The sequence below is a fragment of the Lycium barbarum genome, chromosome 6 (assembly GCF_019175385.1).
Source record: "Lycium barbarum isolate Lr01 chromosome 6, ASM1917538v2, whole genome shotgun sequence".
NCBI lineage: Eukaryota > Viridiplantae > Streptophyta > Magnoliopsida > Solanales > Solanaceae > Lycium > Lycium barbarum.
This window is the reverse complement of record NC_083342.1, coordinates 136589655-136659667: the sequence shown is the minus strand read 5'-3', so window position 1 is coordinate 136659667 and position 70013 is coordinate 136589655. Positions and strand designations below refer to the sequence as shown.

Genomic DNA, 70013 nt, shown 5'->3' with positions numbered 1-70013 from the left:
ATTTGCATTTGTATGTTCGCCTCCCGCACAGGTTTGCTTGGTTTGCGATGTCGGTGTGTTTGTTCTTTCTGACTCCAGCTGTGTTTGTGATTTCTGTACCTTCTGCTTTACATACTCAGTACTTCTCCCGTACTGACCCCCGTTTTCTTCGGGGGCTGTGTTTCATGCCCGCAGGTACAGAAGCTCGTTTGGGTGGTCCTCCAGTCTAGGCTACTCATTCTGCTGTGTTGGAGAGCTCCCCTTTGATTCGGAGCCTAGCCATTGGTACATATCTTTTGTTGTGTCTGTATCCTGTATATTTGGATGAGTGGGTACGGCGGGGCCCTGTCCCGTCCTATGTTCTTATGTTCTGTTTTGTCTAGAGGCCTGTAGTCAGATTTGTGGGTCGTGGGTCCGGTGTGTTTGCATGTGAGTCTGTTTTGCGATCTTAAGCGGCCCGTACGCTACTATGGCCATGTCGGCCTCTGAGTTTGTATGTGTGTGTATGCATTTGGGGGCGATGTACATTCCGCCACCCCTCTGATGTGTGTGTGTGAAATTTGGCGATGTATATTCCGCCTCCTTTCTGATTTGTGATTTGTCTGATCTGTACGGGCGACTGCTTAGGATAAGTGTTCGGTAGTTGTCTGATTACGATGTTGAGTTCGAATAACGTACGTTGAGTTTGGTCGAGTCTGATTACGATGATCTGGGTGTGAGTTCGTTTGGGGTGTCTCGGAAGGGCACCAGTCGCGGCCCACGGGGCTGGGTCGTGACAAAGACATACTATACTTCTATGCTGGACAAACTATACAAGCCGACAAGGCTATCATAGACAACTATACGGCAACAATGTAGGCCGAGAGGCCCACACAACGTCTGACTATACTATACTGTCTACAAGCCTCTATTAGAATGCATGACATAACAAGGTCGGGACAAGGCCCCGCCATACCTATATGTCCACAAAAGTATAACGTACCAAACACATAATAGTAACTCTGAAACAAGGAGAGTGCTCCAATATCAGCTGAACAGCAACCTACGAAGGCGGACCGTCAACTTGTCTACCTGAACCTGCGGGTATGAAACGCAGCGCCCCCAGAAAAGAGACGTCAGTACGGACAAAGTACTATGTATATAAGGCATGACAGTAACATGAAAGAGACATAAAAGTACATAGGATAAAATGAATGCAACCTGGATGTCTGAACTACCTCTGAGGGCTAATGATATGCATAAGTATTGTATGTATACATATATATGCGTGTATAACGCCTGTCAAGCTTCTGCGGGTATCCTATCATATCATATCGGTCTCTGTGGGCATCATCATCATCATATCAGCCTCTGTGGGCATCATCATCATGTGACCAGCTGATCAGGTAGTAGTGCATATATAACGTCCTAACGTTCCCCAGATCCCATAAAGATAATACATAATATACGTGTATATAATGCCTGTAGCGTCATAGGTCCGTGTGTATATATATATATATATATATATATACATTAATGCAATGCATGAATATGATAAGAGTACATCCTGAATCTATCGGAGTGACGTAAGGTCGTTACACCTTTGAACATCATTATGAGATATAATTTTCATCAACAAGTGACTCTATGAATCATACTGAATCTGAAGAAGGACTTACTGAAAAACAACATTTTAGAAACATGAATCAACACTGAACATCCTTAGCCGCTAAGAATGGAATCATCATGGAGTAGCGTTAAGTTTCTGTTTCGTTCAAGATCATGCCAAAAGAAGAAAAGTTAACCTTAACATACCTCAAGTCGTCAACAAATCCCACAATGAAATTGTCGGGTTAATATTCCAATCTCCTTAGTCACTACAGTACACCTAACAGCTAACAACACAACTACAACCTTAAATAAGTCTCTTTAATGTCATATCTTTACTCACCCCGAGATTTACATCAAAACAACCCAATATACGCTTTGTGTACAACACTTATACACTTTCTTCTTCAAATTGTACCAAGTATAACATCCTCAATACAATCTCAACACCAACTACTATCCTTACAACAAGGTTTTAGCTTAAAAATATATTAACAACATTGCTTAAGTTAGATTACATCTCAACATGAACTCAAATTCATGCTTGAAACTTCCCTCCAAACCTTGCATAACCATCATATAAACTCATAAACATGGAGTTAAGATAGAGTCTTACCTCAAAACTCAAGAACGCATCAATTCCAATAGTGCTTCACCTTGAAGTATCCTCCAAAACCCCTACCAAGAGGAGAAACAAGCTTCCATAATCATTGAAGAACCTTTAAACACTTGATCTTCTCTTTTGATCCTTGATTTTTCTTAGGAATTGATTAGATATTGTTGGAGAGGGTTTTCTATAAGGTTGGAGATCAGGGGAAATAGAGAAAATAAGATAAAATGAGGGGTATACGAAATATATAAAAGAACAGAGCTGGAACTGACTTAAAAATACAGCCAGAAAATACGGTCCATATTTTTGGACCGTAATTCCCATCATTAAATTGACCTCTCTGCTAAGAGAAGTACAGATTGTATTTCCAAGTACGGTCCGTATTTCTCCCCTCAACATCAAAATTTGACGAAACATATTCTCTTCGATTTGCTCATCCTCTAATCCTTCCAACACTTGCCAAACATGAACTTAAACCCTCGTATACTCAAAATGAACACGTCTAATCTCACATATCCTCGAAAATAATTTCGCTTTCCGATTCTATAGCAACCAACTCATAAAGAAACTTAACGTACGAAAGTATGGGGTGTAACACCAACATTGTTACTCTGAGTCAAGTTTTACATCTAAAAGTATATCTATCAACTTATGTACTTTTTTTTACAAAAATTTTAACTTATGGGTCAAGCTTTACATTTAAAACAATTTAAAATCATAATTTGGGATTCCAAATCCTACTTTTTGAAGAATTTAAAATTTAAAATTCTTATACTCCCTCTGTTTCAATTTGTTTGAACCCATTTGACTGGGCACGATATTTAAAAAAGAGGGAGGACTTTTGAAACTTGTGGTTCAAAATAAGCCTTGAAAATTTGTGTGGTTGTAAATCATTCATAAAGTGAATTTATTTTCAAATTAGGAAAAAAGTCATTCATTTTGGTACGGACTAAAAAAGAAATAGATTCAAATAAATTAAAACGGAAGGAGTATAAAATTAAAGTTGGAATTTTATGCATATTTCATTTAACAAATACTGATTTGAAATTAATGCCACTCCTAGAAAAGTAAAAGAAACAGAAGGAAAAAAGGTTAATTAGAAACAGAGAAAGCAAAACGAGCCCAGATATCAAAGAAGCTTGAGAAGTTGACAAGAGAGCCAGGGAAGTAAGGGCAAATAGGAGGGAGAATAGCTTAGCTTTATTTACTTTCACTGTGTATTTACTGTTTGTTTGGACATTGCTAAGACGGGTGTATATTCCAAGGTATACAGAGGGACAATAAATTAACGTTGCTTCTCTTACTGTGAATTCTGATTCGCCAAAGGGCAAAAAGCAGCAAATTCTAGTAGGAGTGTTAAATAAAAGTTCTAAAAGTTGACGTGGACTTTTTAACACTACCGCGCCTCGTGGTGAAATGCTTGGTGCTACGCGCCCTAATATTGTTGTTGTTACTTTGAGTTGGTAGAACTTTTTGTAGTTCTTTAAGGAAATTCAAAGGAATAAGTTGGTAACTAAAGAAACTCTTGATTCCACATGGACACGTTTGAATACTTTGCTTTTGGTACTTCACGAACACAGATTATGGGGAAAATTCAACTTCCTCAGAAGTCTTTGGATAAATGTCTGCTAAGTTGTTTGAAATCGTAAAAGTTGTCTATATTAATAGTATTATTAATGAAATTGTGTAAAACATATGTCAAAAGAAAAGGAGGGTCATACAGAATTGGGACATAGGAATGTGCTTTTTGTTTTGTAAAAAGCAGAATTAAAATTAGTAGGCTTAAGTATGTGTGACAAAACATAAATAAAAAAGTGATGCAATTGAGAAGCCGTTAAATTTATGAATTGGATTAAAGCAATGTGACAACCTTGATAATTCTTTCATGACACAGGGAGTTAGGCTCTATTTTTCTAACTAAAACATGGTACATCAGACTGATGAGTGACACGTCTCTCCTTTTCTTGGAAAATTAAGTTTTCCTACATATATTTAAAACTTAAGTTAAATCATAATTTTATATGTTTAGTACTCTCTCCGTTCACTTTTAATTGTCTACTATGAACTGTGCACACCCCTTAAGAAATAATAAATGAAGTCCATAATTTACCACCATACCCATATTAATTCGTGCATAGTTTTAATCAACAAGAAAAAAGAAATTGTCTTCTCTTGAAATGCTAAAAGTGATAAGTAAAAGTAAAAATCTATTTTTAGAATACTGGACAAATAAAAGTGAACAAAGAGAGTACTACCACAATGTGGTATCATGAAATAACACCCAACATGGGTGTGTTTGCCATGAATTATAAGGATATATGCACACCCACAATGGGTGTGTTAGCATTTAATTTTTTTTTTAAAAAAAATAATAGCTCAGTTGATTGGCTACCTGAACTCTCACTTTGTTGGTCAGGGTTTGAATCCCCATATTGTAATGCTCTTTCTCATTTTCCATTCTCCTACCCCTATGTAATAAAAACAATCAAAAAAAAAAAAAAAAGGGGGAGTACTTGCCAATTCCAGTTGGACCAATTCTTACTAGTATCGCTGAATGTGACCAGGGAAAATGATTTTTTTTATTTTAAAAAGTGGCATTCAGGCTAACTTTCGCACTTCGACTTTATTATTTTATCGAATATCTATTATCTCCCACAAGATTATAAGGCCCTAATATTTTTTTTCTCCGCGAAAATTTAAACTTCAGATTTCATCAATTGTTTCATTAATCCCTCCACATCTTTGAATGCAAGAGGTTTTCATCAATTCTCCAACTCTGCCTTCTTTCCAAACAAAAAAAAAGAAAAGAAAACTCTGAATCAACATCAACAATATTAAAATGTGAAGCAGAGTCGTCCAGTACCTTGTAATTATCCAGACTTGTTTGGACCAATGAATGTGTTCCCAGTCTCAACTCTCAATTCCCAACCATGGTCGGTGTTAAGATTCTTTGCATTTCATCCTCCAAGAGCCACTAACATTGCTACACTTACCATTCTTTTCTTAAACAAATAAATCAAAAAAGTCATTGGCCTTTGCTTTATTACAAAGTACGACTTGAGCCATAATAAACAAGAATATCAAAATCAGTACAACATTAAACATCATAATAAATCCCAAATCTCAATTTGCGTAAACCGTCCAAACCGACATTTCACTTTTTTTTCTAGCATCAATAGCCGATACATGAACACATCTCTACACATTCCCAAATGTCCAATGTAGTACTAGTACCTACGATTTGTTTCGCCTATATAAACAGAGTCTTGATCAAGGCTATAAGGCACAAACATTCACTCAAAGCACACTAGCAATTTTTAACTGATTCAGTTCATATATATCCTACTTGTACGTACTAGTCAAAGAGAAAATGGCAGAGCAAAAAGGACACTCAGAGGAGACAATCAACAAGGGTGTAGCTCCAGAGACTACTGATCGTGGATATGGATTGTTCAATTTCATGGGAAAGAAAGAAGAAGACAAGGCTCACGATGAAACTGTCATGATTGACACACCGGCCAATGTGGATGAACCAAAGGAGGAGAAGCATAGTCTCATGGAAAAGCTTCATCGTACTCACAGCAATTCAAGCTCGGTAAGCTACTTTAAGTCCTGCTGAAAATTTGTAGCCTCAAAAAAGGGAAAAAGGGACAATGTTGCTCCTAGAAATGGTAAATGGACATGTTAAAACGGGTCAAATTAATAAACAGGTCATGATCTTACTGTTTGCCTAGAAAAAATAAGTTAAATAACTTATCATAACTCAATCCGTCCAACAAAATCCTCGCTAAGTGTGTCTTCCTCTTCTTCTTTTTTTCTATACTTTTTGGAAAATGGATCTATAGCATTTTTCTTAAATTATTAGCTGAATCTTTTTTCAAATTTACATAATTTCCTATTTTGGCTCACTTTGGCTCCGTCCATAGAGTCAAGTCAACAAACTGAATATCATCCAACTAATTTAAACTTTGACCGGATAGAGCTAGGGCCCAAGGGTTCATATTCATTTTATGTATATATGGTAAATGTTGGATTCCCTTACTTCTTCATATTTGAATCGTGAAAATTCAATCTCCGCTACTGACACCTGTGCATAAAGGACAGTGACTTTCTCAATTTTCTTTTTATGATTTCTTTGTTTCACTTGGAATTTCAGTCAAGCGATGAGGAGGAAGTAGAAGAGGGTGGTAATGGAGAGAAGAAAAGGAAGAAGGGACTTAAAGACAAGATCAAAGAAAAGATGTCCGGTGATCATAATAAGGAATATCATCATGAAACCACTGATCAGCAAAAAGTTGAATTCATTCCCATGGACAACTGCCCTGCTCCTTATGCAGAACCAACACACGAAGAAGAGAAAAAAGGATTTATGGACAAGATCAAAGAAAAACTTCCAGGCCACCATAACAAGACTGATCAAGAAGTCAATAATGCCCCTGCTGCTCATAGTAGTGTAGATGAGCAAGTCCATGGAGGTGAAACAAAAGATCAGAAGAAAGGATTACTTGACAAAATCAAAGAGAAATTGCCTGGTCATGGCCACAAGAACAATGAGGATGAAGAGAAGCAGAAATCAAACTGAAAATGAGAATTAATCATCTTAGCTTCTGCACCACAATGCAGATAGCAGTTTAATTTCACTTGTATGTGTATTTGCTTGTCAATCTTTTTCTTTGCTTAGTCTTGTCTGGGGTATTGATGTGATCCTTGTAAATGGCCTCATGCCATTGCTTTTCTATTTTATGTTTCAACTCCAAGTAAATGAAATTTTCTATTGTCTGGGTAAAGTATTAATGTTATACTTGCTAGCATGATGGTACCTCAGCTTTAACCAGCGCTAAAGGTTAATTTTCCGTATGACCACTCAACTTTATCTATTATAAATGTAAAATCAAAGATTATTTTTATCACAATAAAATAATTGAACTTTAAACCACTATAATAGTGAACTCAGAATTGTTTTTGATCAAATTAAAGTAACTGAACTGTGTGTGAATTGTTCAGTAAATACAAATGAGCAGAAGGTCAAATTTCAGACGCTAAAAATGCAAATGTAACGTAAATACGAAACAAAATGTTTCACATAGATATAACGCAATTTCGTCCTGAAAACGAAGGCAAAATATGCAGGAGTGACTGGACATTTATTTTACTTCTACTTTAATTTGTAATTTTTACAAGTGTAGGCAAGCTTGAAATCCTGAACACAAACAACTTAATCAGCGGAAATGAAACTCCAAGTTTAGTAAATAGACTGATAATTTGATAATCTTGAATTTTAAGAAAACTGAAAAATCAGTGTTTCATATACTAGAGACATATGCTATTTGCGCAATTAAAGGCTCGGTTGAGAATGCGGTGATACTAGCAGCCGTTTATGGATCGGTCTTTTAATTATTATTTATGAAACGTGATAATCCTTTTCTTAAGATGCATGTTGATTGGGTATAATCTGAATCTGAAGTCTATAGGTAGCAGACTAGCAGTCCATGTGAGAGATCTGAGAACACACTATACGGGTCATTTGTACGTTTGTCCCTATTTTGTGCTGGTCTTTAATTTTTGTCCCTCAACGCAAACAACTTTTTCGCGGGACATTAGTTTATATTCTGCATCATAATATCCCGCAAATTATGCTTCACCCCCTTAGAAAACTTATACCCCGCAAGACATAAATTCAATTCTAAAGAATAAAAATTAAAGACCAGCCCATTTGAAGGACAAAAATTAAAGAGAAAAGTCCATTTGAAGGGAAAACCGTGCAATTTCTATTCACTAGCCCAGTGAGTTAAGCGCTGCTAGATCTGCACAAAAAACAAAAAATTGCGCGGATTTCCTTTCATATGGACCGGTCTTTAATTTTTTGCCCCTTAAATTGGTGGTCTTTAATTTTTGTCCATACTTCTCATTTAATGAAAATTTGTGGGTCAAAGTACCATTATTCGTTGGTTTATGAAACCAAAGATTCGGGTTCGAACGCAACAGAGGGGAAAAAAAATATCGCAAGACAAGATTTTATAGAAAACTATGCCTATTTGGGCAAACGCTATGCCTTAAGACCTAGCTCTGTAGTATCTTAGGCATAGTTCTATAGGATACTACAGAACTATCTCGTAAGGCATAGTTTTGTAGGATACTACATAATATACCTTAAGGCATGGTTTCTATGTAGTTCCTTTTCCGACATAGTTTTGTAGTATAACTTAATTTCTACAAAACTATGCCAGACAAAGCATACTTTATATAGAAACGATGCCTTAAGGCATAACTTTTTCCCGAATATGCATAATTTGCTATGAAATCTTGCCTTGCAAATTTTCTTTTTATACTTTGCTGGAGTTTGAGCCCAGAATCTCAGGGGTATTTTGGACCACTTAAAGTGCCGAAGGACACCAATTAATGACCAGAGATTTGATGGACAAAAAATTAAAGACCATCCCCAAAATAGGCCATTTGTGCGAATGATCCCACAAAAAAGCCTCAAGAAAATTATAATTTTAGCCCATCAGTCCCCACTCAAATAGTCTTAATAGGGCCAGCCAGACCTCATTACAGACTGTCCAAACATAAGGGTCATTTGTTAGCCTCTTATACATTGAGGAGGGCCCTAAAATTCAGCAGGCCAGGCCATAAAAACTACTAGGCCTTGATGCAGAATTTTCTGGGTCAAATTTTAAAAATAGCAATTTTTCGAACTTGTAAAAGAACCAGATGGGATTAGCCCGTGCAGGCCCAATGATATTCTCTTCATTTCAAAATAAGTGATGTTTTTATCTTTTCATTTTGTTTCAAAATAAGTGGTGTTTTACATACATTTTGATTCAAAATAAGTGGTATTTCACATAATCAAGAAGGCATTAATGATGTTCGTCCAATTTTACACTCATTTAAAACTAAAAAGCTACATCTTTTCCAAGGTATTTAAGGGTAAGTTAGTAAAAATACATTAATTTTGTAAAGGATGTGACCATGCTAAAAGCATCACTTATTTTGAAATGGAGGGAATATCACATGAGCACACATGAAGATCTTTTTGTTGGTAGATCAAAGTATTCACTTTCTCTTATTGCGTTGTTTTTCTAACAGTTTTATTGGATACTCCATCTTTCAGCTTAATACAAAACTCCTTCCTTCCCCAAACAAAAATTGATCGCCTAAAATGTAATAAATAGATGCATCTAGTTTTTAAAATGTTGTATTTGTATAGACTTCCCCTGTAATTATAAAGATATCATGTGTAAAATATAATAAATCAGTGAATTGGTATGAGAAAGTGGATACCATAATAGTGTGCAATAGTTCTTTAAACTAAAAATAAATAGGAATCTACGGTATTGCTTAGAGGCCACAATACTCAATTTTTGGAAGTTACCGTGGAAGATGAAAATTTTGGGACCCACATTTCTTGTAAGATGTACCTGACTACAATTCTTTAAAGAGGATACGAACAAACAAATTAAAATGGTCCGGTATTTTGGTCCAAATAGAAAAAAGTACACACATAATGCTATTGAATACAGCGAGCCTAAAGAAGACAAACTATCAAATTCCAAAGATGCCCCTCAGAGTTGAATTTAATGTCATAGAAGCGTACACGTCGATCCGATTCTGAACTATATAGTGTAAATATAAATAATAGCCATAAATTCAAAAGTCATTGAAAAATAGTCAAACTTTTGAAATCCATGGCATTGTCTTCGATTTCAATCTTTAAAAGATAGAATTCGATCACAGTATCCTAACGAAATCCAAGACATTGTCTTGGAGTTTGACATTTTTAAAGTGTGAAATCCATAACAGTATCCTAGAATTATCACTTGTTAAGTTCGAAATCAATGACAATGTCATCTGTCATGGTTTTTCAGCATCAAAAGTGGCTATTTTTTAACAAATTTTCGAACACCGGTTATTTTTCAAAAATCGGTCTGAAAATTGACTAACTCATTCAAATTTTTACAATTTTCTCCTGCTTGTATAATTAAACTCAACAGAAAAATCAAAAGCGACGATAAATATAAGGTTTATGAATACTGAGTTAGAAGTTAAATTAAATTAGTATTCCCATTTAGACTGAGCAAGTTACAATGCCGAAGGGAAATAAATAAAGAACAAAATCAAAATTGACCAATAGCAAATGAAAAAGGGAGGAAGGGAGAAGCTTCCCATGTTTCTATAATCTTTACATTTATTTATTTATTTATTTATTTATTTATTTTTATCGATTTCTATAGTCTCTACATCAACAACCCAATTTTTCTCAAACATGAAAGGCAGTTGTACTTGTAAGGTCGTCCAAAAATTAAATAAAAAATGACGGAATACGCACAAGAATTCCATGTGCCCCGTCCATAATCACGGATACACCCAAGTTTCCAGCCTTGAAGAAAATAAAATAAACCAAATTTACGAATACAATCAACGCGGTGCAGGACTAGAAACTAGAAGAATGAAATTAAATAAAGTTGCCAGCTTTTTTTCTGTTGAAACCTACATGTTCAGACAATATGATAACAAAGGCAATATTAATTTGTCACCAAGGACTAATGACCATGCGCCAGTTTATTTTATGATTTCTCTAATATTTGACTTGGCTTAATGCCGTCCCAAAAGTTTGCTGTCATTATGTTGTTATTATGGGAATTAGTTTAACTAAGCTACTTGCAGGCAGGAAATTCATCTTCATGCATAATTTTAATTCTATTAAAATGCTTATACTTTATGACAAGTAACCATGTATAGTACATATTGATTAATCAGTTGAAAAAAACATTCAATAACTTGTCTTAGTTAATTAAGCTATTTTGATTGTATAAATGTATTTACATTGCTAGCAGAGACGAATCTAAAATTTTAATATGATGTATTCAATCTTTAGATCCTTACCATTGAACTTATTATACTTTTAACATTATGGATTTATAAACTATTTTTTGTAAAAATTTTAGTAATTTTTCACATATATTCCTATGTTCCATGTAAAAAAGATTAGGTTCAATATGAATGCAATACTTATATTCTTTATCCACCCCTGATTGCTACAAAGGTAGATGCAGCCTTGTAGCACTTAGGTTCATCTGAACTCACTACTTTCGATGCAAAATAAATTTATGTAAAAAATTCACTAAACTTGCAACATATAGTAAGTTTGAATCCAAAAGTTTATCAATATAACAGGTTCAATGCTGAGAACATTAAAGCTGATTGAACCACAAAGTTTAAAACCTGGATCCGACTCTAGATTATTGCTATTATGTATAACTTAAATTCATGTAAAGATTTTTTTTAAAAAAAATTTCGTTCTTTTTTAGCTTTATAAAGTTACCTTTGGCGTAATTCACTACTTCCTTCCCGCACGAACAATTTTCTCATCAATCTTTAAGGAAAATCTATGATCGAGTATTCAAAAGCCATAATTTGTAGTCTAAGGAACACAAACTGGGAAATATTCTCCGTCACATTAGTAATTATGAACAAAACTTATTCACCAAACAAAGTAATTTAAGTAATCTTTATATAGACGTTAATTAAAGTGAAAATGAATACACAAAATTTGATTACGGTTAGTAACAGTAACAATTTGTTAGATTTACTTTTTATTGAGCAAGCACATCCTTTGTTTCAAACTTAATTAATAGAAAGACCTACCAATTTTGGGATTTTAATTTTAGACAAGCTTATAAGCAAAATTTAGACCTAGTTGGGTCCCAGCAGCAGCGTTTAGACAACGGGGAGTATACGGAATAAAAACAAGTGGAAAATGCATGGTTGGGTCAGTTTTACAACTAAAATACAGCATGAAAAAACTTTCTTTTACGGCTCTTTTTAGTGTCTTTATAGTATTACTCATTCATACTTAAGCCAACCTGGCATACACCACACCAAGATTAATGGCACTTCTAAACCATAAGTCACGGATGCGTGTTTTTCATTCCGCTACTACTAATTAACTAAACCATACTTTACGATGCTTCTATTCTTCTTCCTAATTCCCACTTCCATCTATATATATAAATCTTCATTTCTCAATTTCCTATATGCATTTTGCAAAGTATTCATATTAAGTCCCTATATATTAGTATTGGTGTTTATCACTTCGTACGTATAATTTCGATATACTATATATTAGTTGGTTTTAAAAATATTGACGAGAATGAGGTTGCTACTACCGGAAAATGGAAGAAAGTGGTGTCGCATTGTGCTAATGCTTGCGTTGTACATGACAGTTTATGAAGTAGTTGCTGAGGATCCTTATAGATACTTCGACTGGAGAATCAGCTATGGCGATATATATCCTCTTGGCATCCGCCAACAGGTATTTTTTAGTTCAGTATTTCTCTATTTCATTTTATATAATGATATTTGATTGAGTACAAATTTAAGAAAGAAGTGGCTTTTGGCACATACCGAACTAAAGTTCACTTAGAAATTATGATTTTAAACATGTCATTATGCGACTATAATAACATGTCACTAGAGGAAATTATTACGTTTGGTTTTGTCTTTGTTGCTTGTTATTGACTACATGATGGATGGTGATCAACAGGGGATTCTGATAAATGGGCAATTCCCAGGTCCTGATATTTACAGTGTTACCAATGACAACCTTATCATCAACGTCCATAATGACTTGCCTGAACCATTTCTTCTCACCTGGTATGTCCTTCACTTCTTTTTATTTTATATGCACTAGCCTTGTTTGTTATGGCCTGTTAAAATATATTGATAGTATAAATATTTGTTATATATAGATTAGGTCTATAAATTTAACACCCCCTTTTGTTCTCTTTTGCATGCATTTACTAAACTGACATAACGTTTCTTTAGCACATTCTAACAAAGTGTATATCACCTTGTAAAGTCTGTAGTTCCATTTTTTTGGAACTCTTATCTTTATTACATATAATGGTTAAAATGCCTAGTGATCACGACTTAATTCCACCATGAGTAGCTAATAAATGAAGCATACAAATCAATCATTCAATTTAAGTTAGTTGTTAGAAGTATAGTCCAGGACGAAACGCCAATAGCATATATAAATGAAGAAATAAAAGAGAACCACTTTCTGATCTGTTCATATGTACGTACCATCACGAGTATTCTACTATACATTTCTTCCTTTTTGATTGGATTCATAAGAAAATTTTAAGTTTTCAAGATATATCATTTGGGTCTTTGATCTAATGGTATCAGCAAAACAAATGAAAAACATTCTTTATGAGTTACGTTGAAAAGATAGAACAGTAGTATATTAATTTCAGAAATAAAACAAAGACATACCATCAATTTTTTCCTTTTTTAAGCAAGAGATATTATTAAGTATTAGCTTGACCATATTTGTATTTGACTTTTTTAAGATAATGAAGGTCATCAAAAGCCGGCAATAAGCATTAACTAGCGGCATCTAGTTTCTACTCTAGAACTAAATTAAATTTTAGTCGACTTAATTAGTTTGTTAGGCACCAATGTACGTAATAACCAATTTGGCCAAAATTTCATTTTGCTGTTTATTTTGTAAAGTGTATTTTTTTTTTTTTTTGTCAGGAGTGTTCTTCGAAAAAATACTTTATTTTGGATAGTAGTAGTTTGTGTTTGGCTAATCTTTAAAAACCTCTTTTGTATTAGAGCAACAATATGAGGAGAAACTACTTTTTTCAGCTTCTTGAAAACAATTTCTATTACTACTTGAACAAAGCCACGTATTTCTTCCAAAAACAAACTCGGTCAAACACATCAGCTTTCTAAAATAAATACTTTTAACTTTCCATAAGCTTGATGAAACAGACTATAACAAAATTCTAAAATATGTTGTAGGAAAATATGTCAAAATGAACCAAATTAAGATTCATGAATTAACTAATTGCCTTTGGCAGTAAGAATAACACTGTAATATGTTAACACAATGTTAACATTGTGTAATTAATTTAAAATGCAGGAATGGACTCCAACAAAGGAAAAATTCATTTGAAGACGGTGTGTATGGAACAACATGTCCCATCCCCCCAGGAAAAAACTTCACATACACAATGCAGGTTAAAGATCAAATAGGAAGTTTCTTCTATTTTCCGTCACTGCAATTCCATAAAGCTGCTGGTGCATTTGGAGGAATTAGGATTCTCAGTAGGCCAAGAATTCCAGTTCCTTTTCCTGAACCTGCTGGAGATTTCACCGTTCTTATTGGAGATTGGTACAAAACTGATCACAAGGTAATTAATCCAACACAATTTCATTTCACCTTCCGAGTGCATTTGGTATGACAAGTTATTATTCATGAAAAATATTTAATGTTCGCCTGGTGAGTGGAAATATTTTTCAAAAAAGAATTATATTAAAGATTAATAATAATATTTCCAAATCGAAGAGTGTCTTGATGAAATTTTTTAGTAATGGAGATTGATAATAATATTTAGGTGTGTGTCAAGTGAGTAATATGAGGTTAGAAATTAATAAAGTTGCAAGTAAAATAACTTCTAGGAAGAAAAAAGGCAAGGAAGATAACTTCCGCCCTGAGTTGGGAAGTCATTTCCCCTTCTTTCATAAAAAGTATTTTAGTATTTTCCTGAAAAACCATTTTTTGATATTCAAACACCAAAAAATGACTTTATCGTTGAAAATATTTTATTGAAAAATGACTATCCAACTAAAAGCACCCTTAATCTTAGCATATTTCCTTAATAAGGAAAGGGACTAAATTTAATTTGCCTTGACGATATTCGAATTGCTGATTTTGGATACATTTCCAGGTATTAAAAACGATTTTAGATCGTGGAAAGAGGCTCAAATTCCCCGATGGCATTCAGATCAATGGCCTTGGTCGTGATGGTGCAAAATTCACTGTTGAACCAGGTATGCAAGAAACAAAATGGACCGCTCCTTCTTCAAGAACCATTTTTTAACTTTCACATGTAGAGTAATAGGGCGGGAGCTTCGGCAGAACTCAATAGCTTTTGTCCAAACCCTGTATATGTATTAAAAACAGCCACATAGTATGTATAATAATATATCCGGAATCCAATAAGTTGTTTTTTCTAGAATTCAGAACCATAAACCCAAAATCTTAAGTTTTATCTACGAGAGTAATGAGCTGAAATGGGTGATAATTTTCCAGGGAAAACATACAGGTTAAGAATATCCAATGTGGGACTTCAAAATTCACTGAACTTCAGAATTCAGGGACACAAAATGAAGTTAGTTGAAGTTGAGGGAACTCACACAATTCAAACTACATTGTCTTCTCTTGATGTACATGTTGGCCAGTCCTACTCAGTGTTGGTCACTGCAGATCAGCCTGCTCAAGACTACTACATAGCTGTTTCTAGTCGCTTCACCACTCAAATTCTCAATTCTACAGCCATTCTTCACTACAGCAACTCAAAAAAACCGGCTTCTCGACCGCTCCCTCTAGGGCCGGCGGAAAACATTTCTTGGTCCCTAAATCAGGCTCGTTCTATCAGGTATGACACTTTTCTTGAAATTTTGTTGAAGTGTCTCACCATCTCGTCTAAAAGCTTTTAAATTGTTACAGAGAACACACGTTCACTTACTTAGGCCCTCTTTGGCCATGAGAATTATAATAATTTTCACTTTATTTCAAAATCAATATTTGGTTATAAAATTTCCAAATCCAACCTGAAGTTGGATTCCAAATTTGGAAAAGTGCTTCAAACCTGTTCCCATCTTCATATATTCCAAATAAAATGCTCTCTTCTCTCCTTTGCAAAAAGTACAACCAAACACTACTCCATCACTAACTCCAACTTCATAAATTCCAAAAAATAAAGTAAAAAATAGTTGGAATCTTAGGCCAAACGCCTACTTAATTACGTCGTCTCAAATGCCCCTTATGTGTTGACCTGATTTTTTTCATTTGTCGCTCACTTCAGCACATTGCTAAATTCTTGAATTATAAGTACAATATGAAACAGAATCTTTCTATGATTTCCAGGACTAATCTTACAGCCAGTGGGCCAAGACCAAACCCTCAAGGCTCCTACCATTATGGTCAGATCAATGTCACTAGAACAATAAGACTAGCCAATCATGCTGGCTTAGTTGATAGAAAACAGAGATATGCAGTCAATGGGGTATCCTTCATCCCTGCTGATACGCCACTTAAGCTAGCAGACTACTACAATATCAACGGAGTATTCAAAGTCGGAAGCATCCCGGATCGGCCTGCAGGTCGAAAAATACACCTTGACACAGCAGTTATGGGAGCAGACTACAGAGCATTTGTGGAAATTGTTTTTGAGAACAGAGAGAACATTATGCAAAGTTGGCATCTTGATGGTTACTCTTTCTTCGTCGTCGGGTAATTACACCTCAACATCTCATTCTATCCACAAAAATCACATGCATTTAATTACTGAAGGAAAATAATTTATTTATGATATATGAAACTCTGAATGATCTCAGCAATTCTCCTCTACTTCTTTATACTATATGAAAACAGGTAAAAGCACCCCTGTTTATAATAGTGCAAAACCTAGTTTAGCTAGGAACTAGAAAACCTATTCCTATAGTATTATTCTGACTAAAAATGATATTTAGACATGAATTAAACAAATTCTAAATCCTAAACAAATTTGGTTTCCTGCTCCAACTTTGAATTATTCCTCCAACAGTTACTAAAGAGTCAACTACTGTAATTTTCACAGAATGGATGAAGGTAGATGGAGTCCTGCAAGTAAAAAACAGTACAACCTTATTGATGCAGTTTCACGCTGCACCACACAGGTTAGAATCAAATAATGAACTCATAAACTATTTAATATTACAGTTTTCCATTTTGCTAACTTTTGTATAAGAAGTCCAAAATGTGATGCCATGTGAATTTTGGAATTGGCTTTGACAGGTTTATCCTAGATCATGGACTGCAATATATGTGCCCCTGGATAATGTAGGAATGTGGAACCTGAGGACACAATTCTGGGCAAGACAGTACCTTGGCCAACAATTATATTTGCGAGTTTATACACCAGTTCAATCATTCCGCGATGAATATCCTATTCCAAAGAATGCTTTGCACTGTGGCAGGGCAAAGGGTAGAGCCATAAGAGCATCATAGATCTTTTAAAGGCTAAAGGCACTTGTAAACTGAAGACCAAGAAGAAACACTTACTAATACTCCTATTCCAAAGAGGAAAAAAAGAAGAAGAGAAAAGATGACCCCTTGTCATCTTTTTATTGCTGCTAATCATTTACCACTTCCAATTATTTTACTAATCCAACCCCATTCATTCCCACTGTAATTCATACTATTATTTATTATTAGGCATGTACTTAGTTGTATTGTATTCTATGCTAATTATGTATAACATGTGGTTTAAAGTTCCCCAATTACTAATAACAAGTTTCAGAAAGTTTACACATTCTATTTTCCTTGTTAAGAAGCCAAGATTAGCCCATTCCAGGGGCAGGGTCACTGTCACAAATATCAAAATAGTAACCATTTCCAATGTAGAATGGAAGTAAGGTCCAATAATAAAGAACAACTATATAAGACATTTTTCACTTGCTTTCATCGTAGATTCGTAGTAACGAGAATTTTTCTATTCTCTTGCATAAAGCAATAAGAGAAGTTTCCCCAAGACAAATAATAATAATAATAATAAGACTAATAATCTAAGTTGATAAATTCGCATGCAAAAATGGTATTTTAACTGTTTCATCAGAATAAGAATAATTAATTAACAGTGTGATTATCACCACAAGTAATGCAGGTAACGGACACAATATTGAAAATAAATACACCAGCTACTGCACAGTCCGCCCAATCTTGTGCTTAGCTGGTAAAGTGTCTTCTTCTGCTTTGGAAATTAAATACATAATTTTCTTAATCTCAATTGAATAGCCTATAAATTACCTGCTCTCCCCCTGGAAAATATTGCATCGGTATGTATAACTAAAACATACGAGAATATAGCTAAAGAGGACGTTACACTAAAACAAACTCATTCTCGTCATGGAAAAGATGTGTCCTTTCTCTCTTCTTATTCTTCTGGCTCTATGGATATTTGGCCCCAATTTAGTCAATGGAGATGCACAGCAGCCAGCCTCACCGCCTATTTTCATACTAGGGGATTCAACAGCAGATGTTGGAACTAATTCTTACATCCCTCACTGCAATGCAACAGCCAACTTTCCTCACAATGGCATTGATTTTGTCAACTCAAGGCCAACTGGAAGGTTCAGTAATGGCCTCAACAGTGCTGATCATCTTGGTTAGTGATATTGAAGTTTTAGCATTAGGTCTAAGGAACATAACAAAAAAAAAAAATTGAGCAGGCATTCCTGCTTAGCCTACATACATGCCATATATAAATCATTTCACTATCTTTTTGATTTTCATTTTTGATACGGTGGTGTTCGAGCTAGCTTGCACACACCTCGACTATTTAATTAGGTACCTGCTACCTCCTGCTAGGCATAGGTATCAAGTAACTGTTGCCTCTTAACTAAGGTTTAGGAAAATATGAAAAATGTTTGGGCGTGCGAACAAAGTACCACATTGGTAGCTGAAAAGAAAAATGAGCTACTTATAAGGTGTTGGATGCTCATGAAGCCTTTTGGCGAAAACCGTGCCGCTTGGCCCAAAGTGGACAATATCACATCATGTTAAGAGTATCTTTAGGTCATTTTAGCCCAACAACTGGTATCAGAGCCAATGGTTTGGCGGGACGAGTATGAAGATGGTTGAGTGTGGCGTGGGGCCCGGCTTAGTGCCTTTGCCCTTCTATGGGCCGGTTTATGACCTTTACCCGTAGCTTTGAAGACGCATACACAACCTTTGAGCTTCGGTGACCATAAATACACTGACGATGTCGGTAGCACACAGATATGTTGAATCTCTGACCCGACAATTATGGTAATGAGCCATGTGGAACTTTGTTCGAGGGGAGATTGTTTGGGTGTGCGAACAAAGTACCATATTGGTAGCTGAAAAGAAAACGGAGCTACCTATAAGGTGTTGAATATTCTTAATGATGTGAGGCCTTTTGGGGAAAACCCTGCGGGCTTGGCCCAAAGCAATATCACATTATGAGCCCGTTTGGATTGGCTTATAAGTTAGCTTATAAGCTGTTTTCAGCTTTTTTGAGTGTTTGGCTGGCCAGCTTAAAGTCACTTTATGCTTAAAATAAGCTCAAAAAAATAATTGGACCCATTTGACTTAGTTTATCTAAAGCAGCTTATAAGCTGAAAACAGCTTATAAGCCAAAAAAAATAAGTTGGACTACCCCAACTTATTTTTTTCAGCTTATAAGCTGCAAACAGCTTTAAGCTGTAAGCCAATCCAAACGGGCTCTATGTTAAAGAGTATCTTTGGGCCGTTTTAGCCCAACAACGTTCCTGAAAATAAGACCTAAGTTGGTAATATATATAGTGGGCTTTAGGGAAAAGTGGGCTAGGGTCCAAAAGATCCACATAGGAAGGGAAAAAGCCCAATAAACTAAAAAAAAAAATCACCTAGTGTTTTTGGTCTCTAATGGTATTTGAACACTGGTCTCGCATGGTTTTCACTCATTTAGTTTTTTATCAAGAAAAATATACTAGATAATATATATTCACTCATTTCATTGACCGTTAGGTCGCAAACATTTCAGTATTACATGTACAATGCTAATGTAGTGTCTCGCACTTTCTAATTGCAGCAAGGCTTTTCGGGTACAATAGTAGCCCGCCCCCTTTTCTATATCTCCATAGCCTGAAATACGGTCTTCAATTGGGTATATATCGAGGTGTAAACTTCGCCTCAGGAGGTTCTGGTCTCCTTGATGACACTGGTTTAAAGCTGGTGAGCCTTTTCAATACTATTATTCAGATTCCTGAATAATATGCACAATAATCGTCACTCACAAAAGACTGAAGGAGTACAGAAAAACTTTTGATCACTCCAATGTCTAAATATGTATTTGTACCTATCTCTCTCCAAACAGAATGTCCTGAACTTGCCGCAGCAGATCAATCAATTTGTCACTGTACGCGAAAATCTGATTACTGCACTTGGTCATGAAACAACGAAAGCATTGCTTGCCAAATCTTTGTTCTGCATTACTACCGGAAGCAATGACATCTTTGTTTATTTCAAGACCAGAAGTACAATGCCTAAAGAAGAGTTTATCAACCTTCTCATGGAAGCATATGAGAACCACATAAAGGTTGGTCCTGTATTAAAAAAAACTTCCTTCAACTTGCGTAAGTAGAATCCCAAACACGGTATTTGTTATAAGCTAACGCCAGGTTTGTATATAATAGACTTTGTACAGCCTCGGAGCACAGAAGTTTGGCATCATAAGTGTACCACCAGTAGGTTGTTGTCCAGCGAACAGACTGCTGAACGCGACAAGGTGTTTCGAGCCTATGAATGATTTTGCCAGATATTTCCATTTAGCTATTGACAAGCTAATGTGCAAGCTAAGCTCAGAGCTACAAGGGATGAAGTATGCTCTTGGGGACTCATACAAAATGACCATGGACGTTATAGATAATCCACGTCCCTTCAGTAAGCACTTCTTTGGACAAATTACTCTGTTCTAAAGATTAGAAGTTCTACAACTAAGAAAGAATTTATGAGCATACTACATTTAACACTATATATGCTAAAGTTTTATCTAGAGCATATTCATAAAATCCCGTTTTTCATGTGAACTAATAATATTCAATTTTCATTTCTCTTTACTACCATGTGATCATGATAGAACTAAACGTGAGAATGATGTTTTCCTTGTGTTTCAGACTTCAAAAATGTGGGCAGTGCCTGCTGTGGACATGGAACACTAAACGCTGAAGGAATTTGTAACGCAACAGCTAATCTCTGTTCAGATCGCAAACAGTACATATTCTGGGACATGTTCCACCCAACACACGCTGCTGCACGGTTGGCAGCTAACACACTTTACGGTGGTCCAACACTCTATGTTTCTCCAATCAACTTTGCTCAGCTGGCTGCAGAAAATTAGTGTCATTGAACCTATTGAATGAATGTCACAGATTGTTACTTTATCCTCTCAGTCTCTCCATTATACTTTCAATAACTTCTATCAGTGGTTCCTCTGCCTTCGGGGGTTTGGAAAAAAATTCATTATGTGTGAAGTAATTTGTAGACATTCCATGCATCTCAATATTAGTTGAGAGGACTGAGGCAATGTCTCTCTTGTTCCTTAATGTTTCATAAAATTGAAGAAATAAAAATCATCACCTTCAGGCGAGCTCATATAACCCTCCTCACTCTGCCAGAGTAACCAAAAAGGAGAAAAACAAATCAACACAATCTCTTCAATTGGATCAGCAATAGAGAAAAGAAAAAAAATGTAAGGGGCACATGATATTCATCTAATGAATTAGCAAAGAAGAAAATCAAATTCTAGGTCAAAAAAAAATGCTGGCAATGTCGTTCAAGGTAAAATCTTCAACATATTTCTGAGGCGAAAGACAAAATGGAGCTTACACTTCAGGAATAGTGTTCGACACTTAATGACATTTCTATTTGATACTCTAATATCACTTTGATATAGAACTACAATCTCCTACCGAAATGGTTCGTGTTTTCCCTTTTCGTCCTTTTGTTTAGTGACTGGGTTGAGAGAGAGTGGTAGCATTGGTGAACAAAAAAAAACCAGTAATATAGTTCCAATATATTACGGAAAACTCAAGCATATGTGATTAGCTATCCTCTACGAACATGCCTTCATCAGAATCTGATCCGTAATATCTGCACAAGCTAGTTTCATCTTCTGAACCAATTCCATCAAGAAGCTCCTCTCTCTTTCTCTGCAGCTCTAACCAGCGCCCTGGCTCCTCAAACAAACGCAGGATCTGCAAACCAGCAAATACTAAATCTTCCGTCTATTTCATCACCGTTCACATTATTTATCGATAATAGCAATAATATTAGTTTCCATCATCATGACTCACAAGTTTATGTCAGCATATCCCTGCTAGTTTATGCCACTTTTGTATGTTGAATTTTATCCAAATGAAAGCAAATTTAAGTATGTACTTTTGTTTTTTATTGGTGTAGAATGAAATTTGTAAATGAGGACGAAACTTCCTCAGATCTTAGAATCCCTGCCAGGATAGAAGGGAACGTTCTTGTTTTGCATTTTGCTGTAAATATTGGAGCAAGTTCTTAGAGCTAAATATAATCGATAAGACGTTGCTTTATTGATCAAAAAAATTAGAAGAAAAATCCAAAAATATTTGCAGTTAATCATGATTGAAAATTCATCAAAACAAGTAACTATGAAAAAGATTCTCTTATAATTGGTTAACAGGCTGTTGAGATGACGTTAACATAAAGGAAAATGTTCCAAAGAAAGAATAGGACAAAGAAAAGGATTTACTGTTTTCATTGTTGGCCTCCTTGAAGATGAATGCAAGAGGCATAGCCGTGCTGCAAACATCATCATTTTCATCTCATCATTGTTGTAGTTCTTATTTAAGTTGGGATCAACAAGACGGTCACTACGACCACAACTGAGCAGAGACCTCGCCTGCAATTCACATTATCTATAGTCAAATCATTGAAGAAACATTGCTTATATTTTGCAGCAAGCATACATGCTTCATGTTATTACCCACAGCACTAAGCTTTCATGATGGGCTTCCAGGTCTTTCTCGATGGCCCGTTTTCCTGTGATCAATTCCAGCAGGACCACCCCAAAAGAGTATACGTCTATCTTCTCATCAACTTTGCCATACATGATGTACTCAGGTGCAAGGTATCCAAATGTCCCAACAACGTGAATTGGTTTCACAAAAGCTGAATCTTGCTGAGCTTGTTGGTGTACCACTGCTGCTCCAAAATCTGATAGCTAGATTTCAGTTTCAAAAATCATCAAGTGTAACAAAAGCAGATGTAGAAATTTTATCTAGAGGATACAGTATATCAGAATTGAGCATCTAGGCATTGGACGCGCATAAAAAGTTTTTGAAGTCACCTAAAAACACTCCCCCACCCCCCAACCCCCCTTCCCATTTTATATGACCCTCTTTCCTTTTTAGTTGATCCAAAAAAAAATTACATCTTCCCATATTTAGTAACAATTTAACTTCAAACTTCCCATTTTACCCTTCATGAAATGATTTATAGCCACAGAAATTTATATGGATTATATTAGACCACAAGTTTCAGAAGTTTTCGGTTTTTTCTTAAACTCCAAGCCCAATCAAACACCTTCACATAAATTGGGACGGAGGAGTAATAGGTTCAGAATTCACCAGGTACTGTATACAAACACCATGGTTCTGTCATTTTCTTTTAATCTTTAAGGGTAAAAACTTTAAATATGCTTAAGAGGCTTATCATAGGTATAGAGGGGAAAACCAAAAAACAAGGAATTAGATAACCTTTACATCTCTTAGACTAGTCAGCAAGCATCTTCCTATAGCTTAGTTTCACAATGGCAATCAGTGAAACACCTACAGGCTTATGAATATGAGACGCCATCCAATTCTAATGTAAGAAAGCGAGCTAATAAGAGACTTACTTGTGGGTGGAAATCATCAGATAAGAGAATGTTTGATGATTTCACATCTCTGTGAATGATAGGAGGGGCTTGCGAATGGAGGTATTCCAATCCTCTTGCCACTCCTATAGCAACTTGCATCCTCGTGTTCCAATTAAGCTGCTTTAGCCTTTGCTTCAAACTGTCCTTCAGTAGATTATACACGATTGCTCGCATATCCTTACTGTAACAGTATCCGACTAGCTGCATTATGTTCTCGTGCTTCAGATTACTCAATATTTCAACTTCCCGGAAAAGATCATCTTCAGAATATTGTGTCTCCTTAAGGACCTTCACTGCTGCAAGCTGCCCATTCTCGAAATTGGCTCGATAGACTCGACTATGTCCACCCTCTCCAGTCAAAAGATTGGGACTGAAGTTGTCTGTTGCACATTTAAGTTCGTCCAATGTGAAGCGTCTGGCACAATCCATTACTTCTAAGCAAGCTAATCTCTGAAACAGATTCTTAGCTGCAGCATTATCGAGCTTCAAATTCTTCTTGATCCTAGGAAAAGTTGCATTTCTGCTCGGCTGTGATGATGTTGTTGTTGAGGAACAAGGCATTGACAAAGATTTTTGAATCTGACACTTATTTCCTGATTGGGTAGAGCACTCAGTTGATTGAAAAACTTTAATTGGAGTGCCTTCTTGGGAAGTCCCCGGCCTCTGGAGTAGGACTTTTCCTCCATTATCCATTACTAGAAGGAAGCAAGTAGGAGGCAATTCTTTCAGCATGTTGCCAGAAATCTGATCATTCGGCCTGAACATCAAAAGCAAAAATGAAACAAATAGAAGGAGAAGAAGCGGTCCAACAACAACAACAACATACTCAGTGTAATAGTGTAATTCCACTAGTGGGGTCTGGAGAGGATGGTGTGTACGCAGACCTTACCCCTACGTTGTGAAGGTAGAGAGGTCATCTCTGAAAGACCCTCCACTCAAGTAAAGCATAAGAAAGCAAGTTTGAAAAGGGGAATACAGTAGCGAAGAAATGAACAGTATCAACAGCAAATAGTATGCCAACTGAAGCAAAGGAAACAACAGGTAATTATAAAATCAAAGAATAAGGTAGAGGGGAGTAAAGATACTAGTAAAAGGAACTATGTGTACCAGAAGCTGCTGCATCCGACCGCAAGCATTGTGGCAAAGTTTATACGTACTTGATTACTCAACTCAGTTACATACGACTCTCCTACGCAAACCTTGATTTGAAAATCTACCTGAAAGAAAAATATTTGTACACTACAGAATTAGAAATATAGCAAAATAGTTGGTGGGCATGAGAAATATAGAAAGTGTAAAATGACCTGCTTGGATTTGCAGAGATCCTCATGGATGTGAAACGTATTCGGATCAAGCGTATCATTTGGTTCTTGTACATGAACAGCCAGTACATAGTCTCGGGGCATTACAACTAAATTGAGCAAACGAAGCAGCATTTCTCTACTGCTGTTATCAGATTTGAGACCAAAGACAATTGTTCGCTTCTTGGCCTTAGCTATTCCCCTGCATCTCAGGAGTGAGGAAATTCCTCCTTTGGCACTTGAACTACCAAACATTGTTCAGTCGAACACCCTTCAACAGAAAATTATACTGTGTATATATAAGTCAAATGTTACTATTCCTGCATATATAAATCTTGAAAGTATCCTTGAACACCCTTATAGAAATTTCTGACTTCACCACTGAACGTCACCATGCCATTGCTAATTGCATGGAGCATAGGTATATATATGAAAAATTACTAAGAATCCAAACACATTGAAAATATAAGAATTGAACTCATCAAGTTTGAATTTTGAATCGTTGTCAGGGTTCATATGGAGGTGGTTTTATGTTTTAAATTACCTACCAAAATCAAAGAGCCATGACGTAAACAACATAAATTCTGGCGGGTGATGCGATCTGTGGACCTTCACCATAAATTTCAGTAGCTCGTTGTTTGGTATCAGCAATTACTATAAGGTTGATCGGTACCATACTACCATTAAACCAGAATTAGACAAAATCTAACTCGCTCGTAGTGTGACACTTCAATTAGTTTAAAATGAACTTCCATTTTTATAACAAATGACATTTTCAATGCATTCGGTTGGTGCCATAGCAGCATACCTACTATAGTTCTACGTTACCAAATAAATAATTGTTAGATAGTTTGTAATATATAGAGGTTAATGAACAGACACATATGTTCGTGAAAGGCACGAGTATTATGAAAAGTTCTCTCTCAAATTCTATAAATATAAGACCACACTTGAAGTTGCACACAGAAAAATCTGTAACTATAAACAATGGCTTTGTTGTATCCCGAAGAAAATTGTTTGTATTGTCCACAATTTGTATACGGGGAATATCTCTTTAAGGAAAGTCGATTCATTCACATTGACGCCTCAAAGTCATTTTTCTTCGATTATTTTTACCTATTTTTCTAACAATATTAATATCTGTTTGCATCCATTGATGTGACCCAACAGTCAATGAATTGAGTGAAAACTATAGAAACCGAAGTCAAATTCCAATATAGACAAAAAAAAATGCAAGATGATTTTCTCCCATTTGCCTTAATTTTGATAGGCACAGTTACTCAATGCTTGTATTGGTGAAAGGCAATTAGCACATGGTGAAATGATCAAGATGCGCCTAAGCTGGCCGAGACACTGCCACTATTAAACAAAAGTTAAATATCCATATCGTTCTCACTGATTTAAACTATAAATAGTTCGCTCTCGGAGGAAACTCAGAAAGAAAGATTCTAAGTAGTTTGATATTGTCGCTCTCGGAATGCAACACTACTAAGGATTAAGTGATGTAGTCCTTTCGTCATTAAAAGAGGTAAAGAGACAAAAGCTTCTTATAATTGCTCAAACACGTGAAAGATATTCTGCAGGGCACTTGCCATTTCGGACACGACGCAATAAAAGCGAGTTTAATGGGCACCAGAAGTTGGTTATTTATCAAAAGCATATAAATGCACCTGGTCCGGTGAATAACCAACTTCATTGCGTGCAAAAGCTCCATTCTGACTGACAACTGACAACGGCTCAACTTCAATGTCCCTTTATTGTACTTAAATACCTACTCATGTGATACCCAACAGAACATAGCAGCTCTTCGTACAATGAGTTTTTTTTTTTTCCCTAACACGCTATTCGATTATTTGTGCTCAACCTAACAAGCTTATGTACATCTTTGATCTTTGTTCTCAAGCATTAATTCCACAAACGAAGTACTTCTGCACAAAACAATAGTTTTTTACACCTGGCATATCAACATTTACACCCCTGACTTTGTTACAGATGTAGACACCTTAACCTCTAACCTAACCTTAGACTTTGTTACAGATGTAGACACCTTAACCTCTAACCTAACCTTGATTAGCTGTATAACATGATCTGTACTCACCACAACTTTTTGTCTCCCCAAATAGGCATTCAACAAATTTCGTGAAGTGTCCACGCCCACCAATTGAATAACAGCCAATTGACTAGAGTCGTGTCTACTGAGAACACAGAGATAAAGATATAGGAGATATGATCGAGAGTTGAAGGATTCCGGCTACTAAACAAGAAATTATCTGATGGCTCCACACATTTTCCCTTCATCAATTCGATTACATTCCTTCCTTTCACCCTTTCAGCTACTGAGAAGGTCAGAAAGTTATTGATTGGATCTTTCACGGTCAAATACCGAGGACTTATTTAAGTATGTTATTTACTGTTAAGCAAAGGACGAACATCATGAGTGCCATGGTGCAGAGATTAATTTAATAAAATACAGAGGGGTATAGTATCTAATTAGGAAGCATTACACTTCAACCAGAAGAAACACAGTATTAAGCACACCCCAAATGTTTGGCAGAAGACTGACAACACCAACCAGGTCACACTATATACCATCAATGTATCCCCAAAGCTGCAACGGTGTCCATAGGACTATTGCCAGCCACATCAGCACAAAGGGCAATGCACCTATTATTTATCTGCAATCTGCACAAAATTAAGATCATAAGATCAGGCAACAATCCGCTATAAGCCCTGCAAAAAGTTAAAACTTTACAGTAACTCAATAGGAGGAGAAACTTAAGAACCCCAACCCCGTAAATTATCCAGCGCTGATAGAAATCGAATTGTGACCGCTGACACTTGATCCTTCATCATTCAGCAAAGCTCTTCAAATGTTTCTTACATGGAAATCTAAAGCTTTAAGAAGTCCATTTATTATATATCAACCTACATCCTATTTAATAATCAACGTTCCGGGAGAAGTAATCCAAATAATTGAGGGCTTTTAGCTTATTTTGTCCCATACTATTTCTAGGAACCTTAAAACAGAATATCACTAGAATTGTTTTCATAAAGGTAAAACTAGACTAGGGAAGAAAATGCAAGGCTTTTTGAGGAAAAAATAAATCGATAATTACAGTAAAAATTAAAGATGTAAATCCTTACTTTCTTTTTGGTGAAACATGGCTCCAATTAATGATGTCAAAGCAATTGTCGATTTTTTAGCACTAGCATACTGTTAATAGTAGTCGATAAAATCATCTGTCACTGATTAATACTTCCTCCTTTGTCTTAGTTTGAATGGGGCATAGAGTTTTAAGGAAGTGCGAAGACTTTTCAATCTTGTGGTCTTAAATTAAAGATGTATACGATGTACCAAAAATGCCTTTTAAATCTTGTAGTCTTAAATATGTCATGAGATAGACTGAAATTTAGGAGTTACTAAAAATAGAAAGTATAATTCAAACTGAAAAGGAAAGTAAGACACAAATTGAAATATAGTAAAAGGTAAAATATACAGGAGAGCAAAACCAAATATATATGTAGGAATTTTTAACTTTAAATTATTTTTCTTTAGTTTAGTATTTAAACGTCATAAAATGAAAGTGATACGTAAATACGTCACTATAAGACATGAAATCTAAGCAATACTCTGCACTAACAATAAGTTTTAAAGTGAATTCTCATCACGTAAAGATCTTTTAGTTATCGCTTTTCCGACCTATGATTGTTGGCTTTTATTCCTCTCCCTCGTAAAGGTAAACTTGATTTGCCCCATTCTTAGGGATAAGAAAGATTCACTGGAAAGGATGGAGCAAAATATTCATTAGCCGGAAGGAATTAGTCTCCACTAGCATCATTCGAAGAACGAACTAGAAAAGGGTTATTTTTTAGGTAGATTAGATGCATGTGGCCCGATTGGTAAAGCTCCACAAGCTTCTTGTATACTAAACTCTCTTCTCTTTAGGCTCCAAATTCTTTTTTGGGGAATGATCTTAGCTTTACTTAAACTACATCTAAAAGTAGAAACTACACTAAATCAAAAAAAATTAACAACAAAAACGAAGTAAAAGAAGTTGATAAACAAATGAGATGCTAATTACAAACGTACTCTAGTATGTGTGCTATATCACATAACCTCAATCTATCTCGTTTTTCTATTACATATTAATTTGTTCATAAATTGTTTTCAATTCTTAGTTGTTACATTGGTTATATTTTAGTTTAATATAAAATTGCACACACATTAAAATAATGATTCTTGTCCAAGACTAAATCCAGGCAAACGAAATCCAAACCACATCTTAATGATATGTAAGCGTCCAACCAGAAGCCAGTTGCACGCCCTCAAAATGATTTTTTATCTCAAAGATCCTAAAGCCAAGGAGACCAATCCAAAATGCAAAGAGAACCCTTGTCCAGTGTAATCATGTTTTCTCAAATGTGATTCAACGTTTCACTATCTGACTATCAATAAACTCCATGTATCCAGATGGAAGAGCAATAAAACTTTCAAGTAGCTTTGGAGCTAGGGATAGAATGAGAACACCCAGCAGCTGGAATAACAGATCCAACCATCACATTAACCAAAACCATAGAAATTGACAAAACACCAGCATAGGATTTAGAAAATGAAGTCAGATCATTTTAATAATCAGTTGCATAAGCCTAGAATTGTTAAATGTGAAATTGGTGAACATTATATGATACTATCTATTTCCAAATCTATTAAGTATGGAGATGTCGGCACAAGAAGGCGAACTGTCATTATATATCAATCTTTCGCTATACACTTTGCCTTCTACAAGAGAAACTGTGTCACTCGCCACCAAACAATCATTTCCATCTAAAAAACTCATTTTGAAACATTTAGTTTTAGTTATTTCACAGATCAAGTCCAAGATCAACATTCACAAGCTTGAAATGTGCAGAAACTTCAAGATAACGGCTCCATTTCCATCAGTCTGTAGTCAATAGCTCAGGTCATGTAATTGACTATGCTAACCTTGTTATGGTAATCATCCAAGGAGTCACAGGGATTATTCAATTCTTACCTATGCAACTTGTGTGCTTGGGACAAATGTCAGGAAACTAAGCATAAGAACCATTTAGAAAATGAAACCAAGGTGAAGATCATTTTCAAAGACAGTCCTAATTTAAGACCCTCTCTTATCCATTTCATACAAACTTCGTGAAGCTGAAGTACCTGGTTAAGAGGATTATCCGGAGATTTCTTCCACATCTTCCAAATCAAGTCTTTGTACTGAGTGTGTGTCAGACCCGGTTTCTCCTCCTTCAGATTACGAAGCTCAGCCTCCTCAAACGCCTACAAGTACCAGAATTAACACCCAAAATAAAGATCAACTGAATCTTAATATGCTAGTGTAAAGTCAGAAAGCAAAACACTGAAAACATTGCATACAACTATTGATATATGAATCAAATAATTGACTATCACTTAAAAGACCCAGCATAGGATCAAGTTAGACATGTAAACAGAACATTCAAATAAAGAGGTTCAAGTTCTCTTCTCGCAAATTGCGTTCAAGTTCTCTTCTCGCAGATTGCTCCAACGAAAATCGATCAATCAACCAAACAAGTTAACCTTGGTTATATGTATCTTCTATATCATTCTGCTCTATTCGGCCCTTCAATTCCAACAAAAATATATTTTATTCTTTCCTCTGGGTATTATGAATTGCAATCAGCGTTTTGCGCAAGCCAGCTTGTTTAGATGGTTGTTCCCCATTATATTGTATTGCGTTGTTAGTTTAAATACAATGTTTGTTTTGATTGTTACTTAAATTTTATTGTATCGTATTGTTAAATCCACCGTTATGTAACGACGAAAAGACTCATTTTACATAACGACCGATTTAGTGTGATTGCGTCGTTACCTTATTTTTCCCTCATTTTGTCTTTGCTTATTATCTAGTAATAATCATATTTTATCATCTACCAAATATTTTTATAAAAGCTCTATTCCTACCCTACTTTTCTTGTAGGGTTGTCCTTCAAATTATTGATGTCTTACCTTACGAAACAACGGAAAATGATACAAACTATCAAGATATGGTATTCATCAAAACAATACAACACAACACAATAAGATACGACAATACAGTACGATACAATATGTAACAGCCATCCAAACAAGGTATTAGAGTTATATCTAAAACAGCAAACAAAGATAGTGAGGAATACCTTAAAGGCGGCCCTGAGTCTCTTCTCAGGATGCCTATCCGGTGGCAAACTATCAGAAATAGCCAAGTGAGCAATGGCATCATCCACAGTACTAGCCTCTACAATTGAATCATCGCGGTTCCTATTGGTTACAAGCACCATTTTCTCATACTCCTCTTCCCCTGCCATACGGCTCTGCCTCCGCTTATCCTCCTCCGCCTTCTTCGCTAACGCTGCCTGTTCCGCCTCCTTTCTCTGCCTTAGTTCTGCCTCAGTCACCTTTGGTACCTGTTGGAGCAAAAATGCAATTTTAATATCAAAATAATAAAATGAATTTGCAAAAACTATAGCCAAACACAAGTCCAACTTAAAATTTATTGTATTTTGACGAAAGAATACCGGAATAGCGACACGATTGGCTTTCTTGTCCGGCTTCTTCAACGACTTCTCAAGCTCTTTCTCCTCCAGCTCAGCAAGGCGACGGGCCTCGGCTTTCTTGGCTGCGGCTTCTGCTTTCTTCTCGGCTTCTTCTTCACGTTTCTTGGCGGCGCGTGACTTGGCTCCTTCGGCTTCACGCCAATACTGATCTTCTTTTTCTCGAGATTCACGATCTTTGCGCTCGGATTCCATGGCGCCTTTGCGAGCCCTAGCCGTTTCGGCTTTACTATTCACTCCCATTTTCTTCGGCATCTTTCTTTCACCGATCAATCTCAGTGATTTCTGGAGAATTTGGAATTGTAATTGGCTCGTCGAAAGAGTTCTTCGTGCAGATGCTTGTACCAAAATTTATTTCTCCGTCACCGACTTGCAGATGCAATTGGGCCACCATATAAGGTGGGCTGAGCCCATACTTCATTGGATTTGTTTGTACCGTTTGCATCATATGACTACACGTATTCCGGTCATTTGCACTTTTGTCGCTATTTTGTGCTAGTTTTAAATTTTTGGCCTTCTTGACAAACAACTTTTTGCGGATATACGTTTATATTTTCATATCATAATATTCCACCAATTATGTTCGTGCCCTGACAAAAATTTTGCTAAACTTATGACCTACTAGGAATAAATTTGATTTTGAAGGGAAAAAATTAGAGACCAGCCTATTTGAAGGGTTAAACGTGCAATTAAATAGTATTATTTAATTTATTTCAAGTTTCCTGAAATATTTAATTTTTAGCTAGTATTGGCAAACTTCATGTATTCCTTCTCCTCCTCGTCTTCTTCTTCGCTTAATAGTGAAAAATCAAGCACTACATGGCATTTTTGTATTTCATGTCAAGACATCAACTCAGTATTGTAATGCATACGAAGAGATAAGTGGTTTCGTGGCTAGACCAATTGTCTTTAGTTTAACAAAAATTGAGATACAGGGAACTTGCAACAGAACAATTAAGACAACATTTAATTCAGATAAAATTGATATTGTGTCTATTTCACATAAGACAATGATGATGATCTTTGTATGCCTACCACATTTGCAACCACAAAGTAGTTTCATATCTTTATTCCTCATATTTAAGTTCCTTTACTAGATTGAGCTTTAAGGTATTCCAAATTTATATCTGGGCTAATGTCAATTTCAGACATTCAGAATCTGAAGTTAGACTCTGCAGAGCATAGATTTGAAATTTTAAGTTCGAAATTTTCAACTTCAATCCCACATGTCTCAAGTCAGACTATGAGGTGGCTAAATTTCAAATGTTTTGTAATTTTTTATTATGCCTTAAATAGCATTCCAAATGGCTTTTTAAGCACTTGCATCGATTTGTTTTTCCTTTACTTTCACATAGTATTGCCTGCGTGACTATTGGTGCTTGAGATGGTTTTGGAATGACTCGACGTTCGAATATAGGACGACATGGTGTGGTTGAGATGGTCGTAATTTGATTGGGAAACAACGAGTTGGTGAAAGACATAATAAGTCGAACTAATTACATGAGTAAGAAAAGTTGGGACAGAAAGTTCTAACAATATAGAATCCAACTAAACTGGTCTCATGGACACAAACGTAACTACTACACAATAATCTCTAATGTGTCAATCACAAGTACTATGAACATGGAAAATTCACATATAATAGATGAGACGACATAATTCTCAGTGATTGTCCCGAGTTCCAACCTTAAAAGGAGAAGGGGAAAAAGGATGTCCAATATTGTTTGTTTTTTGTTTCCGGTCTATATTCGATATTCATTTTAGTGTCTTGATTAATTCAAAATTCGCATCGGATAAGATTCATTAAAGAAGAAAGCGTTCTTTACCGACTTTTTTTTTTCTCATTTCGAGATTCGAACCCTATTATTTGTTGACAAGTGCTCATGGTGTTGCCATTCTTAGCATATATATTTTTCTCATTTACTTCACCTGCAAAGTTTATTGTGCCAATTGATTCGTAGCCTTTTATAAAGTTATCTTATATTTATTTCTATAAAATATTTTTATTTTCACATAAGAGGCCTAATAATAACACACATAAGATATTTGCAGAATCATTTTCTTCTATTCAAATTATAAAGGGTGCAACAACATATCCAGTGAAATCCCACAATGTGAGGTCTGGGGAGGGTAAAGTGTACGCAGACCTTACCCCTATCTCGAAAGATAGGGAGGCTTTTTCCGGATTCAAATTATAAAGGGTGTAGTTGACCAATTTTGACGTTTTAGTTTGGATTGTGAATCAAGGGTCTATCAGAAACAGTCTGTCTACCTCCACAAAGGTACGAATAACATCTGTGCACATCCTGTCTTCCTCAGACCGCACTTGTGGAATTACACCGATATGTTATTGTTGTTGTTGTTTGGATTGTGAACTGGGTCAATAAGTTTTATAACCCATTATAATTCTTTTTAATTTTTTATGCCAAATATATAGAGAGATATCTTTATTTTTCAGGCTTAATACATTGAGTGCCCCCGAGGTGGTCCCTAAATACCTCTTACACACTTTTTTACCACGGAAATCACATTATGCACCAATAAATTTCATGTGCGTGTTTATCACGCACCACTTTTGTGTTTAACTCCCTAAGAAAAAAGTGGTGAAATCAAAGTCGATTTGTTTTATAAAAAGAAGATGTCTCTGAATTTTTATGAAATGGTTTCACGAGATGGCTAATTGTCTTGATCATAGAATAGCATTGAGAAATAGAAATCTAGGAATCAAAGGAGGTATGTCACACACTGTTAATAACGTGACACATTTCATTATTATTATTTTCTTAAAAAAAAAAAACTTAAAATTACACGTGCACCCCTTAGCCATTCTCCCTCCATCTCTATTCCATTCTTCCTCCATCTCTATTTCTTCTCCAATGCAATTACCCCACTGTTCATCACCAGAAAAACACATACGTGTCAAATAGGTAGATTGAGCTGAATTTGGGGGTCAAAAGTTACTTAAGTCAAAATGAGTTAAAAAGTGGGTCATAACTCAACCCCTCCAATTTTTACTAAGTTTAATATGTTTAATTGCTTTTTTATAATTCTTTAGTACATAATAAAATTATTTTTTCTTTATTATACTATATATAACATATCAAATAAAACAATAACTTTTTAAAAATATTTTGACAATATTTCTCATGATTCAATTTGAGGTACATACTAACCCAATTTTTTATGAACTGAAATGAGTTGAGCTAATAAATAGGCAGATCAATAATTAATCCAAACTTAAATAAATTGGGCGGAATATATTTTTATGCACTAATTTTTCCACCTCCGCTCACGATGTAAAGGTAGATAAGATACAGTACATGTAATTTAGTACTTATTATTTCTGATACTTCTCCTATTTTGCAGTTCAAAGCACAAAAGGATTCACATAACAAATACTATTAAATTAATATTTTTATTAAGAGCCTGTTTGGAAAGTCACCCAGGTAATTGGAATTGGGTGTAATTACACAGTTTGACCTGTTTGTTTGATCAGGTAATTATACAGTTAGGTGGAATTAGGTAATTATACACTTTCCAATTCTCAAAGGAGGGGGGAGGGGGGGGGGGGGGGGGGGGGGGCTGAGAATTGGGTGTAATTACACCCTGTAATTACAGGGTTACTTTTTAGTCTTTTTCTTTTTAATTTTATTTTAATTTCTTTTTATTTCTATTATTTAATTTCTTTTTTTAATTTATTTTTATTTCTTTCTTTTCTAATTTATTTTTATTTCTATTATTTAATTTCTTTTTTTAATTTATTTTTATTTCTTTCTTTTCTAATTTATTTTTATTTCTATTATTTAATTTCTTTTTTATTTTTACTTTTTAATTATTTGTATTTTAAAAATATATTTTTCTTTTTATAGAATTTAGATTTCATTTCCTTTCTTCTCATTCCCAACCTTTACTTCTTGTGGTTCCATGTAATCGCTCATATTTTTTTAGTTTTTGTTTTATTCATTAACCGTGTTAATATTCTATTTTTTTAAACTACATCTCTTAATATTTGAAAGAATGAGTCATTAACAAATTTGGCATATAATAAGTCACGTTATTAAAGTAGAATTTCGTTGTGAATGATGTTATAGACTTACATTTTGCATTTCTTTTGAATTATAGGAGTATTTACTTATGTTACGTTGAAACTTACTTATGTAACGTTGCAATTTGACATAAGAGTATTATGTTAAAAAAAAAAACTTTTGGATTTTGAATTTAGGTTATATTTTCAATTTTAACAATATTTGCTTTAGTACTATTGGCTTGTTATTTTTACATTGTATGTTATTTAGTTTTCACTTACAGTTGATAGAATTATTGTTAAATATTTGAATAGTGTTATGACATTATATTTATAAATATTCTTTTTTTATCAAGCATCCAATCTCATGATGTTCTCACAAAAAAGGTATGCTTTTAAATTTTATAATCAATTAAAATTAAAATATTATTAATTTTGAAATTATATATCAATTATTTTTTACAATATTAGTTACAAATATACGATTATTAATTAACATATTTTCAATAAACAATGTATTATTAAATAACTAATTTAATAGCATTTATAAAGGCACATATTTTTTAAATATTAATTTTAAATTTTATATAATTAAATTTTATTTTTAAATTAAACTAACTGTGTAAGTACACTTGTGCAACCAAACAACACGCTTGTAATTACACTGTAATTACATTATGACAAACAAACAGATCGTAGTATTTACATTGTTGTGTAATTACTAGCCTGTGTAATTACTAGGGTAGTAATTACACCAATTCCGTGGCTTTCCAAACAGGCTCTAAGAGTTGCGTCAAGTTGAAGTGACACTGTAGATTCGAAACCAGACCTAATTAAAGTGGCAAATTGGTGTCTATTGGATCAGAAAAGTAATAAGAAATGAAAATAAAGGTTGAACGGTTTAATGCACATGGGAATCAACATCATTAACTTCAGTCATCCAGTTGACTGATTATTTATTTTCGAAGTAATTAACTGCACCAAATTATCGATTGCACACTGAAAATAGCACGAGACCCCTCAAATTCAACAACTACAAGCCTACGACGACCTTTCATTGGTTAAAAAACGACATTAAATTCATTTGTTAAAATTAAAGCGCCATCATTGGATCCTTACTTAAACATTATTGTTGTCATAGCCCCTGAAAACGCTATGCTAGTGTTTTCTTTCCTTCACATATTTGATGGTACTCGACTACTCGTTTAGTCCTTTTAAATTTGGTTTAAGGCTTTGATGTACATTCATTAAGAAAAATTTCTCAATGGTACTAATCATAACGATTATTTAACTAAGTAAACTACCAGCTTTTATCTTTTATTAACATTAACAACATCATCGAGCTGACTAACGTTCCTTTCCGCTGTGTATGTCTCACATGTATAGAATGCGGTCTTTTTCTATTGCAGCCTAGGATAGGTACAGTTGGATGATAAATAGTCCCCTCTCTATTGCGAGGTTTTTTTGGAAAATTGTATGTATTAAAGTAAGAGTAAATTTTTTATTAAAAAAATAAAATTAAACCATTTTTAATTAGTTTCGTAAAATAACACTTATTTTGAATTTAAATTATTTGACTAACAGACATTTAAAATGAACAGAAAATAGTATAAACTAGGGTTGCATATCGGTCAGTTCGGTTCGAGTTTGAAAGTTATCGATTCAACTTATCGATTATCGGTTTGTAGACACGTTAAACCGTTAAGATATTGGTTAATGGGTTATCGGTTAATCGATTGTTGTTTGTTATCGGTTTATCTGTTAAGATTTCACACAAAAAAAATTCCAGAACAAATAACCCATCTTCAAAACTGAAAGTAGCTTCAGCTCCTAAGACTATGTCGAACAAAATAATACAATTGAAATATGAAGGACGTAAACAAAATTGGACCAACTAAAGGTGTGATTTTATCAAACATGTCACTGCAAACACCAATGCATAAGGAAAATAAGAAACATTCTTCAGGATCGAATTGTAATTAAATAAATGATTATCGGGTTATCGGTTCACCCGTTAACAAAATCGGCCAAACCGTGACCCGACCCAATAAGCCAATAGCCACAAAGCACCACCTGATACCCAAACTAGTAATCCATTAATCCGAACCATTAACCCAATAATTAATTCGGATTATTGGTTTAACTATTAATATGCGCAGTCTAGTATAAACTAAGCAAAGCAATGAGAACTCTCATTGTAACACTACTATCCGAATGTTGATCTTCAAATACAGAAAGCTTGCTAACAGTGGATGCATGCATATTAATTGTATTTGGTACCAACGTTAGGCTTAATACATGGATAGCTTCTTAAATTTGTCATTAAATTACATTTAAATACTCAAAACGAGGATTTGTTTCCATTACTCAATACCTGAAAACATGATAAAGTAATCATATTGGACACGTTTGATCAAATTTTTGAAAACCTTTTGCACGTATTCTCAAGTATCTATTAGGAAGTTAAGTTAATCACACAAAAATATGTCATCGCGTTTAATTATATACATCGGCCTCAATTTGAACATGCTAGAGGTTTTACGACTTATTCACGCAAATGTGTATAATTAAAGATGGGACATATTTAAATTGTTTACCCCGAATTTCGGGTAACAATTATATTTGTAAGCGAGGTATAGGATACGTGGATGAACCTTAACTATTTGGTTGGTGTGAAGTGTCAATGGATTTGTTTGTAGTTATATCTATATGTATATATGTTTGCAGTATATGTATGTGTACTATGATTGATGATTTATGCCAAATATATTAAGCAATATTGAAAGGATGAGCAAGCTAAGGACGAACACCACAAAATCCCGGACCAATATCTTTAAGAGAGAGCTTTTATATATTTGATGATTACAATATTGAGACATGAAAGAGAAGCTAACCTAAAAAAATGGAGGAATATCCTCTATTTATATGTATGCTTCATGGGCCATAGATACAATACAAAAAACCTTTATGAATAAAAAATCCTAAAAAAGATAAGGTTGATCCGTACGGCCTAACACCCGTACGGTCGTCAGCACAAATGGCGGAACGGTTTCATGACGCGTGGCAACTTCACAACCGGTTATCTGAACCAACGGACACGCTGATTTAGGCTCGGTCTATCCGGGCCAACGGACACGCTTATCTTGTCTCGAATCAATTACATCCGATACGAAACTCCCGGTGTGGAGAAAAGATCGAACATGCTCGTGCTCGTTTGGACTTATCCTCGGCTTCAGTCTCACCGGTCACACATTGACCCGATTTTTACCGTATACATAAATGTTTAACTTATTTCTGTAATTAACACTTAAGAACACGCGCAATTTTTTTTTCAAAATCTGAACCAAAAGTATCTATATGAACACTTTATCATGTATTCAGTTTAGCCTTCAGATTGCTCAATTGAAACAATTTTTTTTTCAAGTGTCTAAATAAATTTTATTAACAAATTTAAGAGGCTAGCGATGTAGAACTTTATGTGAAAACTGAAAGTTTTTCATGTAAATATTTGTTCTACCGTTTTCCCCAATTTTGTTTGAGAGTGAAACATAACTTAGTCGTTAAAATTTTAAAATTGTATTTTACTGGAAAGATCTGCAAGGAAATTTGGCAAATCGCTTTTCCATAAGCACGCTGGACAAAGAAGGGTCCATCACGCCAACTGCACTCCTACGAGTCTCCGACCAGCCGACCTATTGTTCTGCAACAAAAAGCTCCGTCACGTGCAAAAATGGCTTAATTCTTCCAATTTGAGTAGCAAATTATGAACAGTTCCAATCATATGAGGTCCCATTAATGGCTGAATTCCGTTTATTCAGGAAATAATTACTCTTCCTATTTTCCTCCGGTCAAACTGAAATATCATACCATGACGTCGGAAAATCTCTAATCTGAAACTCAGACCCCGAGATATATATTATTCCACTGTCATTTTTATTTCTGTCTGTGTCAATATTGATGATCTCTAAAGCTTAAACTGGAAATATAAATCTAAAAAGCAATTTCTTACTGGCATTTCCCCTCTTCTTTCAGCAAACATAATTTTCAAAACGAATAAAATATCTTCTCTTGTGGCTTTAAAGACCGAAAAAGAAATAACTTTCTCGTGAATGGAAGTATCTCTGCATAGGAAGTTAAAGAAGAGAAAAAATTAGGAAAACCAAGCAGAAGAAAAGGAAGAGGAAAAGTTGCAAATTCCCAACAGATTCAGAGATCCGACGCCTAGGAACGAGAGCTTATAATATTGTATCACTAGGACATCAGTTTTTTATTTTCGTCTCATTCACACGCAATTCCCTCCGGGTTCTTCTTTTCATTTCCCCGCCATTTATGACTTTCTGCAATGATTTTAGCATTCCTTGTTAGACTTAATTATTCTCTCTAGCTCAAATTATCTTCTTTTTATTTTTTATACACCTTGGGTATTAATGATTAAATTATAATCTTTCTCTATTAAATATTTACTATGTCATCTCAATTAATGATAAAATTTTAGATAAAATGGGAAAGATTAATAAGTTGAGCTTTGAACTTCTATGACAAATAACTTAGACAACTATTTTTAATAACTACGATAAATAATTTGAGATGGAGAGAATATTTAATTAAGGAGAGTTTAGTTAAAATACTTTTTATTTTTTTAGAAATTTCAAAATACTTATTTCTTTAGAAATTACTCACTCCGTCCCGTAATAAGTGGTTTTTAGACTTTTTATTTTATTTCAAAATAAGTGGTGCTTTAGAATTTCAAGAAAAAATTGATCTTATTCTTCCATAATTATCCTTATTTACATAATCAAGAATCATTAAAAAAAATTAGCTATGCATTTAATTAGAATAAATTAATAAAAATACTCCTAAGTTTTTAGAAACTGACACTTTCTAAGGGGGATTCATAAACATAAACTAAAAAGATTACTACTACTAATTATGAAACGGATGGAATAGTATTTTCTTCGAGCATGTGGTGGAGAATAAGTGAACACTCATCTGAAACCAAGGAGAGCATAATTTCCATTAATTCAACGCGGAAGGCAGAGCAAACAAACTAGTCTAATCTTTTGGACTTTTGGAGGGATGTGAATGTAGGATTTAAACATTGTGTGAAATGTTCCGTGAAAATAGACATCTAATAAAATGTTAAATCAAATAATTTAAACTTACTGTTTAAAAATCAAAGTGACATTGTCTATGCAAATATATGTTGAAACAATGTCCATCCACCTTCGTTTCGAGGACTTAAGATAAGTAAACGATACAATTGTGTTTTTTTCCTAGTCAACACCTATATGGTTCTGCTACATAGCTAATTTCACACAGCCAACTGACCATTTGAGATGCGTATAAATTTTTGTTAACCGTGATTTAATGTAAAACCATACACGAATAACATATGTAAATACATTTCGTGCATATGTTGGTCTGGATAATCTTTTGTCGTTTTTCGCCTATGCCCATATTTTTATTTTAGAAGTAATTCAAAAGTCACTACCACTAACCTAACTAGTTTACATCGATATTTGCAAACATCAAGATTCATGCCTAGAATAAATCTGTCACAATGTAGAAGTAATTCAAAAGTCACTACCACTAAAACCACTAACTAATTTACATGGATATATCATATACTATATGTTAGCGAACATCAAAATTCATGCCTAGATTATATATGTCACAATGTAGGACAATCTTTTCGATAAAAATATATATATTCATATCAAATTATACCAACGTACTCATGATTAAAAAATTTAATAATATAAAAATATATATCAATATTTATGATTTAAGGAGTGGAAAAAATCGAATGATAAATATCAAGTACAGTATAAATCTTTTTACAATATTTTCATGTAGTAATTTCCTTAAAACACATACAGTATTTATTACACATCCGTTAAATTTCCCCAAGTCACCAAAATTCGATGGGATGAGGTGGCAACTGGCTACTGGCAAAGGCCAATGCCCCGTAACGAAGAAAAGGACCGTGTCGGGTGCCCTTTAACCTTTTTGTCGTCAACCTCAACTAACGCCGTTCCTTTTCACCCAAACGGACGTTCGTCACTATAACGGCGTCGTAATTTCACTCACACCGTACGGTAAAAATTCCACGCACCACTCTGTTGTCACAGTGACTGAAATATAGTACTGTGTGTGAACCTGCGCTTTGCTCTTATCTTCTTTCTCCTTTTTCACATTTTCTCCTCCACTGCCATATCTGATAACCTCTGTTTCTCCCATTTTCGCCATTTATTTTACTGTTTATTACTACAAAATCATTTGCATCTACATGAAGGTAGTAATTTGCATCTAGGATCTTACTACTATTTACAATGGGGAGTGTATCGTCCGAAGAAGGTTCTAGTGAGAGATGTGGAAGTTACAGTTTAAGTGCTGATGTGAGTGAGTCTGAAAGTTCTTCAAGTAGTTTCTCTTGTCGGCGTTATGATGCTGAAGGAGGCGCGTCGAGCTCAATCGCGTCATCTCCACTCGCTTGTCGGAGATTCCCCGGTAAATCAGAGTTTCCGACACCAATGATACCACCATTCATGTTCCCGGTCATTGGCGGCAAAGATGTAGTGCTCTGTAATGACAAATCCGACAAACGCCAAGCAGATTTATCTGGTTTGTGCACTGTAAAGAATCGCCATTATTATCTTATTTACTTTGATTCTGATAAACTAACTACTTTTTTGCTACAAGCACAAATAAAATGGAGCGATTGAACTTAGTGCTAGCTATATTAGTCAACATTTATCTTTTTGGTTGCAATAACAAGATCTATTTATGGAAGTTGATGTTTAATACTTGTATTGGACTTCATTATTAACTAGATTTGTTACTGTGCATCTGTTGATATGTGGACATTTGCTGCTCTTGTTTCCGTAGAGTAGGTTATCTGGTTTATGCATTTTCTTATCTATGCGATTTCACGCTAATCTGGTGGTGATTTATGGAGGTTGATGTTTAATACTTTTACTGGACCTTCATTGACTAGATTTGTTACTGTGGATATGATGAAATGTGTGGACATTTTGCTGTTTTTCTTAATACCTTTACTGTTATTTCTGTAGAATGTAGGTTATCGTTTTTTGACTTTTACGTTGTGTTTCATTTAGAAATTGATTTGATGAAGGAGAGATTCGCCAAGTTGCTTCTTGGTGAGGACATGTCTGGAGGTGGTAAAGGGGTTTCTACGGCACTCGCAATCTCAAACGCTATTACAAATCTATCTGGTTAGTTTAAAAAGAAAAAAGAAAATAAGATAAAAAAAATTACATCTGATTTTGTATTGAAATTGTTGTTCTGTGTTATAATTGTAGCTACTATATTTGGGGAACTCTGGAGGTTGGAGCCACTGGCTGCTCAAAAGAAAGCAATGTGGTGTAGGGAGATGGAGTGGTTGTTATGTGTTAGTGACTCTATTGTGGAGCTTGTGCCTTCCATTCAACAATTTCCTGGAGGAGGAACATATGAAGTAATGGCAACGCGACCACGTTCTGATTTATATTTGAACTTGCCTGCTCTGAAGAAACTTGATGCCATGTTGATTAGCATACTCGATGGGTTTCGTGACACGGAGTTTTGGTATGTGGATCGAGGGATAGTTTTAGCTGATGGAGATGACTGCGACTCTTATCCTTCCGGAATAGGGTATGGTAGGCCTTCAGTTCGGCAGGAAGAGAAGTGGTGGCTGCCTTGCCCAAAAGTTCCCCCAAAAGGGTTGTCAGAAGAAGGTAGGAAGAGATTGCAACAGTGTAGGGATTGCACAAACCAGATATTGAAGGCAGCCTTGGCAATCAACAGTAATGTTCTTGCTGAGATGGAGACTCCAAGTCCTTATATCGAAACTTTGCCCAAGGTTTGCATCCAGTTGAATTGCTTACTTAAAGTTGCATTTTCTAGCTTGTGCAGCCTATGTCAGTTACTTTAATTCTTCCTGTGTTTCCTTTGCCGCCTTCCTTGCACCGGTGATTATTGTGCTGTATCTGTTATTTAGATCACTTACACACAAAAAATGAGATGAAGTAGGTTGCCGGTGTCCAATGTTAGTGGTAGCTCAACGTTTATGCTTTAGAAAACCCAGTAAAAGGATACAAAATAAAGTTTCCTCCTCATCCAAAAAAAGGAAACAAAATAAAGTTTCCTATTTGATCGGCAACTCTAAAATTAATTCTCAGGAAATTTGTTCGTTTCCCCCCTGCATTTGCAGTTGTTATCCTCGTATGGGTATTTCTATTATCCTCCTAAGGTCATCTAGAGCGCTTATTTGATGAAAACAAATGATTGTTTACTTGTCAGTTGCAACTGTTCATTTCTTTAATTGTATCTTAAATTCTTATTGCAGAGTGGAAAAGTGTGTCTAGGTGATATCATCTATCGCTACATCACTGCTGACAATTTCTCTCCTGAGTGTCTTCTTGATTGCCTGGACTTGTCGTCAGAGCACCATACACTGGAAGTTGCAAATAGAATTGAGGCTGCTGTGCACGTTTGGAGACTCAAGGACCAGAAGAAACATCCACATAAAAGAAAATCTAAACGCAAGTCATGGGGAGGGAAGGTCAAGGGCCTTGTTGCAGATGGTGATAAGAATCAATATCTGGCAGAACGAGCAGAAACACTCTTGCATAGTCTCAGGCTTCGCTTCCCTGGTCTTCCTCAAACTGCACTTGACATGAACAAAATCCAGTATAACAAGGTAGGTGATACGAACTCATATGAAGAGTAAATGACAAAGTAGAGCAGATAAGAGACAAAGTGCAACATTTATTTTGATAAGAGAAGAAATATTATGAGATATTTCTTGCTTTATAATGATAAATTCTATGCGACGGGACACGTAAGCAGTGGAAGTTCTTGTTATACATTATCTCAATGTGTGAAGAATGCCTTTAGTTCTGATCTTATGGAACTTTATTCTTGGTTCTATTTCTATATCGGTGATTGATATCGTGAAATGTTTCTGATGGTATTAGAAGCAGTGGATAAAGTAGTGTGAAAAGAGTGGAAATGAATCTTCACTATAATAAATGCAGTAACAATTGGATACACAGGGGACATAACTGTCTTCATCTATTGTGCTCTCTGAAAACTTAATATGTTCTACTGCAGGATGTTGGGCAGTCAATTCTCGAGAGCTACTCAAGGGTCATGGAGAGCTTGGCATTTAACATTATGGCAAGGATTGATGATGCGTTATTCGTAGATGATGCAACAAAACGATGTGCTGCAGCAGAGTCCATATCCCTCTTCAATAGGGGAGGTTTGGGTGGTCTTCCAGTTCAAAAGCGAATGTCACCAAGCCCCTTCTCTATACAGCATTCCCCTTTTGCCTCTCCATTTGCTACACCAACCTTTTGCTTATCTCCCCTGATTGGTAGCCCAGGGAAGGCAGTTTCTCCTTCTAAGGCTTGTTCCAAGGTACCGTCATCGACTAAACTGGAGAAAGTGACACCAACTGATTTGGATAAATTGTGGTCATATGCAGGGAATCTTAGTGCAAGAAGACCTTCTAAGGATGCTCCTGAACGGGACTGAGAATAAACAGATGACTAGTCAAGGATGCTTTGATCTCAATTATGTTCTTTATCATGTATATTTCTTTTAGGATAGTGCGGTTCAAAATTGTCAACTTGATCTTCATTGGTTACATTGAGAAGGATAGCATTAATGTAGCACAGTTTTCGCCTGGCAAGTGCAAAATAGCAGCTTTCTTGTGGTATAGAAAAGAAGAAATTGCTGCTTGAATAGCTACCGTTAGATGTAGCAAAGTGATTGCTCCATGGCATAACCTTCTATATTTCAGTCTACAATATTTTCTTTCTAACATACTAGCATAGATGTTTTAGTACTTACCAAATATCTCAATTATTATCATCCTCAGTTCATCATCTCTAATGGGCTGTTTGGGTGGGGTGTCCTTCCAACATTTTCAATAATGATTGTCCTTCTATCATCTCCTCTCTGTTTAGTGTCCCACACTAAGCCCTTATAGATTCAGAAAACATGTTTGAGTATATTAGCCTGGAATTTCCCAGCAATTATTGTATTAAAATAAGTATACTGATCATATTTATCGCACTAAGACATCTGTCAAGTACTTAAAAAAAAACATCAGCTAGTTTACGCTCACCGTGGGAAAGTTAGGAGCAGTGAAGATGAAGAGTGATGAGAGCTCTGTCTTGAAGAGGAGAGCTATCGTGTCATTCGGGCAGTAAAGTTGTTAAATTCCCAGTATGAAAGTAATACTTGCAGAGATCATATTTCTCAGGTTCCTTATATTTTTTCTGAAGAAAGAACAAAATAGGCTTGTGAGCACATATGACTGTATCCGTAATATTTTCCTGTTGCAAGAATGAAGTCATGAGCCTGAGGATTCGTTTGCTTTTAGACCATTTTGGTTTTTGTAATCTTCTAGAACCAACACATGTAGCTCACCATTCCAATCTAAGAGATTGGTACTGCTCAACTTGGGGAAGAAACCTTTAGGGAAAGTAGTATGACCAATATAGCTCTCATTCTCCATATCCAAAATATCAACATCATCATCCTTTTCAACGAACCAAATGCAATAAGCAACTCCCTTCCTAAAGAAAACCTGAGTTCTCTTCCTATTCCTATTCCGATCATTGTTCTGCAAGTCATCATCAGTAGGCACCTCAACAGCTCGCCAGCAATAAGTATTCCCGACAAACCTAACATGAAGAATTTCATAACCAAGCTGTGATTGATGATTTTCATGAATGGAGAGCAACTTCACGGCTTGGATAGAGGGAACAAAGTCCAAGGATGCACAAACTAGGGTCTGTGGGTTGGGGATTTCAATATACTGGTCCAATAAAGGGTGGCTTATGCGGGCGGTATCTCACAGGTGAAGATGAATATTGCATCACAAATAAGCCCTGACTACTCTGGCTTATATTCTGTCTTATGGGGGTCCGAAACCATGTATGAAACAGCGCACGTTAATGTAATTGAAATCCGAAAATAAGAAGAAAGGACTTGACTTGATCGCGCTACTCAATATACTAGTATAGTATAGAATGGTGTGTTCCAGTGATAGATTGGTTAGAAATATGGTATCGAGATTGCCTTTTCTCTATCTAGTAAGAGGGATTGGTTAAAATAGATGGATTCCTTTCTTCAATGCATTCCATTTAAACAAATCATCCAATCCCGATTGCCAAATGCGAAGGTACGTGAAATCATGGTGTAGAAATAGGGCATTTCAAAGCTTCCAATTAACTAATTTGAATCTCCACATACTTAAGGGCAACGTAGCTTAAGATGTCAAAGATGATTTTATCTGGAAGGCACGAGTTGGTCATGGCTAATTTTGCTTCAAGGGGATCAGAGATGAGATTACAAGCAGGTTTTCAAAGTATAGGTTATACAATATATTTATAATAGTTTTCGCCATCCAAATTCCAAAACCAATATAAACAACGAGTACTCTAAATCCAAACAACAATAGGTAATACGGTTTGCAAATCCAATATCAATAAGGTTTCAGACGGATATCAAATTATTACTTACTACTTTTTAAGTGCTAGAAACCATGTCCATTTTTGGGTAAATAGAAGCCGATCCCGACTAGATTGAAATTAACACAGTTGTTCTTGAAGTAGACGCCAAAAGTACTTTAACAGCGTTATGCAGTGCTCATAAAATATTAGAACCTACAAAGAACTTAAATTAGGAAATGAAATCACTTGTTTGTAAATATTCTTAAACTGCCAAGTCTTAGAACTCAATGCACTTGCATTTCATGAATCTTAAAATTTACTCATATGTGACAATCAAATGATCAGAGGGAACTAACATAAATATCCTAATTTAGCAGAATTGCACAATCCTCCATCCAATAACTGGTAAGCATTTGCACTGTACTTAACATAAGAAAGGTGGAATTGAAGCAAACCCCATTGAGTTAAAAACACATGAAGATCCTTGATTCTTTACCATAATACCAACATGTCAACTTATTAATTTATTAGTGCAAGTCAGTGCCTCACAAGCACGTCGTTATGGGGGTTAAACCTTGAAATAAATGTGAAATTCCGAAGAAAACCATATGTACAATTTCAAGTAGTCCAGCATATCATCAGCTTTGACTAGCTCCTTGTTTCTTTTTATCTCCGTTAAGCTCCAGGAGAGTTAGATTTTCAGCTCATTCAGCTCAGCCTGCATGAAATCGCAAATATAATAAAAAGAGATACGTTTTAAGTCGTTAAAGGGTGTGGGGGGGGGGGGGGGGGGGGAACCAACAGAAGGACAGAAAGAAAAGGCAGGATAGTTGCGGTGGCGGCAAATGGAACCCCCAAGCTTCCCCCTTTTTTTTTTGGTGGAGTTGCCAAAGCATTAGGCGTTTGGGCAATATATTTGATTGAAGTTAAAAAGAGTATTTGAAGTTGAAGTTGAAAAAGCGTACTTGGAGTTGTGCTCGACATGAACTTCACTTGGAGAAATGTTGAACTTATTTGAGTAACACCATTAATTAACAAAAAATTCACTTCAAACAAGTAATCCAGCTTTACATTCTCTATCCCAAGTTGAAGTTAAAACAATGAACCAAGTTGTAAGACAATAATTGATAGGAAAATAACATTTGAAGTTGAAAATAGTTTTCAAGGCGGACCAGCTCTTGGCTGGTAATATGTGCTCCTAGCACAAAATATTTTTCACCAAGGAGCTGGGGCATCAGCAGGTGATTTTCAGTGATTCAATGTTTAACGAAATACTATTTTCTTTCAAAGGAAGGCTGATAGCTCGTTATCCATCTTTAACTATTTCAAAAGTTTAATTGCCAGAGTATCATCCAAACACAAAAGGTCCAACACTAGTCTAAATCTAGATAACATGGTGATGAACAGATACACAGAACCAAATCACAAACGAGAGCAAAGAAGAGCCTCTATCTATATCCCATATGAACCAGCAGGCAAGCCATGGAATAACATAAAAGTATCACATTGCCTAATCAAATGCACAATCTTATAGCATAAGCAGTGTAAAGGCAATCAGACCTAAAACAACAACATAAAACACCACTTACATCAATGGGTTGAGGCGAACAAATCCAAGGAGGAGGAGGCCAAAACAACTCAGCATAGCCTTGGAAACTACTTACTGGACCAATGCTTCCATTTTCCAAACTAAACACACCTATCCCGTGATTCTTCCACAATCCTCCACTATCTTCCGTGCTACAAAAATTCTGATCCGCGAAGAGTATACAGTTCCCTTTACACCTAGAATCAAGCTCGGAAACCAACACGGAAAACGTACAATTATCCCCTACAAACAACATCCTATCTTCCAACTTAGTTACCTCAACCCACCTCTGCATATCTCCATCCAATTTATAAACTTTAAACTTAACCGTCCTTTCACTCATGTAACTATCAAATTCCTCATAAAACTCAACATTCTCATTGTATCCAAGATCATCTTCAGGTCCAATACTCAAATACTTATCAACCATCAACAAATCCCCACAAGATTCCATAAGAAACTTTTTATCACCCCCAAACACAGAATTAGCAACAACTTCTAATTCTGGAGTTTCCCCACAGCTCAATTTAACAAGAACTCCCTTGCCAGTATTATCAACAGCATAAAAGTTTCCATCTTTCATAATAACATCATCATAAGGCAAAGATAACTCATCAACAATTTCCCACTTTATATCACCAGATCTATACATTACCAATTTCCCAGAAACATGAATTGTCAACAACACAAACCCATCTTTTTCCAAACGAACAGCAACTTTTTCCATGTAAAGATTCCCAGCATCAGCAATCGAATTAGCCATAGGTCTATACTTAATGAACTGAAGAGTATATTCTTGACACAATTCAAGAATTGGGTATTTCGAGGAATCAAGAATCTTGGGAAAATTCGAAGGAAGGGGTTTAAATTGAGATCTAGAAAGAGGATTAAGTAAATTTTCACGATCAAGTTTGATAATCCAACCATGGTTGTTATTATTAGATGATGTTGTTAGATTAGGTGAATGGAGAAGGTAAAGGGGTGATTTAGAGAGTTTAAAACCCCAACTATTTTCAGTAATACTAATACCGTCATTAGGGAGAATGGGAAAACGGGAAGGGGAAGAAAGGTAGGGTTTAGGAGGAACGGAAGAACGCCATGAAGAGCAAACGGAACGGAAACGGAGGAAATCGATTTCGGTTAAGAGGTGTTTGGATATGAGGTCAATGAGTTCTCTTGGTAGTTGAGACCATTCAGCCATTATAGTACATTTGATTTTTTGATTCTTTGAATGGTGAAACGGAGATTTGTAACTTGATACTTATATTATTTTGAGTTCAAAATGCAAATTGCAGAAGATGCCTTCCTGGAAATAGCTTCTGCCAACTGACACATGGATGAGATGTACAAGGTTGTTTTGGGCCTTGTGAAACCCTTTTGGGCCATCCACAGGCCGGGTATGGGTAAGGGTTGAGGTGTTTTTTTTCTTATTTTCTTCCTAAAATTCTAAGTTCTCTATCCAAAAAGATTATTCTTCCTTCCTTTTTAGTCTGTCTCAAAAAAATTATCCCCTTTCTATAAATAAAAATAATTTAACTTTATGAAATAATTTACAGCCACACAAATATCTAAGGCTTGTTTTGGACCACACATTTCAAAAGTCTTCCTTTATTTCTTAAACTTTGTGTCAAGTCAAAAAAGGACAATCTTTTTAGGACGGAGGGAGCCTCTGTCCCAAAAAGATTGTCCTCCTTTCCTTTTTAGTCTATCCCAAAAAGATTGTTCTCTTTCTATATTTAGAAATAATTTAACTTTATGAGATGATTTACAACCACACAAATATATAAGGCTTGTTTTGGACCACGCATTTCAAAAGTCCTCCTTTATTTCTTAAGCTTTGTGCCAAGTTAAAAGAGGATAATCTCTTTGGGACGGAGGGAGTATGATTTTGTATATTTAACTGGGCAATTTGCACTATTTTGTCCCTCAAATTGCTAGTCTTTAACTTTTGTCTTTTCGCCTAAAATATGCCGAAATTTTGAGTTCAAACCCCGGCTCAGTTACAGAAAAAAATCACAAGGTAGAATTTCATTGCAAAATTAGGCCTAGCCTTGAGAAATTATTTTTTTAGTGAGCGGGAGTTCGAACCCAAAATATCAGGATATTTTCAGCAACTTTTTTAATCGAAGGGAAATAATTTAAAACCACCAATTTGAGGGGCAAAAAATAAAGTTGCTTTGAAGGGAAATCTGTGCATAAAAATGTATTTAAATTACGAAACATAAACATGACTACATTTGGGTTGTGTAGCAAATACATGAGTTGATACAGTTCTTTCATGCGATTTCAGCTAATACAGTTGATACTGTCACGACCCAACCCCGTAGGCCGTGACTGGTGCCCTAATTGGGCACCCTGACATACCTATCCATATCAAATCACATACAAATAGCATATACGACCACAAATACTATATGCCGTCTCAAACTATATCAAACTGTATCGAACACATTTCAACGCAACCATATGCGGACATATATATATATATATCAAAAAGCCGGCAAGGCTAACAGATGGCGCAACGGCCCAAAACATATACAAAGTGCACGTCGACAAGGCTGCCATAACGAATAGGGTCATACAAACACATTTGTACAGAAGTAGGCACACACACCCACAAATACGTCTACAGACCTCTAAACAGACCAACAGAAACATATGGCGGGACAGGGCCCCGCCGTATCCCTGAACAAATATATACATACGTAGCGAACAAAATATATATACCAAAAGTGTATGCTCTGAAATGAGAAGAGCACTCCAACAGCAGAAGAGGGTGTCCTAAACGGGTGGATCACCAAAATGTGCGTCTGTACCTGCGGGCATGAAACGCAGCCCCCGAAGAAAGGGGTCAGTACGAAATATGTACTGAGTATGCAAAGCAGAAGATACAGAAACAAATCTGAGACATAAACGAAATGGTAGTACAGAGAATAAGTACAAATTCAACATATCAAAATGTTTACTTTAAAAATATGTAAGTCATGCATAAGGTACAGAAGGATATGGTCGCCCGCCCGTCGATGGCGCCATAACACAGCATAACACCAGAAAGGTTTCAAATCTCCGAATCCCCGTCACATGTCATAACACAGCATAACGCCATACACACCATAACACCATACACAGCATAATCACCAAATATAAGTGGAACCCGACCCTCTTTGGCGAGTAGCTCGGTGAACCATAAACACAGCATAACTCCAGAGTACATCAAAGTGCGCACGACAACAGAACCGGCCCGGGACTCGGCGAAAGGAATAACAGAATGCACGAGTAGAGTCGTGAGTAGACATATGCATAAAATTATTATCATAAACTCGAACATAAGTAAAATGATCATACTTGTAAATCGAAATAATAGTCATATCAAATTCTTTCAAAAGTTCTCCGAATTACACAAAGGAAAGTCGCGGGACCCACGGACGGGTATTGACCCGAGTCGGGCCCGCCTATGGAAATCATACTCATTATACATCATGCAAACTCCTATAAAAATATTGGAACAATCCGAGCCTTTATGCGAAAGATATGACATTCAAAAGTTATGGAATTCTCTAAACAAACTTTTTGTGCAACATTTGGAAAACGATTATTTCGAAGACATAATGGTTCATATTCTTATCAAATCATACATAAGAGCGCCAAGAATTATATAAGGATCATATCATGCTCGGATTTCGAATTTGGAATTCCCTTAACGCTCTAATCTAGCCTATGTAAAACTAAGGCATGCCAAAAGAAGGAAGGTTGCTTTACATACCTCGTACGCACTCCAAGCTAGCCGAGCTAAAGTTAATCCCAATCTACGCCTCGGGCTCCCCAAGGTCTACAAATATGCCAACGAATATCCGATATTAACCATAGGCACTTAAGCAATTATTTATTCCAAACTAACTCTAAATTCTACAGAAAATTCGGCAGCATTTCCCCTGTAAATAGGTCAACCCGAGAATTTAACTCGGTCAAAATCAACAACAACAACCACAATAACCAACCTAGCAACATCGATAATCAATTCGAAAGGCAAAATAACATTAATAGCTCTCTTTTACACCATTCGACAACTTTCCAAATATTCAATTCAACGGCTTACCTTCAAGCCAACATCAACGCTTATACATTCAAATACTAACCCAAACCCATACTAACAACATTCAAGAACATTCTAAACAATTCACATAATATTTCCAACAATCCACAATTTTTCCATCTATGGCCGAAAACAGCCCCCTAGCCGAGAGCAGCCCCCTTTTCACTTTGCTCATTTTCAAGTCATGTTTTGTATCACAATCCACAATATAACAATATCATTCTCATAAAATATACAAATTACATCAACGCACAATAAGCCTTAAATCAGCCCACAAAATCTCAACGTCAATCTTGAGTCATTAAATGCTCATTTCCAAACTAGAATTCATAACGACGACAATTAAAACGCTAAGCGATATTAATGCGATCTTCGACATATTATATGACCCACATTCGTCCACACTACACATATACATATGTTCATGGTTCTCATATATAAAGATTGCATTAAGTGCACAAAGTTCTCCAAATCAGTCCGCAACGCTTACTATATCAATTTGGGACAATAGACTCTCGCTTCCAACATAAAAGTCATCCCAATAACCATTACGACGCTAAGCGACATTAGTGTGTCCTTTGGCATATAGCATGACTCATGTTCATCTATCACTACTTATATATATATATATATATATATATATATATAATTCTTAGTCATCCTACACACTACAACAATTTAACATACTACAAGAATTAATTCATCAATCCAATTCAACACCCATATATACGGCTAGAACACCAAACACACGGCCCAACTTCATCACACCATATTTCATGATTTTCATCCATATTAACATACTACAACATGAAATAAGCGTTCACAACACATAGAACAAGAGCAAAACTTACCTTTCTTCTTCAATACCACAAATGGCTAGGGTTTGCAATTGGACACAATGAATGGTTAGATGATCCAAACAATACTTCCACGCCACTTAGGGACCTCCAAATAGTTGGTTTGAACCAAGGAATTATTTTTGGAGTGGCTTGAAATGGTCTTGAATTTTTTTCTCCTCTTGGCCGAGAGAGGGGTTTGGGTGAAGCTCTCCAATGAGTTGATTTTTATCTAAGTGTAGAGTGGTGAGAAGATGACTTAAAGTCATCTTTTTAAGTCCCCAAAATATCTATATTGTCTTTGGCCCACACAATGTGTTGGACCATTTAAAATTGGCCACACAATGTGTGGGACCACCCTATTTTACACGGCCACAATGGCCCTTTTTGCACAAGATTTTTAATTCCAATTTTATGAATTGTGGTCCCAATTTTTCCTAAGTGTTCAATGCCAACAATTTCATATATAACTTATATCTCAAAATAAAATCAAATGGTCAAAAGTCTCGACTTCAAATTCCGGAATAGTCTTGGCCTTAACTTATCATAATTAATCCGGGTTGTCCCAATGTATAGAAATACGGGACATAACAGATACCCTCTAATACAACTCCTTTGATACCCCAGATACAACTCTTTCGTTGATACATTTGATACCCGCTTGATACAGCTACCGTAGCTATGTTTCGTAAATACGCAAATTATAGTTATGATTTGTAATTAGGCTCTAACAATAGCTATTTCTGTTTTTTTTTTCTCTGTATTTTTTATATCTTATCTTATAGGTTTTAAGTTATTTTCTTATGTAATTGAAGTATACAACACACCTAGTGTAATCTCACAAATGGGGTCCGGGGAGGGTTAAGTGTACGCAGACCTTACCCCTATCTTGGAAGGTAGGGAAGTTGTTTCTGAAAGACCCGTAGCTCAAGAAAAAGTAGGGCAAAAGGTCAGATAAGAATTGACGAAAGTAAATAAGCCATGGCACAATACTATAAATAAGCATCATGAAGAAAAGTAACTGTAACTGCAGCAAACTAATACGATAAATAAAGTACAAGAGATAGCAAATAGTAGCAGAGAATCGAAGTGCTGAAAACTACAAAGATAATACTACGTCTACGTCTACAAAGATAAGTGAAATTGTACGTTACCAAAACATCATATTAAGTTGGTACTACTTAACTACGGTAATTTAGTAAACACTTCTTACTTTCTAGCACAAACAAAAAACACCAGCTATATATGGACAGAATGGATTATTAAATTACCCTTTACATTATTTGTTATCTATACATTAGTAAAATTTAAACAATTATGGAGCCATATTATCGTTTTCAACTGGAGCTAGCATTTATTAGATCTTATTAATTACTATTGTCCCCACTTTAATTTATGTGACACTTTTTATTTCCCAAGAGGCAATTTCACTAAATTATGAAGCTAAATTGAATTAGATCAGCTTAATATTTTAAATTAAAATTTAGATATTAAAAAAATGCGAAAGATACTATAAATTGCAATATTAACTTAGAATTAATTTTTTTTTAAGCCTAAACTATATATGAAGAACTAGATTGATTCTTGACGTTCATTTAATGAATTTAATTTTTTCCCTTAATTTCGTCTAAAGTTAAGCTTAATTCACCACATTTAGCTAGCATAAACTCTTGTTACATGAAATATTATGAGTAAAATCAAAACTTAATAAATACCAAAAAATGTTAATACTTTTCAATTTATAATTTTCACCGAGTTGTATTATTTACATATTTTAAAAAATATTACTTTACATATGTCTAGTCGCTTGTGTCCCTTTGATATTTGATAATTTTTCTACCAAACTTCTTTCCTCATAAATAATTTTTTGTTAAAAAATTATCTAATTAGTTGACTAAAGAACATTAATAATAATAAAGACTTATCAGCAATACATGTTTAACGTGCCACTGAATTGTTAATTATACCGTAAGAAAATTTGCAATAAATTGTACTTTTTTAAATTAAAATATTACTATTATTATTGTAGCAATAACACAATAAGTCCCCCCCTTTTTTTTTTTTTCTTCTTTTTCTATACTTTCTTTGTTTCTCCCTTGGGACTTTGAGTGAAAACTTGGGTCTCTCTTTCTTTGCTTAAACCCCAATACCTGCAAAAACCCATTTGGGTACCTCCTTCAAGAACAATAATACTGTTTTTCCCAAATAGTGTATCAATGAAGAAGGTAGACCCCAAGAAACCCACAACTCAAAAGATATTTGGAAGTGTTATAAATGAAGATGATGCCTCTCACCTGGTTGGCGGCATAGTTGAAAAGGGTTTTACAGAACGAACATTAAAAATACCTACAACTTCCTTTTCTGCCCCTCGCCCTACTGTTCTTCCTTTTCCCGTTGCCCGTCACCGCGCTCATGGTCCAGTATGTTCTTTATTTCAATTGAAATTTGGCAAAGATTTGATCTTTATTGTCATTATATAAGAGTTGGTCAATCTTTATCCTCTGTATTGGTAGTAACAGCATTAACTAAGCCTCCATTACTACCCTGTTTCTGTATTTTAATTCAATCTCAGGCCAATGTTATACAATATAAGAAATAGAAAAGACTAGAACTTCTTTATATTTTCTACTTGCATTAGAATCTCAAATAGGGCTAAAAGACGCTTAGAAAGCTAGACCTAAAGTAAATGTACTAACAATCCCTATGTAAAGCTAAGAGAGATACAAAGATGGACTGACAAAGGAATAGTATTAGACATTGAGGGTGTGTTTGGTACGGACCAATTTTTTCATGTTTGGTTGGTCAAATTTTTTGAAAAATAGTTTCTCTAGGAAAACACGTTCCTTAAAATGAGGAAAATGACTTTCCTTGTGGAAGTATGGAAAACAAGTACCTATGGAAAACAAGTACCTATGGAAAACAAGTACCGCAAGTGGCATTCCATATTGATTGTATCCTCCCCACCTTCCAACACACCTCATCTTCACCCCCACCTCCCATAGTATTTGTCTAGATCATATACAAATGCTTTTAGGATAATATCTATTTATGTACCGAACACAAGAAAATAAGTATGAAACCCACTTATTTCCCTAGAAAACATTTTTCCAAGAAATTTTTTTCCTTCATACGGACCACACCCTCAGTGTGTTATATACTCATATGCATTAATAGAAGAATATGTTCTTTCTTTTCTGGCTGTGAGGAATATGCTTTTGTTTTGGCACATTCTAGTATAAGGTAACCTTCTTTCTTTTTTAGGTCTATATTTGTGATGTTATGGATCCGTGTGAACACATAGGTTGAAAACTACTTTTTTGAAAGTCTTATGTGTAGAAGGAACCATGAACCTTTTGGTTATCGGGGTGTTTTGCTACTTGCATTAATGTGCCTCTCTCTCCATATTTGTATAGCATTGGGCCCCAAAGTTTGGAGATGTTCGTGGTAAAAATGATCACGATGGTGAAGAGAATGAGGAAGGAGATGAAGATTTCACTGGGATGGACCAGATTGGAGCTTTTGCTAAGCCCGTGGAAAGAAAAGAGAATAAAGGGCTGGATTTTAGTCGGTGGCGGGAGATAGTGGCTAGTGATAATAGTTCTGTACCATACAAGAGGGAAGAAAGTGCTCACAAGTTGAAGTCAACATCAAATGAGCGAAAGGCTGTTGCAGAAGTATCTCGGAACAAAAACAACTCAAATGAACGCACTCCAGATAAATATGGAAAGGGTGCTACTTTATCCGCAGACGGTGATGCCAAATCTCAGGATGTCAGCATGGAGGATAGGCATCCTACCTTACAGGTTAACACTCAGACACATAACATTTTTGCAAACAAAACCGATGCTAGGTTTGACTCCCAGGAAGCGGAAGGAAGGCAGAATGCCAGCAGTCTTGAGAGTGAAATAGATGCTGAGAATCGAGCTCAACTAGCGAGAATGTCAGCTGATGAAATTGCTGAAGCACAGGCTGAATTAATGGCAAAACTTAATCCTGCAGTGATGGAAGCACTGAAGAGAAAAGGCCAAGAGAAGTTGAAAAGAGGAAAATCTAGTAAATCTGGTTCTCATCAAAGTGGCGAAAAGGGTAGTTTGCTGGATCAGATGAAAAATGCAACCTCACAGGGCACACGGAGAAATGTGGAAGATGATACTCCAAAGTCGAGTGCAAGTACGGGTGTATGGGATGAGTGGAGTAAAAGAGTTGAGAGTGTCCGAGAATTAAGTTTTTCTTTGGATGGCAATATTCTGAAGAGCAAATTTGATGTCCCAAAAAGTGGTAAGCATAAATTTGTTTATACCTTCAAAGCTAATATTATCTGGCACTGCAGGTTCGTTTTTTATCTTTCCTTCTAGTGTATGATTCATCTGAGCAAGAAATAAATTTACCAAGCATCATATTCATCATAATTCATATGATGGATACCACTTTGTTGTAGTGGTATTTTAGCATTTTTTTTTTGGGCAAAAGCTCTTTCTTTGTACTATTGGAGAATTTCAAAGGAGTTTCATTTTCCAGATCAATTTTTTCTGCTTCCATTGCTTGCGAAGGGTCAAATATATTTTTTTTCGCAGGAATTCTTTTCCAGTTTAACATGTCTCATTCAGACTGATTTTATGGGGGATCGGACACACCTTAATTTCTTAGATACTGTAGAATGTGATGGGTATCTGCATTTATTTGAGACCTGCCAGGTTTCAACCGATGTTTTTGCTCGAGGGAGGACAGTGTTGCTCTGTCGAAGCTAAGAACCGACCCTGTGTATATTGACCCTAACTATAGACATGTATCGACGAAAAAAAAAGAAAAGAATTTCTGATGCCTATTTCCAGACTGGAAATTAAGAACTGACCTACCCTTGTTGGCAAATATTGGACCTCTATATTTATGTACATAGTGTTTGTGACACCATTGTCTTTTTAAAAAAATGTAGATAATGTTGCCTCGTAGGTGTCTTGGTTGCAGCACATGCTGTCCTAGTTAAGATCTTCTGAGTTGGGCTCACCAAAGGCTTCCTTCCGTAACTGGCCGTGCTAGGGAACTTGAATGTTTTTACTTCTCTTGTGTATAGCTCCGTATAACTGGCTTAGCTTTAGTGGACCTACCAAAGTTCCTAGCTGCTTAGTCATGAGCCCACAACTTCCCTCTGGCCTCATCAAAACATCAAGGTTTCTTGCTCGATGGTGCGCTGTCATATTTTCCAGCTCCAGTAACCTCTCTCGTGGAAACAGCCTCTTGCAGAAATGCAGGGTAAAGCTGCGTACAATAGATCCTTGTGGTCCGTCCCTTCCCCGGACCCGCGCATAGCGGGAGCTTTGTGCACCGGGCTGCCAGTAACCTCTCTTTTGTCTCTTTGTAGATTAGGTCTTTTCCCTCCCTGAGCACTGCTCCCAGTCTCATTTTTTCATATCCATTTAACAATCTGGGCATCAAGTGGGTTGATAATACGACATAATATCTGCTTATTCTACTAACTTAATAGGCGATGCTCTATATCAACTTCCTTTAGATTTGTAGAGTGCCTCTCGTGTTATTATGTATCTCTATGTTGTGTCTCACCTGATTCGGCATTTTCTGAATAAAGTTTTTGAATTTTGTTGCAGGTAATATATCAACTTATGCCGAGCAAAATCTTTCCGAGCGTGACTATCTACGAACTGAAGGTGATCCTGGCGCGGCTGGTTACACCATCAAAGAAGCAGTTGCTCTTGCCAGAAGTATGGTTAGTATATTTAATTTTGAATCCGTTGGATGGTTAATATCATGCTTTTTTGTGTCTGTTTAAAGTACTTGAACTCCTTGTCTACAGGTACCTGGACAACGGACATTTGCATTCCATCTTATTGCATCTGTGCTTGATAGAGCAATACACAATATTTACCAGAGTCAGCTGGGGTGTATCTTAAGGTCGCAGGACAGACATGGATTTAATGACTGGGAGGCCATTTGGGCTTTTACACTAGGCCCAGAACCCGAGCTTGCTCTATTGTTGAGGTAGATTTAAGTGCTTCCTCTTTATTTTTCTTGCCCTCCTCTTCCTCGTGATATGTTAAATAATGACTTGTCTATGAGATAGTGCCATGTTTGTTCATTTCGGTGAAATAGATATTACCTCCTTCCCCCCCCCCCCCCCCCCCCCCCCCCAAAATAGTTGTCCTTCTAGATGTAATCCTTTTTTTTTTTGGTTATAGACATTAGTGATATTGCATTTATGTTGTCCATGCATTGCCAATTATTCATCATTTTCTCCAATTGTCCGCAATCTTCCTTGTTGTCAGATTTCGTTTCACTTGTTTCTTTTGCCTCCACTTGGAATAAGAATAGGAAGGCTGTTGTGTTACCTGTTTAGAAGGCAAAAACATCAAACAAAGTGTTTAGTCTTTTTTCGTATCGGAAAGGTAAAAACCATTGGGTAATTGATTTTGTTGACTTCTCAAAGTTATTTGAAAAATGACTAGAAAAGAATATAGTTGGTGAACCTCCATGTAAAGAATCTCAGTTTCTGCAGTACATAGATTCCTCTCCCCACCCCACCCCACCCCCGTTCTTTTGGATTTCTGCGTGCCTTCGTATAGAATCTCAGAACCAACTAGCCCTTTGAAAAATATGGAACCCAGAACAATTGTAGTTTGTTTCAAGGAAATTGCATTTGCCCTATTTGTAATTATTCACATTATAGTTAAAGGATATGGACTAGGACTAGTTGGGTCACGGATGACAGCACTTCGATCTGAATATAATGTTCACTCGTGTTACGTTAGGATTCCTGGAAATAGTGAACTTTACTATGCATGGAACAAGATCAATTTTCTTTGAGGCAACAATCGTTTGTATTCTTTCTTACTCTAAGGAAGTGTTTGATTAAAAAGCATTTTTTACTTGTAGGATGTATCTGGATGACAACCATAATTCCGTAATTCTGGCTTGTGCTAGAGCCATTCAGTGTGCTCTTACCTATGAGATCAATGAGGAATTTTTTGAAATCGTGGAGGTAAGACTGAATTTTAGCCTCTATGAACTGTGCATTGGGAGATGGTTTATTCTTGACCTCTGTGTTTTTATCAGAGGATACCTACTCTCCAGAGGGATGCACCTACTGCTCCTATCTTTAGAAGTCGACCAGAGATCGAAGATGGTTTTCTCCATGGCGGTTTCTGGAAATACAATGCAAAACCTTCCAATATACTTCCTTTTACCCGGGATTCTCTGGGCAATGGCGAAAGTGAACCCACTATTCAGGATGATGTTGTTGTTGCTGGCCAAGATATAGCTGCAGGATTGATTAGGATGGGGATCCTTCAAAGGATTCAGTATCTCTTTGAGGTGTGTTTCTTCTGATGGACTCACGCTTCTTTTTCATTCTGGCTTGTGAAATCTGACTCATAAATGCCAACTGCGAACTGTAGCATGACATGTCATCTTTCTTTATGCCAGACTGAGCCTTCAGCAGCATTGGAAGAATGCCTGATTTCCATATTAATTGGGATAGCTAGGCATTCACAATCATGTGCAGCTGCAATTATGGAGTGTCAACAGCTTGTTCAAACGATCATTGACAGATTCACTAGTAAAGAGCAAATGGAGATTAGTACCTCAAAAATCAAGTCAGTTACACTCCTGAAAGTAAGCATGAAGAATCCATGCTTGAAACATTTGTGCCTGAAATAAATCTTTATCCAAATTTTATGTTGATTCCAACGTTTAAATTTTGTTCCTTAATACGTGACAGATTTTGGCTCGATTTGACAAGAAGAACTGCCTAGAATTTATCAAGACTGGAATAGTTCAAAAGGTGACATGGCACTTGTATCGGTATACCTCTTTTGACCAATGGGTGAAGTCTACAAATGAGGCTTGTAAGCTTTCATCAGCTCTTCTGGTTGAACAGTTACGGTTGTGGAAGGTCTGCGTGCAACATGGATATTGTGCGTCATATTTTTCTGATCTATTTCCTGCCTTATGCATTTGGTTGAATGTGCCTGCATTTGGAAAGCTGACTGAGAACAATGTCCTCAGCGAATATGCCGCCATTGCCAAGGAAGCATACCTTGTACTGGGTGCCTTAACTAGAAGACTGCCCAATTTTTATTCCCACATGCAACAAATGGATGAAGGTACTACAGAAGAAGCAGAAAACTGGTGTTGGGCCCAGGTTGGTCCCATGATTGATTCCGCGCTAGAGTCGATTAGGATAAAGGAGATGCCACTCCTATCTCGTCTATTTGAGTGGCAAAATGAGGAGAAATTGAACGGTGATATGCAGGATTCAGCAATTTCTCCCTTGCTGTGGTTGATATCTTCAATTATGGACATGCTTTCTGCAGTGCTTGAAGCTGTAATCCCAGAAAATAATGCGGAGTTGTGCCATGGGAGTCTTCCATGGCTGCCAGATTTTGTCCCTAAGATTGGACTAGAAATTTTAGAAAATGGACTTATGAGTTCTGATGGTGTTGCTGGCAGCGGCTCGTTCGTTGAGTGTTTGTGTTATTTGAGAAAAATAAATCAACAAGAAACATCAATAGCATCCAGTAGTTGCCTTCAGGGATTGTTGCGAGTTGTTTGGTGTGTTGATAAGATGATCTCACTAGCTAACAATGAACCTCGGAATCTATTGGAATACCAAAGTTTCACAAGAGAGGAAGAAACTCTTGCTGCTGGGATTCTCCACTCCTCTCTGCCTGAGTTAACAACTTTGATGACAAGTTTAATGGAATCAAATGGTTCCGAATGGCGTCATATGCAATCAATTGAGACGTTTGGTAGAGGTGGTCCAGCACCGGGAATTGGTGTAGGCTGGGGTGCCCCTGGTGGTGGATTTTGGTCTAAAAAACTTTTATCAGCTCAAGTAGATGCACGATTGTTCATTTACTTGCTTGATGTTTTTCCCATTGTATCTGTCAAAGATCAGTTTACAACTGAAGGGATGAACTCTGTAATACAAAAAATAAATTCTGTCATGGGAGCGTGTTTATTGCTGGGGCCAATGGATAGTTATGCAGTAGATAAGCTGCTTGATTTCTTGTTTCAAGTTCCCACTCTAAAGTACATTGATTTCAGTATCCGCCAATTTCTGAATCTTAATCAGGGTTTTCAAGAAGAGGACTATGTACTGTTAAGTGATGTCTTAGCTTCTCACTTCAAGAAGAAATGGTTGTCTGCAAAACAGAAGCGTAAATCTGCTGCTGGAGATGAGAAAGTATTACATAAGAATTCTAAAAAAAGAAGTGTTTTATTGGACACAATTCCCGAGGAAGTTTCTGAATCTAAATGTTTGGTGGCTGAGTGGGCTCACCAAAGATTGCCTCTTCCTTTGCATTGGTGTCTCAGTCCACTTTCAGTGCTTTGTTCTTCCAGTCATGAGTCTCTGGATTTTATTAAAGTTGCAAAAGGTGGACTCTTCTTTCTCTTAGGGATTGAACTAATGTCCACAACCCTTCCTGCTGAGTCGCATACACCAGTTCGAAATGTGCCTATAGTATGGAAATTGCACGCGTTGTCTGCGACTTTACTTTCCGGAATGGGCATTTTTGAGGAGGACAATAGCAGGGATCTCTACAAAGCTTTGCAAGATGTCTATGGACAGCTCCTTGATAAGGAAGAAAAAGTTGATGCAAAGAAGCTGAAATTTAAGACGGACATACATGAGAACTACTCCACATTCATTGACAATCTGGTAGAGCAATTTGCTGCTGTTTCTTATGGTGACATGATATTTGGTCGTCAAGTAGGAGTCTATCTGCATCAATTTGTTGAAGCTCCTGTAAGGCTTGCTGCATGGAATGCACTGTCCAATGCTTGTGCTCTCGAGCTTTTGCCTCCTTTGGAGAAGTGCATTGCTGCAACTTGTGGATATCTTGAACCTGTTGAGGTATTTTCCTTACAAAACACTATCAGCAATTACATTTAACACTTGACAATCACATTAATTATTAAGCTGTCCTTTTAGGGTGTGTTTTGTACAAAGGAAAATGTTCTCCGTGAAAATTGTTTTTCGTGAAACTGTTTTTTGGAAATAAGTGATTTCTAGTGTTTGGTAAGTAAGCAAAAATATTTTCCCCAGAGCATTTATATGTAATCTAGCAAAACACTATGGGGGTGGGATGGAATGGGGAGTGGGGGTGTGGGATGGTCAGGGGGTGTGGGATGGTCAAGGGGTGGGGGTTGGGGCGTGGGGTGGGTGGGGAAGAGACAATGAACTAATGTCAATTATGGAACTTGTTTTCCCTACTTCCATTTATGGAAGTCATTTTCCTCATTTTTAAGGAACTTGTTTTCCGAGCAAACGTTTTCCAAAATATCTTGACCAATCAAACACACTTGAGCCCGTTTGGATTGGCTTATAAGTTGCTTATAAGCTGTTTTCAGCTTTTTTGAGTGTTTGGCTGGCCAGCTTAAAGTCATTTTGTGCTTAAAATAAGCTCAAAAAAATAATTGGGCCCATTTGACTTAACTTATCTAAAGCAGCTTATAAGCTGAAAACAGCTTATAAGCCAAAAAAAATAAGTTAGACTACCCCAACTTATTTTTTTTAGCTTATAAGCTGTTTGCAGCTTATAGACATAAGCCCATCCAAACAGCCTCTTAGTGTAGTGAAAGCTATATAATTTCCTTTTTCTGTTCTATGGATGTTTGTTGATTACACATATCTTCCAAGTAATCTAGAGTTTCATGTTGACTATTGGGTAAACCAGGATTCTGGAAAGGCGCTCCATACAGGAAAATTTGTTTTCTGTTTAAGGATATTAGTATAATTTCGTCTTGATCCAGAAACAATGGGATATCCAATACTAGATTCTGAAACGAGAAGGAAATGGGAAAGAGAGACACAGTAAAAGGGAAGGGAAAGGAAAAATGATGTTTGGGGGGAGGGACTGCTTTTGGCCATGTCACAGCTATAAAAATAACGTTTATGGTTTGGATGGTTAATAAGGGTAGCACAAGATTTCTAGTACTTGTGTTAGATGTCCAGGATGGCCTCATATATAAATCGAGATCGTAATTAATCTTGTTTATTATCCTCCCGCGCGCAAGACTCGGACACCTGAGAGCAAGGCAGTATTGCAACAAAAAGTTACAAGGTAAAAAGGAAGGTTATTGGAAATATGATGATAACTGTGGCATTACTAAACGTTATTTGGGAAAGAGTGAATCGAGAGGCTGGTTGATTTGTGTTTTTGAATATTTATAGGAAGGTCAAGTCGAGTTGAGGAAAGCTCTAACAAAATGTCTGCTTTAAACGAAGAATTAATTATACTTTGCTTACTTGTGGATTATTAATTATTTGATGCAGGATGATGAGAGGATGTTAGAAGCTTACTGTAAATCATGGGTATCAGGAGCTCTAGACAAAGCAGCACGTAGAGGATCTGCTTCGTTCACTTTGGCGTTGCACCATATGTCTTCATTTATTTTCCAGACTTGCTCTGGGAACATGCTTCCTTTGCGAAACAAGCTTGTTAAATCTCTTCTACGAGACTACTCCCGTAAGAAGCAACATGAGGTATGCAAATTACTGAAAATTTGTAATAACTGCTTATTAATCCCTTATTTTGTTGTAAAAGGCTCATCTTGAGGTGTGCCTTAAGAAATTCCCGCCAACCAATAATTTGTTTTTGCTTATATTTACAAGTTAGGTTAATTTCTAAAGCTTATGGCCTCTATCTTGTAGAGGACATCGCTAACAGATAGATATAGCCGGGGGAAAAAATACCACTAATCATTAAGGAAGCATTTTGGACGCGTACATTATGATTAGGAAATGGAAATTAGAAATCTAAATTAAGCAAACTTATTCATCTTCATTTTAAAAACTTAAATGCTCTCACTGTATTTGATTCAGAATTTGCTTTTTTCTTCACTGAGTCATTATCTTTTTTCTTCATTTTGAGTCATTATTCACTAATGCTCGTGCTTCAATTAGCTTTGTCAGTAAGCCTAGATAGAACTCAACACTTTCATGTCTTTTCGCATTTAATGATGCTCCCTTTTACTGATTTAATTTACCCCTTCAGAAATTTGTTGTCATGCACATTAACAATGAAGTCGAGCAAAGGATTATGAAATCTGCAATTCTATTGCCATGTTTGCTTTCTTTCCATGACTGCACTATGTAACCTGGTAGCTTGAGTAAAACAATTGACGGTCTCATATAGGGGTGGAAAATTAGCCCATGAAAACATAACCTTGAACCCGCCGATTTATTGGCTTAACCCATTTTGACCCTCCAATTCAGCCCATCTAAAAATTGGGCTGATATGCCGCCCAAATTGACCTATGAGAAACTTTGTCAAAATATTTTCAAAAGTACATCTTTATTCATTTGATATGTTATATATAGTCATAATAAAGGGACAAAAAATTTATTAGGTACTTAAAACTTATTATAAAAGAAAACAAAGAACTTAAATCTTACGAAGAATTAGGCATGTTGGATTATGACCCGCTTTTTAGCCCAAGTAACTCAGCCCATTTTGACCTGCCCAGATTCAGCTAAACCCGCCCACATGACACCCCTAGTTTCAGAGATATAGTGTTTCTCCGGAAGTGCTGTTCCTGGTTCTGTGATTCTATTTTGAGATCTCATTCATACTTGTTTTATCCAACTACAGGTCCTTTTCATTAACTTACTCGAGTACCAAAGGCCGGATACCAGATCTGAGCCCTCACCCTCCCTGAAGGAAGGTATGCCTCTTCACAGTCGAGATGTGGTAAATAGACTACAGATTTTGAAAGAAGCTTGTGAAGGAAATTCCTCATTGTTGAGTGAGGTTGAGAAGGTCAGCTCAGTATTTAGTAGGAAACAGCATGTGGACAGCTAAAATAATCTACATGGTGGGATCTTATACTGCCAGATTTGTATATATGAACTTATTTGATGATAGGAGATTAACTCTCTGTACATCTTCCTTTAATTTTTATTATATATAAGTGAAAAGCAAATGAAAACTTGGAGCAAAAAGTGAATGAGGTCGTATCGCGGTATCCCCCCAATTATTTTGTTTTGAGGTTAGGATCTCGTTGTGATGTCACTCCTTTTTTTTTTTTTTTTCCTTTCTTTGAACGTGTTTTCTTTTCCTTGATTTTCTTAACTATCTTCTATAGTAGGTTTTTCATTGTCCCATAAAAAATGATTTCATCATTTTGAATTTCAAAATTCAATATAGATGAATATATACACCGTATGTCTCTCCAAAAATATTTATTCCTGAAAGAGCTCACTGGAAGTGGACAGAAACTGTGATTGTAGGATCACAACTGCCACCACTCATGAAAATTATGACTTCAGTGTGACTATCTTTATTCTGTTTTTTTTTTTTTTTTTTGAAAAAACGTTTTTCTCTTTTTTATTTCAATATTTGGTGGCTCTTTATCTACATACTCCTTTGATGATGTAGGAAAAGCAGGTACAAGGTTGGTCTATTTATTCAGTAGGCACTTAATTTTTTTTTTTTTTAAAACGTGATCAGACATCGTAAATTTAACTTTTTTATATAATAGTCGTATGTTAGCTTTGTAACCGTTCAAGTATCAAGACTCCATTTGAGAGTTTCCAGTATACCGAAGTTGAGAAACTTTAATAAATTCATATGCAACAAGTGGAATAGTCGTACTAGGAGCCTGTTTGGATGGGCTTATGCCTATAAGCTGCAAACAGCTTATAAGCTAAAAAAAATAAGTTGGGTAGTCTAACTTATTTTTTTTTAGCTTATAAGCTGTTTTCAGCTTAAAAGCTGTTTTAGATAAGCTAAGTTAAATGGACCCAATTATTTTTTACAAAATGACTTTAAGCTGCCCAGCCAAACACTCAAAAAAGCTGAAAACAGCTTATAAGCAACTTATAAGCCAATCCAAACGGGCTCTAGATTTAGTAGACTCAGTTGTAAACTTGGAATTCTTCTAATAAGATCTATCAAAGAAGTACATTTTGTCGGATTATGCAGGAAGATATGGTGGCCAGATTTTTCTTTTTTTTTTTTTACACAAAAGAAAGTTTTGTACATCTAACTTGTCTAATCTGTTGTTAAAGGCTCGTCTGAGACGCATTTAAGCCTTGGTAAGGTCCAGGTTGAATGTTTTGCCTCCCTTTATATGCGTTCTTCTAGATGAATATATGAGTTTTTATGCTTCATTCTGGTTGAATTTTTTCTTAGGTTGAAATTTTTAGGGTCTGTACAGTAGAATATTGCAATTTGACATATTTGTTCGAACACTTTACGAAGGTATGTTAAAAATTGCACTCGTTGGCACCCATATTGTAGTGATTACTAACTTTTTTAAAGCAAACAAAATCTTTTTTAATATTGAAGATTTTATAAAGAGAAAACTAAAACGTGAAAATAAAAAATAAAATGATCAATTGAAGTGATTGGATATGAAAACTTACTAACTTTTTTAAAGCAAACAAAATCTTTTTTACTATTGAAGATTTTATAAAGAGAAAACTAAAACGTGAAAATAAAAAATAAAATGATCAATTGAAGTGATTGGATATGAAAACTTACTAACTTTTTTAAAGCAAACAAAATCTTTTTTACTATTGAAAATTTTATAAAGAGAAAAACTAAAACGTGAAAATAAAAAATAAAATGATCAATTGAAGTCATTTCTGAGTGGATGACAAAAGTTATTTATGAGTGGATGATTATATAAATCGAATGAAATATGTGATTGTAAGTGGATAATTAAATTAAAGTCGAATGTGAATAATTTAGGATTAATGACGCATATATAGTTGTTTGATTATATGAATTAACTTGATTATGGCCACTTAATGCTATTGCTATTTTCTTGATTCTCCAAGTGCATCGTGATTCTTCATATATCTGTCTCCATCAATTCATTTCCAAGTTCCGACCAACTTGATCTTTTGCAATCTTTCCCACGTGATATGTAATCAATAAATTTTCATTAGTTGGTATCCCAGTGGGACCAATTTCATTTTTTTTTATTTCTTTTTACGTCTTGTTCGACTGGAAGATTAAAACACGTTATTTGAGGGCCAATATTCTGGGTGAGTGATCATCGAGGTTGCCCCGATATTGGACAGCAATGACTTGAAATTCTTTTTATTTTTTATTTTTGGGTAACTAACTATATTATTTACCAAGTCAAGACTTTACAAAGCAAATCTCAAAACTGTGCAGTACTTGGACAGAAGGCCCCAAGTCTGCAATTCCTGTTAGCTATGCAAAGGACCTGAAATTCTAATGCACGCAAGAAACACGTTAATGTTGTTTGCTTTATTTTTAACGTTATTATCAGATCAAGTTTGTTGTATGATCGAGTCACATATTATTGAATGTCAAAATTTAACCTTCAAGGCAAAAGGTTATAGATATCTTATAAAAATTGTGGACGGTAAGTACTCTTTCATCCTACAGAGGTCTTGTCTTCGAGCTCAGGGAATGAAGTCACCTTTAATAGAAAGTATTTTACCCTCAAAATAAGGCTTTACAATATGAATCTGAATTACTCGAAACGCATATGAGACACTAAATAAAAAGAAAAAAGGAACAAAACCCAAAACTAAGGCTTGTCACACATCTAAGATCTGGTTCCAAAGTAACAACTATTTACGTATGTGACTATTTTATCTATAAACTTAACCAATCACTTTTATGTTCTTGATATGTCTTCGACACACCCTTTCGTGTAGGCTTGATTCTTTTCCATGAGTCAATAGGGATGATACTGGAGCGAGATAGGGCAGGTTGAGACAGGAAAACTCTTAATGGGCAAGAGCAGGGGAATATTTAAATGGGGTGGCGTAGGACAGGGCAAACTTGTTTTTCGAAAAGATTAATGGGGTGGAGTGGGGTCACGCCGAGCGGGGCGGAGCAGAGCAGAGGAATATTTAAAAATGAGCTGGGGGAGGGCAAAACTTATTCTTTGAAATAATTTAATAGGGTGAGGTGGGGTAAGACTAAAACGCAGGATCTCTACTTGCTTTGCTATCTCATATTAAAATGTGTGACCATTTAATTAAAAAACTTAGGAGTCTTGAGTTATTTATTTTTTTTCGGAATAATTTTTCACTTTTTTTTTTTTTCAAAATTAGTGGTTGATTATAAAAGTTTCAAATCCAACTTGGAGTTGGATTCTAAATTTGGAAAAGTCTTCCAAACCTGTTTTCCAATTCCATCTTCTTAAATTTCAAATAAAGTGTTTTCTTCTCTCCTTCGTAGATATAAAACCAAACACAACTTCATTTTCAACTCCAACTTCATGAGTTCCAAATAAAATAAAAGATTATTTGAAATTTCTGGCTAAACACCTACTTAAGTTATCAAAGAGAACACAGTTTTATTTCTTAATTATGTTAAGAGAGAAACATCAACCATTTACTGAGGCTTTTTGTGAAAAAAAAAAACATCAACCATGGAGTACTTGTAGCTAGAGTAAGGTGTAATTCTATAAATAGCTGA

At 35.7% G+C, this 70013-nt stretch overlaps 9 protein-coding genes across 9 annotated transcripts in view; 6 read left to right on the top strand and 3 right to left on the bottom strand.

Moving 5' to 3' along the window:
• Window positions 1-5275: 5275 nt before the first annotated feature.
• Window positions 5276-6968, top strand: LOC132600287 (phosphoprotein ECPP44-like). The gene is made up of 2 exons (XM_060313356.1): window positions 5276-5771; window positions 6333-6968. Exons 1-2 carry the CDS (start codon window positions 5547-5549, stop codon window positions 6756-6758), a joined length of 651 nt encoding a protein of 216 aa, XP_060169339.1. The 5' UTR covers window positions 5276-5546; the 3' UTR covers window positions 6759-6968.
• A 5165-nt stretch (window positions 6969-12133) lies between these two features.
• Window positions 12134-17549, top strand: LOC132599371 (L-ascorbate oxidase homolog). The gene is made up of 8 exons (XM_060312708.1): window positions 12134-12488; window positions 12720-12829; window positions 14109-14379; window positions 14917-15019; window positions 15282-15627; window positions 16119-16484; window positions 16831-16909; window positions 17028-17549. Exons 1-8 carry the CDS (start codon window positions 12327-12329, stop codon window positions 17238-17240), a joined length of 1650 nt encoding a protein of 549 aa, XP_060168691.1. The 5' UTR covers window positions 12134-12326; the 3' UTR covers window positions 17241-17549.
• Window positions 17550-18102: 553 nt separating this feature from the next.
• LOC132599370 (GDSL esterase/lipase At5g55050-like) lies at window positions 18103-21331 on the top strand. The gene is made up of 5 exons (XM_060312707.1): window positions 18103-18396; window positions 19825-19967; window positions 20110-20331; window positions 20429-20675; window positions 20909-21331. The coding sequence occupies exons 1-5, from the start codon at window positions 18138-18140 to the stop codon at window positions 21130-21132; spliced, it is 1095 nt and encodes a 364-aa protein (XP_060168690.1). The 5' UTR covers window positions 18103-18137; the 3' UTR covers window positions 21133-21331.
• Window positions 21332-21543: 212 nt separating this feature from the next.
• Window positions 21544-25813, bottom strand: LOC132599368 (probable serine/threonine-protein kinase PBL23). The gene is made up of 6 exons (XM_060312705.1): window positions 24987-25813; window positions 24790-24899; window positions 23662-24439; window positions 22750-22986; window positions 22516-22665; window positions 21544-21988 (listed from the first exon to the last, which is right to left on the bottom strand). The coding sequence occupies exons 1-6, from the start codon at window positions 25236-25238 to the stop codon at window positions 21836-21838; spliced, it is 1680 nt and encodes a 559-aa protein (XP_060168688.1). The 5' UTR covers window positions 25239-25813; the 3' UTR covers window positions 21544-21835.
• Window positions 25814-27238: 1425 nt separating this feature from the next.
• LOC132599369 (uncharacterized) lies at window positions 27239-31926 on the bottom strand. Its single transcript, XM_060312706.1, has 4 exons — window positions 31545-31926; window positions 31167-31433; window positions 30169-30288; window positions 27239-27665 (listed from the first exon to the last, which is right to left on the bottom strand). Exons 1-4 carry the CDS (start codon window positions 31833-31835, stop codon window positions 27651-27653), a joined length of 693 nt encoding a protein of 230 aa, XP_060168689.1. The 5' UTR covers window positions 31836-31926; the 3' UTR covers window positions 27239-27650.
• A 9819-nt stretch (window positions 31927-41745) lies between these two features.
• LOC132599366 (rop guanine nucleotide exchange factor 1) lies at window positions 41746-45360 on the top strand. The gene is made up of 5 exons (XM_060312703.1): window positions 41746-42228; window positions 42723-42839; window positions 42927-43465; window positions 43952-44305; window positions 44719-45360. The coding sequence occupies exons 1-5, from the start codon at window positions 41937-41939 to the stop codon at window positions 45142-45144; spliced, it is 1728 nt and encodes a 575-aa protein (XP_060168686.1). The 5' UTR covers window positions 41746-41936; the 3' UTR covers window positions 45145-45360.
• A 1987-nt stretch (window positions 45361-47347) lies between these two features.
• On the bottom strand, window positions 47348-49955 carry LOC132599367 (F-box protein SKIP23). Its single transcript, XM_060312704.1, has 2 exons — window positions 48662-49955; window positions 47348-47790 (listed from the first exon to the last, which is right to left on the bottom strand). Exons 1-2 carry the CDS (start codon window positions 49859-49861, stop codon window positions 47764-47766), a joined length of 1227 nt encoding a protein of 408 aa, XP_060168687.1. The 5' UTR covers window positions 49862-49955; the 3' UTR covers window positions 47348-47763.
• A 5716-nt stretch (window positions 49956-55671) lies between these two features.
• Window positions 55672-66547, top strand: LOC132599365 (transcriptional elongation regulator MINIYO). The gene is made up of 10 exons (XM_060312701.1): window positions 55672-56009; window positions 57003-57867; window positions 59193-59311; window positions 59399-59583; window positions 60475-60580; window positions 60655-60912; window positions 61024-61212; window positions 61319-63457; window positions 64880-65089; window positions 66198-66547. The coding sequence occupies exons 1-10, from the start codon at window positions 55806-55808 to the stop codon at window positions 66405-66407; spliced, it is 4485 nt and encodes a 1494-aa protein (XP_060168684.1). The 5' UTR covers window positions 55672-55805; the 3' UTR covers window positions 66408-66547.
• A 3158-nt stretch (window positions 66548-69705) lies between these two features.
• The window catches only part of LOC132599364 (acetylserotonin O-methyltransferase-like), a 2909-nt gene continuing 2601 nt past the window's right edge, over window positions 69706-70013 (top strand). Inside the window, exon 1 of the mRNA XM_060312700.1 lies at window positions 69706-70013. This exon is cut by the window's right edge and continues 487 nt beyond it. The gene's annotated coding sequence lies outside the window, so the exon portion shown is untranslated.

What these genes read in the sequence shown, in the direction of transcription:
- LOC132600287 (XM_060313356.1), top strand. Translation starts at nt 5,547, where the DNA reads ATGGCAGAGCAAAAAGGACACTCAGAGGAGACAATCAACAAGGGTGTA. An exon ending in CTCACAGCAATTCAAGCTCG is followed by an intron (nt 5,772 to 6,332) that starts GTAAGCTACTTT and finishes TTGGAATTTCAG; the next exon opens with TCAAGCGATGAGGAGGAAGT.
- LOC132599371 (XM_060312708.1), top strand. Translation starts at nt 12,327, where the DNA reads ATGAGGTTGCTACTACCGGAAAATGGAAGAAAGTGGTGTCGCATTGTG. An exon ending in GGTACAAAACTGATCACAAG is followed by an intron (nt 14,380 to 14,916) that starts GTAATTAATCCA and finishes ATACATTTCCAG; the next exon opens with GTATTAAAAACGATTTTAGA. An exon ending in AAAATTCACTGTTGAACCAG is followed by an intron (nt 15,020 to 15,281) that starts GTATGCAAGAAA and finishes ATAATTTTCCAG; the next exon opens with GGAAAACATACAGGTTAAGA.
- LOC132599370 (XM_060312707.1), top strand. Translation starts at nt 18,138, where the DNA reads ATGGAAAAGATGTGTCCTTTCTCTCTTCTTATTCTTCTGGCTCTATGG. An exon ending in ATGACACTGGTTTAAAGCTG is followed by an intron (nt 19,968 to 20,109) that starts GTGAGCCTTTTC and finishes CTCTCCAAACAG; the next exon opens with AATGTCCTGAACTTGCCGCA. An exon ending in AGATAATCCACGTCCCTTCA is followed by an intron (nt 20,676 to 20,908) that starts GTAAGCACTTCT and finishes CTTGTGTTTCAG; the next exon opens with ACTTCAAAAATGTGGGCAGT.
- LOC132599368 (XM_060312705.1), bottom strand. Translation starts at nt 25,238, where the DNA reads ATGTTTGGTAGTTCAAGTGCCAAAGGAGGAATTTCCTCACTCCTGAGA. An exon ending in ATCTCTGCAAATCCAAGCAG is followed by an intron (nt 24,900 to 24,986) that starts GTCATTTTACAC and finishes TTTTTCTTTCAG; the next exon opens with GTAGATTTTCAAATCAAGGT. An exon ending in ATGAAAGCTTAGTGCTGTGG is followed by an intron (nt 22,666 to 22,749) that starts GTAATAACATGA and finishes TGTGAATTGCAG; the next exon opens with GCGAGGTCTCTGCTCAGTTG.
- LOC132599369 (XM_060312706.1), bottom strand. Translation starts at nt 31,835, where the DNA reads ATGCCGAAGAAAATGGGAGTGAATAGTAAAGCCGAAACGGCTAGGGCT. An exon ending in CCAATCGTGTCGCTATTCCG is followed by an intron (nt 31,434 to 31,544) that starts GTATTCTTTCGT and finishes TTGCTCCAACAG; the next exon opens with GTACCAAAGGTGACTGAGGC. An exon ending in GACTCAGGGCCGCCTTTAAG is followed by an intron (nt 30,289 to 31,166) that starts GTATTCCTCACT and finishes TGGTACTTGTAG; the next exon opens with GCGTTTGAGGAGGCTGAGCT.
- LOC132599366 (XM_060312703.1), top strand. Translation starts at nt 41,937, where the DNA reads ATGGGGAGTGTATCGTCCGAAGAAGGTTCTAGTGAGAGATGTGGAAGT. An exon ending in ACGCCAAGCAGATTTATCTG is followed by an intron (nt 42,229 to 42,722) that starts GTTTGTGCACTG and finishes TGTTTCATTTAG; the next exon opens with AAATTGATTTGATGAAGGAG. An exon ending in ACAAAATCCAGTATAACAAG is followed by an intron (nt 44,306 to 44,718) that starts GTAGGTGATACG and finishes GTTCTACTGCAG; the next exon opens with GATGTTGGGCAGTCAATTCT.
- LOC132599367 (XM_060312704.1), bottom strand. Translation starts at nt 49,861, where the DNA reads ATGGCTGAATGGTCTCAACTACCAAGAGAACTCATTGACCTCATATCC. An exon ending in GTTCGCCTCAACCCATTGAT is followed by an intron (nt 47,791 to 48,661) that starts GTAAGTGGTGTT and finishes GATTTCATGCAG; the next exon opens with GCTGAGCTGAATGAGCTGAA.
- LOC132599365 (XM_060312701.1), top strand. Translation starts at nt 55,806, where the DNA reads ATGAAGAAGGTAGACCCCAAGAAACCCACAACTCAAAAGATATTTGGA. An exon ending in ATTTGATGTCCCAAAAAGTG is followed by an intron (nt 57,868 to 59,192) that starts GTAAGCATAAAT and finishes ATTTTGTTGCAG; the next exon opens with GTAATATATCAACTTATGCC. An exon ending in AATTTTTTGAAATCGTGGAG is followed by an intron (nt 60,581 to 60,654) that starts GTAAGACTGAAT and finishes TGTTTTTATCAG; the next exon opens with AGGATACCTACTCTCCAGAG.